General features: G+C 38.5%; 1 long non-coding RNA gene across 1 annotated transcript; it reads left to right on the forward strand.

The window, feature by feature from the left end:
• Positions 1-50,014: 50,014 nt before the first annotated feature.
• Positions 50,015-60,009, forward strand: LOC118148383 (uncharacterized). Its single transcript, XR_004735192.3, has 3 exons — positions 50,015-50,090; positions 50,347-50,385; positions 59,674-60,009. It is a non-coding gene; the product is annotated as an uncharacterized LOC118148383 (long non-coding RNA).
• The last annotated feature ends 939 nt before the right edge of the window (positions 60,010-60,948 follow it).

Consider the following 60,948-nt stretch of genomic DNA (forward strand, 5'->3'; position numbering starts at 1 on the left):
TCAGAAACAAGCACAAACAGAGAAAGTGGCCAAGAAGCGGATGTTAAGCTTTAAAGTGTCAGGAAGGGGACATTTCTTGGGAATGGCAAGGTTTAGGGTGAAGCCATGGGAGTGGGTGGCTGAAAACAATGGAAAACAGCAAATCACTTTATCATGGATAGTTAGGTCATCCAAGATGATAGTGGGAGTAGGGGTGGGGTCAAAGCTTTAAGCCATATGTGAGAATTTTCAAAGGATGCTGGCAGTTTTCTTCTAACTGGAAACCAAAATGGAAGTAAGCAAATCCCAGCAACGGGGAGGCTGCCAGAATCAGATATGATAATCAGCCTAAAATCCCCTGGAGAAGGAAGAAGAAGATTGTCTAAAAAGGATAATGGAGAGTTTTAGAATATAGGCACCTGCTTCCAGGACGAAGATGTGTGGAGGCAAAGAGGCGAGGTGAGGTAGAGTCCTGAGAAAGAGGTGGGTTCTACTTAAGGAAAGATCTTCTGACTATGGAGTGAAGGGCTTGAAGGGGTGAGGTAGGGAACAATGGAAATAAATGACTAGAGACTCAAAAGCACAATGATGGGTTTGGGAACCCAGAGACTAGACTGGCAATGAAGAAAGAGAAGAAAAACTGTAAAGTTTGAGCTAACAACAGTGGTGAAGGATGGCAGAGATAGAAGTCTTGGTGTTAATTAGCTGATTTTAAAACTCTTGCTAGAACTTGGAGGTAAACATGTTTCCCAATAGATGTAGACAGGAACACTGAGTTATGTCTGAAGCCAGACAATGATCTCCACCCTGTGGCTGACTTCCTGTCTTAAAAGATGAGCGGCCTCATGTGGTAAGGTGGATGTGGCTGGGCAAGAGTCACAGTGACTCACTCGGAGGTCTACGAAGACACAAACAAGTCTGTGGACAAAGAAGTGGCACCTTATTTTAGAACTACGAAATGGGGTCAGTTTGGCATTCACTGGATCAGCTGGAGTGAATGTGTTTATCTGGGCTCGGATTCAGGATCAGCCTCCATTCTCAGCACGCAGCTAGAGTAGAAGCCAAATGCACCAGGCAGTGGTGAAGGGAGAGCTGGAGGAGTGTGGAAAGAGAAGATAAATCATCCTACAATTCGTTGCACACACAGATCACTAGAATTCTGTGTGGCCATGAAAAGCCATAATACTGGGACCAGACCCCGTTGCTTTTGATGAGAATTCCTAAAACATTTCCAAGTCTAGCTCCCTTTGATTGCGTGACTGGATGTGATTAAGGCAGGAGGACAAAGAGTGGCATGAACCAGTACAGTTGTGACTACATTCACATTGAGAACTGAAGATTAGTTATTAAACAGTATATGAATGCCAGCAACAAACTATTGTAACTCCTCAAGTGAAGCAAATCCCCTCACCCCCAGCCAAATGCAAAACATAGGGCGAACACGTTCTATTTGTTTCTCCAGTCTCCTTAGAACAGCAATCTGAAGCTGCCGGTGGTGTTGCTAAAGGGGAGAACCGTGTCCTGAACAGATGAAGACAGGCATTTTCTTTTCTTTCTTCTCCTTTCCTTCCTTCCTTCCTTCCTTCCTTCCTTCCTTCCTTCCTTCCTTCCTTCCTTCCCTCCCTCCCTCCCTCCCTCCCTCCCTCCCTCCCTCCTTCCTTCCTTCCTTCCTTCCTTCCTTCCTTCCTTCCTTCCTTCCCTCCTTCCTTTTTGTTTTGAAAGAGCCTCACTCTGTCATCCAGGCTGGAGTGCAGTGGTACAATCTCTGCTCACTGCAACCTGTGCCTCCAGGGTTCAAGGGATTCTCAGGCCTCAGCCTCCCAAGTAGCTGGAATTACAGACATGTACCACCATGTCTGGCTATTTTTTTGTATTTTTAGTAGAGATGGGGTTTCACCGTGTTGGCCAGGCTGGTCTTGAACTCCTGGCCTCAGGTGATCTGTCTGCCTCAGCCTCTCAAAGTGCTGGAATGACAGGTATGTGCCACGGCATCCAGCCAAGGCATATATTTTCATCATATGAATCAGCAAGCCAACAAGACATGTATCTTTGAAGTATCCTTAGTGTTCAGTTTTCCTCTCAGCATGGAATCTTTCAGTGTACAGCAGATCAAACAAATGTCTCACTGAATTCAACAAAAGATAAGAAAAGGAAACCTGGAAAAACTTTAGATCCCAATTGACCTTTTAAACTTAGAAAAGATGACTGTGCTTTATAAAGGCCAAATAATAACAATGCAAATAGCAACCAAATGTTACCCTCTAGAGGACAATGGCATCATGACATTAATAATATACATAACAGACTGGGAGCACAGGGCAGGTTTTCTTTGCAGGGAATGGTTTTTCCTTTGCTTTCATACGCAAGAAGATGAGTACATAATTCTGTTTCTCAGTGGTAGCCTTTTCTCCCAAATTATTTAGTTATTTAGTGTGGTAATCTATTCAGGTATTATTCAAATGCTGTAAGTAAGGGTAAACGAGAAAATGTGATAGTAAAGCTCCAAAATTTGATATCAGAATAAAGTTATTGTCCCCATTTTGGGGCATATTTATAGCTTTTTTATTTCAAATCGAATTACAGCTGCATGAAGCTTGTCTTTTCTAAACATAATGAAATGTATTTAGTACTATATATTTTTCCTTTGAAAATTAATACCTGAAAGAGAAAGTGTTCAAAGAAAACCACTTAAGGGAAATGTCATATTTTCCAGGGCCTCTCATCTTGCAAGATAGATGGCACACATCTCCCCTCTGCCACACGATGGGTTCTCACAAGAATAAAGGAGAGGATTTACTAAAATGAAATGAGAATCTGGGTGAAGAAACATCCTTGGCCACCAAATACAGTGAATTTCTAACTTCACAACTGTCAGTTTTATCCAAAAGAATCATGATTACCAAAATTATGACCTGTTTCAAAACATTTCCATGGAAATGTTTTAAATAATATACATATACATACATATATGTATATGTTGTTAAATATACTTTATATGTATATAGTTAAATATATTTTATCTGATATGGAATATTTTCCTTATATTTAATTTAATAGACTTATTTTCTTTTATTCTTGATCATTTTAATTTAATCCTTCCAGATGCAATTAAAGCCCATTTCCTCTACTGTGAATAATTGGTAAACAAAGGGAACACCTGACAGTATTTCCTTCCTAGGCTATGCAACTTTTTGTTATTAGTTGAAAACTAAAGAAAACTCAAATGGAAAACTTAGCAAACATGAAACGTTATTGTGTAAACCTTGGTTTGTCTTTGATGCCTTACTCTGTCTCCATTTTTATAGTGTCAATTAGGAGCTTTATAGTGAAAATAAATTCTAATTTCTATCAGTTCTCAAGGTTGATGTGTTAAGGTCTGTTGAAGCTAGTATTGTGACTATACATATTCAAAAATAGTTGATTCTTGTCAACCATTTTCATACCAGACACAAAACTTTATTAATATATTTTCATTTTTCTTCTGCCTTTTACAAAACTCATTATTTTGAAGTCTTCGGAAATCTCAGACATATGTTTTTCAGGCCCTAAAGCTAGGATAGCAAAAGCGTTGATTTTTGGAGGCAATTATTTTCTAAACCCGGGTTTTTATCCAAGAATTATTTTCTCCATGAAACAGTAATCATGAAATACTTTTCCCAATAAAAATCCTTCTGTAATATATCAGGAGCTTTACAACCATTTATTACTACAGAGGGAGGTCATTTAGACCAATGAAGCACCATCCTTACTTAACCTCTTTTCTGAAGAGATGAGTCCACAATTATAAAACATCTTTCCATGTTTGGACTTAAAAAATAACTTATATAGATAAATACAGATGAGGATTAATCTTTCATTCAGAAGATTTGAATCTTTTCTCTCATTTTCTAAGCTGCCTAATCTTAATTTCCTTCATTGGAGAAATGAAAGAATATTGGGAACCTAATGGTGCTGGCAAGGATAAAATACCATAAAGTGTATAAAACACTTAGCCCAGCAGCACAGTGAGCATTTAACAGATGGTAACTCTTTATGTCAATTGAGTTATATTGGTTCAGTTGTAATCATTACATTTTTTTTCTTTTTTAGATTTGTTTATAAAACTAGCCCCATGCAGTAAGAACTTTAGCAATGAATGTAGAATAGGAAATTGACTCTCTAAAATGACAAATCCAAAGAATAGAATATTTTAAGAGCTCTATTAGGAAATGTGAAAGGCCGAACTAAGAAAAGCAGAATCTAGAATCAAATCCAAAGGGTGAAATGCAAACCCAAAGTAGACACAATGTCTGATGTGAGTTAGCAATGGCCTACCAGGCATATGGCAATGAGCAAAGGTGGTCTGAATCTAGCAAATTCAGTCTAGCAGGTTCATTTGCTACAAGTAGACCGGAAGGCATTTGCTTTTTTCTCTTTTTTTAAAATAAAAATGTTCATTGGACATTAACTGCATGGTATATGGGTATAGTGGTCTGTTTTAAAAGTAGACACTAAAGAATTTAAGTTTTATTCTGTCACAGTTGAAATGCACACAAAAGTAAATCTTGAGCAAGAGAACTTGAGATCAGAACTTTAGAAACATTCATCTGGCAATAAGGTATAAGCTCAATGTAAGGCCATGCTTCATTAGTTAGAAGCAATAATTCAAGACAGAAGCTGTGAAAGCCTGACTTGGGGTAGTAAATATGGACATGAAAAAGAAGAGAAAATAAGGAAATTCATCTTAAAAGCAGAACTGGAATAGATTGGCAGCTGGTTGGATATTGTTTTTATAATCCTTAAGGATACAATCAATAACTGTGGAACACTTTGCCTTTTGCATGCTTTGCCTAACTGCTCTCCTCCTTGGTTGGAGTTCAAAACCCAAGATCCTGCAGTGTTACACTATGACCAGGTATTGTATATGCCCCATGTACACGTATCAATGCCATGAGCAGAGAAATCTAGAAAGAAAAATAATCAACACAATATACAATTTAATATTAACTCAGCAAAGTTTATATAGTGTTTTGTTTGTTTCCCCTTTTCCTTGAAGTAAGATTTTTGGCTTTATGGTGCTCTGTCAATCATTTGGGGTTCCTGAAAATGAGGATCAGCTTTCTACTAAACTTTTGCAGCCTTCCTGTAATCTGCCTGTGTTGTAGTGGGCTCTGATCTCCAGGGCACTGACCCCTGAGACACACAGCTATTCAGTTTCTGATAGATTTTAGTGGTATACATCCAATACTTTAACATACCACATAATATTGCTGATTTTGATGTTGTGAGTGTGAGGGAATCTTAGTTTTGTTTTATCATCATTACTGAATGTCCTCTTATCTCTCTCTATGGCTTTTTCTCTTTTGAAGACTTCTGCTCTCATTTAAACCCCTGAAGATACATCTGTCCCATAAGTTCCGTTCTCACTTATTTCTAAACTCCATAGTCTTCTACCACACTCAGATGTAACCATTTCCCATGTTATCTTCAAAAGTCTATTAAAAATCAGTAAGTTTTAGACTTGAAATGCTGATTTAAATCCACGAAAAACATTTTCTGCTTCATAGGGAAGTCCTCCAGCAAAGGGATGAAGCCAAAGATCAGAGCCAGCTGCCTGCAGTTGCCCAGCCACTTCCCAGATGGTCGTGTTGCCTGGAGATGGTGCCTTGATAAATGCATGTTTATTGTAGTAGTATAAATGTGGGCCCTGAACCACAGGCAAGTTTTGATTTCCCTCATTTCCGAAGTGACAAGAAAATGTTTTCTGTGTCTCAAATGATGCTGCTGGTCCCCTGAGACTAGTTAGAGAGTGCAACTCTGGCTACTTAAAATTTTCATTTTTTGAAGTGTAACTGGAGGGTTCAGAAGAGACCACTTTATATATTTATTTATTCATACCTTCTGTCATTTGTGAAAGCCATCACCCAGTTCTGCCTATTTTTATTAGCTTATGTGAACTGTGAAATAGTTCATGTTTCCTGGCTGAATGGAAAAATGAGAATTTAAATAAGCAAATAAATAAAGACTTTATTTGTATTGAATTGAACTGTGATTTATCTTGGCCATGAGCGAAAGACAATTATATTCTAAATCCTGGTTTTTAGTCACTTGTCTCAAACAAGTGACACCAAATTCTACTCTAGCAGAAAGCCTCAACAGGCAAGTTATAGCTTTAAAAACAAAGTCTGCTTAAAACCTAGATAATGGGTTGATGGGTGCAGGAAACCACCATGGCACATGTACACCCATGCAACAAACCTGCATGTTCTTCACATGTATCCCAGAACCCAAAGTAAAACTTAAAAATAAATAAATAAAAATGCAACAACCAAACATATGGATTCTTATTTGAAAACACAGCTATATAAAGTCATTTTGTGGAAAATTAGGGAAATGTGAATATTTGCTGGGTATTAGCAGACAGTTGGTCATGACTTGATTTTCTTTTTCTTTTTCTTTTTTTTTAATTAGCCAGGCATGGTGGCAGCCACCAGTAATCCCAGCCACTCGGGAGGCAGAGGCAGGTTTTAAGCATCTCATGCATTAGATATTTGTCCTAATGCTCTCCTTCCCCTTGCCCCCTCATCCCCCTATAGACCCTGGTGTGTGATGTTCCCCTCCCTGTGTTCATAGGTTCTCATTGTTCGGCTCCCACTTATGGGTGAGAGCATGTGGTGTCTGGTTTTTGGTTCCTGTGTTAGTTTCCTGGGGATGATGGTTTCCGGCTTCATCCATGTCCCTGCAAAGGATGTGAACTAATTCTTTTCTATGGCTGCATGGTATTCCACGGTGTATGTGTGGAATATTTTCTTTATTCAGATTGTCCTCTTTTTAACAACTTTCTTTTTGTGTGCTTATTATTGTTTTTAATTTAATTTTTTATGCATTAGGTTTATACTCATATGCAGATAAAAATTTCCTGAAGGTAGGGATATATTATATGCATATGTTTTGTTGAAAGACTTTTAAGGGTTTTTTTGCAGGAAACTTTCTTTCCCAAACAAATCAAATCCAAATATTTAATAATTGACTAAAATTAGAAAACAACTTTCTTTATATACATACAATACATCCAACTATAGTGCATGATTGCTGGTTTTCATGATCGTCACAGAGTCCTGCTCTTTTCACCTTAAACAGTCACACATAAAAAAAATTATATTGACATTTTTCAAAGACCAGGCTGGTTGTCTTATAGCCTGTCTACTTTTGGTATTTGTCTGATTATTTCATTCTGTGCTGTGGTTGAAATTACATTGGTTGATTCTATATCAATCAATAAAATGGAAGTTTGGTCCAAGGTTCGATTGTTTATAATTAGGTTGAGTAGTTTGCTAAGGCTTCACAGGTAATGATCTGTGATTCCCACTGTTGAGGCAGGAAAATAAGGTCTGGAGGCAGAGAACATAAGGCTGATTTACCCACGTCAACTATGATGGGAAATATCCCCTCCATAGGGCGTACACCAAGTACATAGCTCTGTAACTTGACTTCATCCTCTTCATTTACATAGGGTGTACACCAGCTAACCAATGGAAAACTCTGGAGGGTATTTAAACCCATAACAATTCTGTAATGGGGCTCTTGAGCCCCTATGCTCAGGCCCACTACCACCCTGTGGAGTATTCTTCCATTTTCAATAAATCTCTGCTTTTGTTGCCAAAAAAAAAAAAAAAAAAAAAACCAGAGTCTGTTTGCTTCCTTTGTTCCTTCCCTAGGGTAATGACCTGGGACTGTGTGAAGAGTGCTGCTAGGACAGTTTAGTTTCCTGGGTGACGGAGCCCCAGGTCCCTTCCATTTAGAATACTTTGTGGATAATATTTCACACAAAATCTTCTGTTTCTCAGGATTCTTGAAAAATCCTAGACAGCAGCACAGCTAGGCATTGTTTATTTTTACCTTCAGACACTTCAGTGCAGAGTGAAAAGGAGTACCACGGCTTTAGATTCAGCTTCATTGTCTGTAGCAGTGATAGTTTTATTTGTTTATTTTGGGGGGTGTAGGTCAAGCTATTCCATAGGCTTTCCTGAATTATCTTTTTTTGTCTCCATAACAGAATACTGTGTTTCTGCACCTGTATTCTTTTCTTGTTTTATACACAGGATCCATCATATCATGTTCTAGTTATCTACTTACACAGAAAAGCCTTTACTGATTCATGTAGCATGGAATTTATAAATGAATGAATTCTCCATCCTAATTACAGTGTACAAGATAATGATGGCAAAAATATATGTTTCATCATGGTTCAGGACTAATAATTGGGGTCTGTGCTTCAAATTTAGCTGTAGAAAGATACTGTATTTCTCTTTATGAAGAGGTAGTTGACTTCAGGTGCACATCTTCCCATTTTTCAAAGTAAAGAATGCAATACGAATTGATGTCTGCTTCATAATACAGATTGGAATTTCTCAAAAAATTTCTATCATAACAGTCATTCTCCCTGAAGAGCACTAGAGTTAATAGAAAACCTGAATCCAAATACCAACTCTTATATGTTGGAACTTTCTAATCATGGGCGAGTGTTTGAGTCTTAGTTTTCTCATCTTTAGAAGAGATCTGCAACAGGAACCGGCATATAAGATTAAGATAAGGGTCAAATAAGAGTTTACCTGAAAGTGCTTAAAACCATAAGGCATTACTTAAATATCTGTTGTTAGCATAGTTAAGCAAGCAGGGTATTTGGAATCATGCTCTGCAAACAGTGTCTAGTTCTTGTATCTTCTTTGCTATGCAAATGAAAGTTGATCTTTCCAGATACTACATTTCCAAAAACTATGTTTATGCATAAAAAATAGATAAGGATTCAGAAATATTTACGAAGGGAAAGGGAATGTCAGCTTTGTTAAAAATATTTGGTAATGCTCTAAGTCAATGCTTTGCATATTCTAGCTATAGTTATCTTCTCCGTTTCACATCAGGAGTCAGACATTTAGCAAACTGGAAGGTATGTTTGTTTATTTTTGAATTGTTTGAAAGGTAACTTTACTCTATTAAAACATTACAGATCTGATTTAATTGGTTCACAAAACGGTCTCTTTAAAAGAACAACAACAAAACCAAAAAACGGGGCTGGGTGCAGTGGCTAGTGCTTGTAATCCCAACAATTTGGGAGGCAGGAGGATCATTTGAACCCTGGAGTTCAAGATTAGCCTGGGCAGCATAGTGAGAACCTATCTCTACAAATAATTTTAAAAGTTATCTGGGCATGGTGGTGTGTGTCTGTAGTCCCAGCTACTTGTGAGGCTGTAATGGGAGGATCACTTGAGCTCAGGAGTCTGAGGCTGCAGTGAGTTATGAATGCATCACTGCACTTCGGCCTGGGCAACAGAGTAAGGCCCTGTCTCAAAAAAAAAAAAAAACAAAAAAACTTGTGGTGATTATATTTCATATACAATTCAAACACTGAATTTATGTTTAAAATGTTTGAAAATATATTTGCCAAATTTAAAATCAAAAGGTATCATAACTAAGAATCTTTCCTTGGCCATCCATTGCTGGAAGATGGCTTTATTTATTGTATATATGCACATGTTAATTTGAATTTATTTTAAAATCATTGTTAAACTCATATCGTACGTACTTGCCTCTAAGTTGTAAACAAAAGAAATGTTACTTGGTTTTCACCTAAAGATATAGCCAAGTAGAAATTTCCATAAACACTTTGAAATATGTTTCATTTTATTCATGGCATTTGGACTGAGTTCCTGCACTAGGCCTCAACAAATCAAACTGAGGCAGAATGGAGTCACTCATGCCAAATGCATAATCAAATGGAAACTTTAAGGAATCAAATCAATCCCTAAATACATCAGTTTTTTTCTGGCAACAATTACTATTCTGGAAATAGTAATAACTCTATAGATAGCCACAAATAAAAAAGGTAGCCTCTAAGTACAATAGTTACCCATCAGAAGACAGTACCTATGTATAAATAGTGCTTATAGCTGTCCTTTTGACTTTGCCATCAAAAGCCATTTACCCCAATTTCCCTGAATCAGTCTAATAAGGAAGTCACCTCTGCTTAAACCCTTACCGAAAAGTAACCTGAAGTAACTTGAGGTTTACCAATCAGCATTTTTTATTTTGTTTTTTCCTTGCTCCCACCTTCCAAATTCACTGTTGTGAAATTGCCCAGTGGGAGTTCTCATTCTATTTTGTAGCATGGAAGGTACCCCAATTCATGAATTGCAAATAAAAGCCAGTTAGATGTATAACTAAATATGTTGTAATATTGTCTTCTGACAGTTCAGAGGGTGTTCCTTTTATTAGTTCAGCCTGATGTTACTTTACTTCAGCCTGGTTGCTTTGTGACAAAGAGATCTCTTTCTTAACGCCTTCTCTGCTTAGCAAGAGAATGAAGGTCAGCAACACTGATTGCTATTACTCAGTTTGTGAAATGCTCAGAGTTGCTCTGAGCTTGGAATCAAATTGCAAAGAACACCATGGCCTTCACAAAAGTCCCAGACACAGAGCATGGCACCCCTATGGAAGCCAAAAGAAGCCCAACCGAAGGTCCTAAGAGAGGGTCCCATGTTGCCATAGCAATCTGATTTCCCCAGCTCTGAGGTGACCCCTACTGTCCTGATCCCACTTCAGCCTTTCTCTGTCTTCACTGATTCTGATATCTATGGGATAGGACACTGTGGGGTGACTTGTTTTTTGAAGTTACTTTGTCACCAATCTTTCCAGGTATTTACCTTCAACTTTTGCCTATGAGAAAACTTTCAAATCAATTTCCAAGATGATTCTTTTCTCATGTTTAGTCCAATTACTTCCTTTACTTTTCTCTTTAAGTCAAACTCTACCTGTACAAAAACAGATAAATACATAGTCCCAAGTCTCAGCCATGTCTTTCCTATCTCCTCTCATAGTTCTATGAGTAATGTCTTCATGTTTATTACCTAAGTTATTAAAAATTCCAATTTGAAGTCATTTTCCTTTTTTAAACTTATACATTGCTATCAAAAGGATTTTCCCAAAACACATAAGATCACTTGTTAGTCTTTAAGTAAAATTTTTTCCATGGCTCCTTGTTTTGTTTTTTTGAGTTAATCAAAGCAGTTATGCTGACATTCAGGCCTTCATTCTCTAATCCTTAACTGGTTTTACCTTGCTTAATCTCTTTCTGCTCCTCTACAGAAATCCTATGCTGATATCAAAGTTGACTCTCTTTTGATGCGCGTGCTCTATGCTTTCTCACCCTCATCCCCTTAGGCATTATGTTTTTCCCATGCTCTCACCCTAATGCTACCCATGTTGATGATGGGATCTCCACGAAGCCTTCCTAATTCTCTTAAGTCATTCTCTCTTCTGAGTTCCCATGGCTTTGTGTTTGAGACTCTTCCATAGCACTACCATGTGCTCTTCCCTTAAATGCATTGGTGCATGCATCTCATAACACTGCTACATTGTAGGGCTTTGTAGGGTCAGGGTTGTTTTCCTTATTTGGCAGCTCCAGAAGCACCCATCACTATCTTGTGCTCTGGACACTGTATAGTCCATTTTCATACTGCTATGAAGAAATACCCGAGATTGGGTAACTTAAGAAAAAGAGGTTTAATGGACTGACAGTTCCACATGGCTGGGGAGGCCTCACAATCATGGTGGAAGGTGAAGAAGGAGCAAAGCACGTCTTACATGACATCAGGCAGGAGAGCTTGTGCAGAGGAACTCCTTTATAAAACCATCAGATCTCCTGAGACTTACTCACTATCATGAGAACAGCAAGGGAAAACCTGCCCCCATGATTCAATTACTTCCCATCGGGTCCCTCCCATGACATGTGGGGATTATGGGAACTATAATTCAAGTTGAGGCTTAAGTGGGGACACAGACAAAGCATATTAGACCCTGATCCCACAAATGCAGCTTTTCCCAGGGCACTTGGAACTATTGCTTCAAATTATCAGCTGTGAAATAGGCCCTTCCTTTACTGCTGAATATTTGCTTTGGATATTTTATTTTATTTCATTTATATATGTTAAGCAGCTCCTTATTTTTCAGTCCCAGGGAAAGGATTCTAGAGGTTCACTTCAGGAAGGAATGGGATCCCAAGAAGAAACTGAGGGACAGAGGGTGGAAGAGAGAAAGGGTTGGAGTGGAGAGTTTAACATTTGGGAGCCAGAAGTGATATAGACATTCCTAACACAATTTTTAATAAATAAATTGTTTGTTCTTTATTGATTATATGTGCCAAGTTATGATCTGCACTTGTCATTTTAGATATAGTAACATATTTAATCTTTGCAATTTTTTTGTGAAATCATCATTACTTTTCCATTTCAAAGATGATAAGCTGAATCTTAGGGAGATAAGTAATCAATGAGGCACAGCAATGAGGTTCTGAGAAGCAAATTCAGCGAGATGATCCTAAACTGTAGGGTCAGAAATGAGTGTACTGTTACCATTTGTATTGTGTTCAGCACTGAGAACTGAACACAAATACAAATAGTAATAATTGTATAGATAGCCACAAATAAAAAAAGTAGTCTCTAAGTATATTAGCTACCAATCAGAAGACAGTCTTTATGTACAAATAGTGCTTGTAACTGTCCTTTTGACATTGCTGTCAAAAGCCTTTTTCTAACAAAAAGAAGCAACATTATTAAATGCTCTGAAGTGAAGGAGCATTCTGCATTTTCTTATGGCAGAAAGCCTAGGTCAAGGTCAATTTTGGGTATTAGTCTAAATTGAGCTTATGGTGAGTCAGAGTTTTCTGTAAGTGACACACAGAGAGTATCTGACATGAAGGTATTTTTCAGTATGTTCTCTTCTTTACTTCTCCATGTCAGGTATATCTGAAGCTTCTAGAAAAAACAATTTAGCTACCTAACTTCTCATTTCACTTGAGGAATGTAAAGCTTTTAGAAAACATAGCAATATTATTCCTTCCAACCAATACAAAAATCCATGTGACTATGATCATTTAATTAATATATGATATGTGGGTAAATTCTAGCAACCTACATATATAAACTATAAAATTTGTAATGTATTTAAGCTGGAAGGTTTTAAAATGCGGTTGAGACTATTTTCTGCAATATAATTCAATTATATTTTACTGTTTTCAAAATGAAGAATAGGAAACTGAATGTAAATCCAGATAATGATTTTATATCTAGGAAAGCATAAATTCCTTGTTATTAAGCAACTGCAAAACGCTTCGATGTGTTTAATGATGTGGCAGCTATAAACCTAGATTGAATAAACTGCTTATTGTTTTATGTTTTCTTGTGAAGACAGTTTCATTAAGAACAGCTGGGCCAGGCAAGGTGGCTTACGGCCTGTAATCCTAGAACTTTGGGAGGCCAAGGTGGGCAGATCATCTGAAGTCAGGAGTTAAAGACTAGCCTGGGCAACATGGTGAAACCCCAACTGTACTAAAAATACAAAAATTAGCTGGGATGGTGGCATGCGTCTGTAATCCCAGCTACTCGGGAGGCTGAGGCATGAGAATTGCTTGAATCCAGGAGGCTGAGGTTGCAGTGAGCTGAGATCGCACCATTGTACTCCAGCCAGGGCAACGAATGAGACTCCATCTCAAACAAAACAAAACAAGCAACAGTCAAGTTGCACTGTGTGAAGATGTGATCAGTAAAATTGTTTTAAAATCTGCATTTAAATCATAAAATATTTAAACAACATTTTGGGATTGAGAGAATTTGAGAGAAGTTCTGAAGTTCATCTATACTAGTTAGAAGCCTGAGTTTCCACTTTTAGCTTTTTAGTAAAAATATTTTTGCAGTGTCTTAACTTTCCATACTTTCTCTTTCTTTCTTTCCTTTCTTTTTCTTTCTTTCTTTTTCTTTCTCTTTCTTTCCTTTTTCTCTTTTCTTTCTTCTTTCTTTCTTTTCTTTTTGTTTCTCTCTCTCTCTCTCTCTCTCTCTCGCTCGCTTGCCCTCCCTCCCTCCCTTCCTTTCTTTTATTTTCTTCTTCTTTCTTTTGAGACAGAGTCTGGCTCTGTCACCCAGACTGGAGTGCAGTGGCAGATCTCAGCTCACTACAACCTCCACTTCCAGGTTCAAGTCTATTTACATTTAAATTAGTTGCTGTTGCAGTGCGTTTAATTCTATTACCTTACGATTTGTTTTCTACTAGTCCCATCTGCTCTTCATGCAGTATTTTTTCTCCCTTTCTGGACTTCTTTTGTATTAGTCAAATAGTTCTTATTATGATATATTTTTTTCTTTTTGGTTCAACACTGTGTGCTTTTAGTGGTTATCCTTGAATATACATTTAAATATGTGTCCTTAGAAGGCACATACACAAACAAAATACATCTCTAATTCTAGGATTACTTAGGTAAGACACAATCACATCATTTCTGTTATGAAAGAGTAAAGTTAAGATAGGAACATGCGCTCCAAATTTAACAGAAATTTATTTACCAATGGTAAGTTTTTGGATCTGTTAGTTTCACATAGTCACTGGAAGAACACCGTGAAACACACAAGTTTTGATTTCTGCCATGGTCCTCTGTCACAGTGCCAATCCCTCTGTTCTATGCATTAAAATTTAATGTAAACTCAACTGAGTTTAGAGTTTTATGCCAGCATTTCATAGTGGTGATACAAATCATCAGTTTCATAAAGTAATGATGTTGGAAACAGAATAGGACAGAAGCCAATCCAATGCTTTACTCTCTGTGCTGGGCAGTCCCCACATAGGAGTACCCTGAGAGAGTGGGGAGACTGCTGAGCAATCTCATTGGTGATTTTAGTCCACTAGCTTTCAAAATCTGTGACATAATTTTCAGCTGCCCCCAAGTAAAGCCAAAGCAAACAGGACTTAAAATATGGAAAAAGATAGAACACTCATTCAATAACCTTCAATTAAATAATTTATTTCTGATATACAGTCAGAGGAATTATGGCCATGTGAATTTGGAAAAATGTTACCAAATCATTAAGACTTTTGGTTGATTTTTTTACAGTTGGGGCATTTATGAGGTTAATCACCTAGTCTAGTGCTGTTTGTTTTCCTTTCAGTAATCTTGTTCTGTTTTATTTTTGAGCAACTATTACCTATTCTTTTTAATTAGAGGTAATAGCTTAAACTGTTTTTTAATATATGTAATTTTAAAAACTTCTGGGTTTTTCAATGAGATTCTATTACATACAACTATTTTTAAAATGTTTTCCTGTAAAATTATGCATGTGACTTTATTTGAGGCATCACCTGAAATAATATCTGCTTAAAAATTTTCCAGAGCAATAAGGATATTTGACAGAACATGCATTCATTTTAACTCAACTCCAACACCTTGTTATATGTTGAGCCTTAAGTGCTATGGGGTTTACAAAAAAAGTTTCACATTAGACTCAGTAGGCGATACTACATAGTCTCTGAGCCTACACTACTTGTTTATGGACATGAACAAAAATATATGTCCTGATGCTAGTTATGAATTTTTGAAAATTGGATTTGGGATATTAATAAAAAATAGATCAGATTTTCCTGCTAAATAGGAACAGGAGCAGATTTTAAAAGACAGATCTGCTAGAATAATATGAGGAGACTGGATGGAACACAATGTCATCAAGAAGCCAGTTTTCCACCTGGGCATTTAGGAGAGGGATGTTAATGCCTTAGCAATAATTATATATGATAACTTTTAAAAAAGTAATCCAATACAACAAACACCAATGTTAAGGTAATCACTAAAAAGAAATGGTGTCTCAAACTACTCACTAGGCTAACTATAATTCTTAAAAAAATTAAGGACTGAATTTCTATGCCTAAGGACAATAAGAATAGTTAATCTTTATGCAAATCCCTAAAGCTCAGTGCTCATACGTTTACAAAGAACAAATATGATTCTGGCCTTTCACAGAGGTCCACAAGCCCCTATGTTTCTATAAATGGACATGTAGGGTACTTCCAGAGGGGGCAGTCATTGTTAAGGGTATCTGGCAGTAAGTGCAGGGCTCTAATTCCTAGAAAGACCTCAGTGAAAAACATAGTATTAGAAGTTATGGCTAGGGTCTTCAGGCAAGAAAAAGAAAAAAACTCAAAACCCAGCAGAAGACAAGAAATTACTAAGATCAGAGCTGAGCTGAAGGAGATTGAGACACGAAAAACCCTGAAAAAAATCAATAAATCCAAGAGCTGGTTTTTTGAAAAGATCAACAAAATAGACAGACCACTAGCCAGATTGATTAAAAATAAAAGAGAGAACAACCAAATAGATGCAATAAAAAATGATAAAGGGGAAATCACCACAGATTCCACAGAAATTCAAACCATCATCAGAGAATATTACAAACAACTCTATGCGCATAAACTACTAAACCTGGAAGAAATGGATAAATTCCTGGACTCCTGTGTCCTCCCAAGCCTAAACCAGGAGGAAGCTGAAACTATGAATAGACCAATAACAAGGTCTGAAGTTGAGGCAGCAATTAAGAGCCTACCTCACAAAAAAAGCCCAGGTCCAGATGGGTTCACAGCCGAAATCTACCAGACACACAAGGAGGAGCTGGTACCATTCCTTCTAAAACTATTTCAAACAATCCAAAAAGAGGGAATCCTTCCCAAATCATTTTATGAGACCAACATCATCCTGATACCAAAACCCGGCAGAGACCCAACGAGAAAAGAAAACTTCAGGCCAATATCCATGATGAACATAGATGCAAAAATCTTCAATAAAATATTGGCAAGCCGATTGCAACAGCAAATCAAAAAACTTATTCATCATGATCAAGTAGGATTCATCCCAGGGATGCAAGGCTGGTTCAACATACGCAAGTCTATCAACGTAATTCACCACATAAACAGAACCAAAAACAAAAACCACATGATTATCTCAATTGATGCAGAGAAGGCATTTGACAAAATTCAACAGCCCTTTATGCTAAAAACCCTCAATAAACTCGGTATTGATGGAACGTATCTCAAAGTAATAAAAGCTATTTATGACAAACCAACAGCCAATATCATACTGAATGGGCAAAAACTGGAAGCATTCCCTTTGAAATCTGGCACTAGACAAGGATGCCCTCTCTCACCACTCCTATTCAATATAGTACTGGAAGTTCTAGCCAGAGCTATCAGGCAAGAAAAAGAAATAAAGGGTATTCAAATAGGAAAGGTGGAAGCCAAATTGTCTCTATTTGCAGACGACAAGATAGTATACCTAGAAGACCCCATCGCCTCAGCCCAAAAACTCCTGAAACTGATAAACAACTTCAGCAAAGTCTCAGGATATAAAATCAATGTGCAAAAATCACAAGCATTCGTCTACACCAATAACAGACTTAAAGAAAGCCAAATCAAGAGCGAACTGCCATTCGCAATTGCTACAAAAAGAATAAAATACCTTGGAATACAACTCACAAGGAACGTAAGGGACCTCTTCAAGGAGAACTACAAACCACTGCTCAACGAAATCAGAGAGGACACAAACAGATGGAGAAACATTCCATGTTCATGGTTAGGAAGAATTAATGTCGTGAAAATGGCTATACTGCCCAAAGTAATTTACAGAATCAACGCTATCCCCATCAAGCTACCATTGACTTTCTTCACAGAACTGGAAAAAACCACCATGAACTTCATATGGAACCAAAAGAGAGCCCGCATAGCCAAGTCAATTCTAAGCAAAAAGAACACAGCGGGGGGCATCACACTACCGGATTTCAAACTATACTACAAGGCTACAGTAATCAAAACAGCATGGTACTGGTACCAAAACAGAGATATAGACCAATGGAACAAAACAGAGGCACTGGAGGCAACACAACATACATACAACTATACAATCTTTGATAAACCTGACAAAAACAAGCAATGGGGCAAGGATTCCATGTTTAACAAATGGTGTTGGGAAAACTGGCTATCCATGTGCAGAAAGCAGAAACTGGACCCCTTCCTGACACCTTACACTAAAATTAACTCCAGATGGATTAAAGACTTAAACATAAGACCTGGCACCATAAAAACCCTAGAAGGAAATCTAGGCAAAACTATCCAGGACATAGGAGTAGGCAAGGACTTCATGAACAAAACACCAAGAGCATTGGCAACAAAAGCCAAAATAGACAAATGGGACCTAATGAAACTCCACAGCTTCTGCACGGCAAAAGAAACAGTCACTAGAGTGGATCGGCAACCAACAGAATGGGAAAAAATTTTCGCAGTCTACCCATCTGACAAAGGGCTGATATCCAGAATTTACAAACAACTCAAACAGATTTACAGGAAAAAAACAAACAAGCCCATTCAAAAGTGGGCAAAGGATATGAACAGATACTTTACCAAAGAAGACATATATGAGGCCAACAATCATGAAAAAATGCTCATCGTCACTGGTCATCAGAGAGATGCAAATCAAAACCACATTGAGATACCATCTCACGCCAGTTAGAATGGCGATCATTAAAAAATCTGGAGACAACAGATGCTGGAGAGGATGTGGAGAAAAAGGAACACTTTTACACTGTTGGTGGGAGTGTAAATTAGTTCAACCATTGTGGAAGACAGTGTGGCGATTCCTCAAGGCCTTAGAAATAGAAATTCCATTCGACCCAGCAATCCCATTACTGGGTATATATCCAAAAGACTATAAATCGTTCTACTATAAGGACACATGTACACGAATGTTCATTGCAGCACTGTTTACAATAGCAAAGACCTGGAATCAACCCAAATGCCCATTGATAATAGACTGGATTGGAAAAATGTGGCACATATACACCATGGAATATTATGCAGCAATCAGAAATGATGAGTTCGTGTCGTTTGTAGGGACATGGATGAATCTGGAAAACATCATCCTCAGCAAACTGACACAAGAACAGAAAATGAAACACCGCATATTCTCACTCATAGGTGGGTGATGAAAAATGAGAACACATGGACACAGAAAGGGGAGTACTAAACACTGGGGTCTATTGGGGGGAAAAGGGGAGGGCCAGTGGGAGGGGGAGGTGGGGAGGGATAGCCTGGGGAGAAATGCCAAATGTGGGTGAAGGGGAGAAGAAAAGCAAAGCACACTGCCATGTGTGTACCTACGCAAAAAAAAAAAGAAATAAAGAGTATTCGAATAGGAAGATTAAAGACTTAAACGTAAGACCTAACACCATAAAAAACCCTAGAAGAAAACCTAGGCAAAACCGTTCAGGTCAGGGCATAGGCTTAGGCAAGGACTTCATGACTAAAATACCAAAAGCATTGGCAACAAAAGCCAAAACAGACAAATGGGACCTAATTAAACTCCAGAGTTTCTGTACAGCAAAAGAAACCAATCATTAGAGTGAACTGGCAACCAACAGAATAGGAAAAAATTTTTGCAATCTACCCATCAAAGGCCTAATATCCAGAATCTACAAAGAACTAAAACAGATTTACAAGAAAATAACAAACAAACCCATCCACTAGTGGGGGAAGGATATGAACAGACACTTTTCAAAGAAGACATATATGAGGCCAACAAATATATGAAAAAATGCTCATCATCACTGATTATTAGAGAAATGCAAATCAAAACTACATTGAGATACCATCTCATGCCAGTTAGAATGGTGATCATGAAAAAATCTGGAGATAACAGATGCTGGAGAGAATGTAGAGAAATAGGAACACTTTTACACTGTTGGTGGGAGTGTAAATTAGTGCAACCATTGTGGAAGATAGTGTAGCGCTTCCTCAAGGACCTAGAAATAGAAATTCCATTTGACCCAGCAATCCCACTACTGGGTATATACCCAAAGGATTATAAATCATCTATTATAAAGACACATACACATGTATGTTCATAGTGGCACTGTTTACAACAGCCAAGACCGGGAACCAACCCAAATGCCCATCTATGATAGACTGGACAAGGAAAATGTGGCACATAAAATGTGGCAATAAAAAACGATGAGTTCATATCCTTTTTAGGGACATGGATGAATCTGGAAACCATCATTCTCAGCAAACTGACACAAGAACAGAAAATCAAACACTGCATGTTCTCACTCATAGGCAGGTGTTGAATAATGAAAACATGGACACATGGACACACTGGGGTCTGTTGGGCGGAACAAGGAAAGGACAGTGGGGTGTAGGGAGGTTGGGGAGGGATCACATGGAGAGAAATGCCAGATGTAGGTGACTGGGGGATGGAAACAGCAAACCACATTGCCGTGTATGTACCTATGCAACAATCCTGTATGATCTGAACATGTACCCCAGAACCTAAAGTACAGTTTAAAAAAAATGCTGAACTCAGGCATAGACCCTATTTTATTACTCTTCTCAAATTTATTGAGTTCAAGAGGTTAAATGCCCCTTAAAAGGTGAAGATATTTTTTAGATCTGCTAGCTTCAGATGCCTCTGGAAGGAGCTGGGTGTCAGTAAGGAAAAATAAATGTAATTGCACTGACTTCAGTTTTGTAGAATAGAAAGAAATTTGGTTTTGATATGTTGAACCACAGTTTCTAGTTCATGACACCACTCCTCAGCTGTAAGTCCACATAAGTTTTCTAATAAAGGCAGACCATGTTGCTTTTATCTTTTAGCTAACACATGGCTCACTAACATATTTCAAAGGTTTTAAAAATAGTCTTTTTATACTTTTTATGCTATTGGATGTCAATAGATGTGAATTCCATTCAAAAGTGAAATAACTCAGATTGTTGCTGATAGTGGCCATTTTCTTTTCAGTGCTATAATTCAAGGTTTTTTTTTTCTTTACAACTAAGAAATCTCAGTTAGGTAAAGCAATCAAGGGTGAAATCAAATCATGTCATCTGGCTCAGGGTTAAATTTAGATGACATTTCTTTGTAACTATGTTGACTGAAAGTTATACAGCATAACATACTAATAGCCATTGATATAGTGAAAAACTCATTACCATTTATCAAAATGTATAACATCCAAAGAGGACTCACTGACTATTGTACATTTTTATGAAATTAGCACCTTTGACTCAAAAGTTCAAGTATACAAATGAACAGGAATAAGAACATTTTTTGCACAGTGAGTCTGTATCCCTTCATACATAATTGATCGGTAATGTTTCTTTCCTCTTCATTAAAAAATTATTCATTCTTTACAATAATATATTTTATTTGGGAAGCATTTTCATACAGAGGGTTCAAGTTAGCAAAATCCCATTTATTCAAACTGGCAGGAAGCTCAAAGAAGTTTTTGTTTGATTCTCTGTCTTACTGATAAAGGGAACATTGACATAAAAAAGTGTCACAAATCCAAACTGAGTCTCTTACAGCCTCCCCATCTATAATATTATTCACGGTGAGTAATGTGATTATTGATGAACCTGGCACAGTGTAAGATCTGAGTCTTTCTGAATCATCAAGAAGTGATTAAGTTATTGAGGTACAGGGGATATAATATGAAACCAGAAGAGTTGTTTTAGAGTACTCACTGGGCCACTCACTGACAGTGCTGTGACAGCCCAGCTTTTTCATCTCTCTGTGGCTAAGTTTTCTCATCTATAAAATCGAATTAATAATAGCATTATCTTAAAGGGAGAGTAAGCATCAGATGTTACAATGGATACAACTAAGCTGTATAAACTATATGAAGAGCTATTTAAATTTATTTTATTTGTAGTTCTGGGGTAAAAATTTCTCATATTCCAAAATTTTGAAATTAGTACCCTCCTCCGTCATAATGTGTTTTACATTTCCAATTTTTGTCATCTCAAAAATGTTACATAACTAGAACCATACCTTATACAATACTGTAGGCTTGGCATTTTTCACTTAGGATAATCCCCCAGAAATTTGCCAAAGTTGTTGTATCAGGAATTACTTTTTCTTTCTAAGTAGTATTCCCCATGAGATACTTAGAGTATAGTTTGCTCAACCAATCAGGTGCTGAAGGACATTTGAGTTGATTCCAGCTTTTGGCTATTATAAATAAAGCTGTTATGGGCATTCATGTACAGGTATTTATTATTTATGAGAACATAAATTTTCATTTCTGTGGTGTAGATGCCCAGAGTGCAATTACTATTGTCAAGCTATTTGCCAGATTTACCAGAGTGGCTGTGGCATTTTACATTCTGATAAGCAATGTATGTGTGATCCCATTCCTCTGCATCCTCACCAGCATTAGACGTTTTCACCATTTTAAAGTTTACCCATTCTTATAGGTATGTAGTGATATCTTATTGTGATTTTAGCTTGCAATTCCTCAATTGCTGGTGATATTGAACATCTTGTTTACCACGTATACACCATTTGGGAGAACTGTTTTCATGATTTTTGTCTATTTCTTATGCCATTTTTTTTTTACCGTTGAGTTTTGAGAATTTTTTCTTTGTTCTATATACTAGTGCTTTGTAGGATATGCAGTTTCCAAATAGTTTCTTCCAGTCCATGGTTTGTCTTTTCATTGTCTTAAGATCTTCTGTCAAGCAAAAGGTTTACATTTTTATAAAATCTAATTTATTATCTTTCCCTTTGTTTTGAACTCTTTGTCTTGCTCTAGATTCTGAGAATTTCCTCCTTTTTTTCTAAGATGGTTTTATATTTTGTACTTAAATTCATGAACTATTTTGAGTTGATTTTTGTATAAGATGTAAAGTTTTGGTCAAAGTTCTTTTTTTAATCCTTCCTCCATTGAACTGTTGGTGCACTTTTGCTGAAATTCAGTTGTGCATACTTGTATGGATTTATTTCTGGGTTCTCCTTTCTGTTCCATTGATTTATGTGCCTGTTCCTTCAACAATACTACTTTGTCTTGTTTACCATAGCTATATAGTAAGACTTTATATCCAGGATAGTTACTTTGTCCATTTTGTTATTTTTCAGGAGTCTATATTTTGCAATACAAATTTTCTTTTCCTTTTTTTGAATTGAGTCTTGTTTTGTTGCCAAGGCTGGTCTCAAACTACCGGGCTCAAATGATCCTCCCACTTCAGCATCCGAAGTAGCTGGGATTACAGGCTCATGCCACCATGGTTAAATTTTACAATAACTTGTCCATGTCATAAAAAATCCTGCTGGAATTTTGATAGCAATTACATTAAACCTAGAAACTAATCTGGGGAGAATAGATGTCTTAACTACATTGCGTCTTCCATTCCATGATCATGATATGTATCTCTGTTCATTTAGGTCTTCTATTTCTTTTATCAGGTTCTGTAATTTTCAGCATACAAACCTAATACATGATTCCTAAGTGTATACCTAAGTATAAAGCCATGCCAATTGGAAAGAAAGAAATAAAAGGTCTCACTCTGTGGCCCAGGATGGAGTGCAATGGCATGATCCCAGCTCACTGCTGTCTCAACCTCCTAGGCTTAGGTGATCCTCCCTCTTCAGCCTCTTGAGTAGCTGGGATTACAGGTGTGTGCCACCATGCCTGGCTATTTTTTTTTTTTTTGTAGAGACAGGGTTTTGCTAAGTTGCCCTGGCTGGTCTTGAACTACTTGGCTCAAGCTGTCTGTCCATCTCAGCCTCCCAAAGTTCTAGGATTATAGATATGAGCTATCATGCCCTATGTCTGATTTTTTAATTCAATTTTATCCTCAGTGTCCAGAGCAGAGGCTCAGTGAATATTACTGAATTAATAATGAATTGCAGAAGGAAAATGTCAAAAGTTACATTTGGTATAGTGTGAGAAAGTGTAGCTAGCCAATAAGAAAGAAAGTATAGTTAACCAATCAGAATGGGCCCTAGCTGACATATTGCATTAGAGTACACTATTGATTATGAGGCATGGGTGCAGAGGCAGGAGAGGGAGAGAGAGGAGGTGCCACTTGATCCAGGCTTGAAAGATTTGTGGATTTCAGGTTGGGATAAGGGAGGAGGAGGGTATTTAACTGGGGCAAATAATTTTCATAAAAGTACAGAGGTGAGAATTCTGGAGGATAGTAAGCAAAACAATCTAGTTAATTTGAGACAAGGAGTTTTTACAGTAGAGTCCAGATATTGCAGGGGCTGATATTTGTATTCTCCTTTTGTGCTCCTCATTTTGTACTCTCATGTATAGTTGGGGTGTGTGTGTGTGTGTGTGTGTGTGTGTCTTCAAAACAACAAGGAAGCTGTTCTCACAGAGTTAACAAGAATTCTGGACAGAAATATAGTTTTAGTAGAGCATTAATCAGGGTGCACCTTGACCACAGAAGTCATGTTTTGAAGACTCTGAATTTCAGTGAATATAGTTTCTTCACCTCCCTGTCCCATAACTTCATTTGAACTCTTTGATCAATCAAGGATCTTCACACTTCAGCCCTCCCCAAAACCCTCAACAATCCTAGCCTCGAACTCCTGGGGGAGACCGATTTGAGGTTCCCTCCCATCTCCTCATTTGGCAGCCCTATGATTGAACCTCTTTCTCTGCTGTAACTGCGTGTCTTAACATATTGACTAGCCATGTGCTTTAGTCAGTGAAGCTGTTATAGTTACTATAATAACAATTATAGTAACTGAATATTATTTTTCTATCATCTCCCTTTTCATTGTTATTGGTTTAATTAATTTAACTAAATTTTAGAAGTTTAGTTTTAAAAACCAAGTGAATTACAACCTTTAACAAATTGCATTAAAATGTAAAACACTCAAAATGCACAAATTCTTTCATTTATTATAGCAATACTTACATGTTCTCATAAAATCAGATTGAAGCTCGTTATCAACATTCAATGAATGAAAGAAATAGTATATTTTGGCCATGTTATCCTTGGAGCTTGACTCTTTGGGTATCTCTTTTTTACAGGAGAAAATAAAAACAACAAATAAATTTTTTATGTGGCATGCATAATCACAGAATGGCAGGGTCACATCACATGCTCAAAAATAAATCACTCTAAGTCTCCCTCATATGTGTTACACCCTCCTCAACCTGGTTCTGATCTAGGAGGCACTTAAGAGAAAAGCAAGGCAGAAGCATCATTTTGGTATAGAGAAAACAATGCTAATAAATACTGAATCCACTACTTGGCCTCTTTTCAGTTTCTTTTTCCCGGTACTATTGACTAGGACACAGACTGTCCTCTCTCAGAATCTGAAAAAGTAAGACAGATTTAATCACTGATTTTTAAAAAAAATCTGAAAGAACTATTATTATTATAGAAATAGACAAAAACACGTTTTATTATTTGACTTGAACATGGAATTTCATTGCATATACTAGCAAAGAAAGTGTGTAATAAGTGAGTTATCAGATTGCTATCCTGACTTAAGTAATACACAAAAAGAGATTTCAGGATTGCACTACTGTATATTCTCCTATCAAATAGCACAAATGCCTCTTTCTAGGAAAATAAAGAGATAATGGGATGAAAATTTAAATAAAATTAAGGTAACTATAATAAAAGTCTTAATACTGTATTTGCATTTTCATAACGTGAAAATTTGCATTTCATATGGGAAATAACATTTCATATCATGAAAATGCAAATACGGTATGAAGACTTTTATTGTAGTAAACTTAATCTCTTTCTTTCTCTTAAATTGAAAAAATTGGACCCACCAATGTCAAACAAAGCATTCACCTTAAGAATTGGTTTTATGCTTTTAAAATATCAGTTGATCATCTCTTAACAAATACAACTTCTGAAGAGACCTTGCAATTACTGAAGAGGCATACAGAAACATTTGCATTACTCCCTTTCATTAGTTTTAAAAGCATGCTAATCCCAATGATCTCTATAGGCCAATTTGTTAAAAGAAAAATGGTTTAAAACTTGGTGAGTAGAACCTCAGAACCTAATCAGTTCAGCACCAACTTCATCATGGTGACTGACAACTCATCTTCACATTTTGATCTTTTTCTTTTCTCTTGTACTTCCCAAAGCTCTTTTGCATTCTTTGATTTCCATTATTATTCATTCTTCCTTGCATCTTTACATCTGATACATTACAACTCACATTGTTCTTCATGTCATTGCTTAAAATTTTAATAATATTTTAATTTTTTTCAAATGAATTAAAAACTTTGTCATTTCAAAATATAATCCACATAAAATGGTGAAAAAAGATTTTTATATCCTTGCTTTATGCTGTCTTCAAAATTTCGTGTATAATTTTATACTTGCAGCACATCTCAATTTAAAAGTTAAATTTTATCCAATATACTTAATCTGTATTTAGATTTTATAAGATGAACAGTTGAAAAAGAAGATTCATGTATCCAAGTTGTTCCTAACATACCTTAAATTTTTCCCAATAATTAAATCAAATGTCAGTTTTTAAAGTTTAATTTACACTAATTAAAATTACATTTTAAAAATTTTCATTTTTTAACCGGACACAGTGGCTTATGCCTGTTCTGTAATCCTAGCACTTTGGGAGGCTGAGGCAGGTGAATCATGAGGTCAGGAGTTCAAGACCAGTCTGGCCAAGATGATGAAACCCTGCCTCTACTAGAAATACAAAAAATTAGCCCAGTGTAGTGGTACATGCCTGTAATCCCAGCTACTTGGGAAGCTGAGGCAGAGAATTGCTTAAACCCAGGAGACAGAGGTTGCAGTGAGCCACTGCACTCCAGCCTAGGCAACAAAGCAAGACATTGCCTTGAAAAAAAAATTCCCAATTTTTTTATTGCTAAATGATATTCCACTGTATGGATGGACTACAGTTGGTTTATCCATTCACCCACTGAAGTGTGTTTGAGCTGTTTTTAGTTATCGGTAGTTGTAATAGAGTTGCTATAAATATTTGCATATAGGTTTTTATATGGACATAATATTTCACTCCTCTTGTAAATGTCTAAGAGTGGGAATTCTGGATCATAAGGTAAGCGTATATTTAATATTATAAAAAACTGTCAAACGGTTGTCTGGAGTAGTTGTACTATTTTACATTCCCACCTCCAATATATGAGAGTTCCAGTCGCTCTGTATTCTCACCAGCATTTGTTATGGTGATTAACTTTTATTTTAGTCGTTCTATTGTATGTTGTATGGTTTATTTCTCTCACAGCTAGTGGTGTTGAACATTTCTTCAAGTGTGTAACTGTCTTCACTATATCTGTTTTTAGTGACATACTTGTTTGAGTATCTATACATGTTGTGGAATTGATAACCTGTATTTTGTGGGAAATAACTTGATCAACTAGAGTACAATGCTTTCCTAGAGGTTCTTTTCCCTTTGGTCTGTCATCCTGTTTCCAGCTACTTAGGTCAGCATCTTTCCGCTGTCTCCTTCAGGGAAGTTGCTTTACATACATGAAATGCAATTAGATTATTTTGTCATGTTTTGCATTTTATTCCAAGATCCCTCAACCTCCTAAAATATTTTATAAAAACTTGCATGTCATGTGGCCAGATGTGGTGGCTCATGCCTGTTATCCCAGTATGTTAGGAGGCCAAGGTGGGTGGATCACAAAGTCAGGGGTTTGAGACCAGCCTGACCAACATGGTGAAACCCTGTCTCTACTAAAAATACAAAAATTAGCCAGGCATGGTGGGCACCTGTAATCCCAGCTACTCCAAAGGCTGAGGCGGGAGAATTGCTGAACCAGGGAGGCAAAGGTTGCAGTGAGCCAAGATCGCACCACTGCACTCCTGCCTGGGTGACAGAGCGAGACTCCATCTCAGAAAAACAAACAAACAAACAAACAAAAAAAACCTGAATGCATTAAGATTCATTCTTTAAGCTAAATTCTGTGGGTTTGGCAAATGCATAGCATCATGTGTTCACACAAGGAATGGTTTTACTGCCTTAAACACATCCTGTTTTTCACCTATTTTACCCTGCCAACCCTTAATCCAACCCAACTACTGATATATCAACTGTCTCTATATTTTTGTCTTTTCCAGCATATCATATAGTTGGAATCACAAAGTATGTAACCTTTTCAGTCTGGCTTCTTTTGTTAAGTAATATATATTTATGACTCATCCAAGTCTTTTTGTAGTTTAATAGTGCTTTATTTTTTTAAGATAATTTTATAACTTTATTTGATGTATTTGAGGATCAGCAGTTAGTTCTCATCCACACTGTCTGTAGATGTTTTTAAATGGTTACAGGTGATAGCAGTGGCCACTGCCATCATGCTGGCTGCAGCAGGGAGGCAGGGCTGGGGCTGCATACTCCATGGAGCCAATGGGAGTTGGGATAAGAGCTCCCCGGATGCTGGATGCCGCTGCAGCCACCCAGACCACAGTGGCAGACTCAGGCCTCCTGGTTTATGGAGCAGGCAGGAGCCACACCCTCCTGTGTGGTGCTACAACCACACAAACTGCAGCAGTGGATCATAGCCTCCCTGTGCTCTTGGGGGAGGGCCAGGAGCAGGCAAGATCTGCCTTCCCAGTGCTGCTGCAGCCACCCTCCCAGGCGCAAGAGCTGTGTGTCTCTGCAGCCTGCATTCTCAGTGGCCCCAGGAATGATGCCCCCACCATATCTGCAGGCTCAGGGTGTCTACTCCCCCTGTCTGACCTCTTTCCACTCCTGGTGCCTGCTGCAATCTCCTAGCAGGGCTTGGGCTGAGCCCCAGGGTCTTGAATGGCAGCAGGAGGCAGAGTCCTGGGAGGAGAGGGGCAGGTTCCCAGTAGAGCTTTGCCTTCAGGCCAGGGAGGCCCTTATGGCTGAGGGCTGGGTTGCCAGTCCTGTGGACCCAAGTGGAGACTAATGGTACCTCTTCTGGGCTGCCCATGGCCACCTAGGGATGAATTGACAGGCACTTCCTTCCCTCTGAGGTCCATAAAAGCCCTGGCCTCAGCCAGAGGAGAAGAGAGCAGAGAGAACGGTGGGACCAGCTGCAGAGAGGAGTACCCTCTCGCTGAGAGCTAGAGATGACCTGAAGGTAGAGAGGAGCTACCTTCCCTGCTGAGAGTCTCAGAGACCATTGGAGAGGAGCCACCCTTTCCAGGGCCTCCTTTCTGCTGAGAACTGAACCTGGATGGATGACCTGCCTACAGAGAGAAGTTACCCACTGCAGGCTTACCCTTCATTTGTTTGTATATCTCATTCTTCCTGGACAAAGGACAAGAACTCAGGCAAAGGCACTATCGACCACAGAGGTTTCTGGGACAAAAACTCCTGAAAGATTCCAAAACACATGTACACAGGTAACCAAAATATAGAGCTTATTTGATGACTCTTCATCCATATTACGTTTTCTGGACAGCCGCACATGGATGTAATATGGGACATCCCTTATTCCTTTGGCTCAGACAACTTTGTTGAGCCTAGGATCAATGTGTACATCTGTTCCCATATCCTTCACGGCAAATTTCCAGACTCTTTGAGTGCTGGAGGGGCATGCTTCTTGAAACCCACTCCATGGATGTGCTTGTGAATGTTGATGGTATACTCTTGTCACTACCTTGTTGATAGCAGAATGGGTTTTTTTCTTCTTGCCACCCTTCTTTGTGGAAGCCATTCTGCCAGGCCCAAATTTGAAAGGCCATAGTGCATTTTTTTAATCATCAGATAGTATTCCATTGTTTAGATATACTGCAATTTGTTTATCCTTTCATCTAATGAAGGATATCTTGGTTGCTGCCAGTTTTTGGCAGTCATAAGTTGCTATAAACATTTGTGTGCAGGTTTTTGTGTGGACACAAGTTTTCAAATCACTTGGGTAAATACCTAGGAGTGCAATTGCTGGATCATATAATAAGACTATGTTTAACTTAGTTAAAACAAAAAACAAAAAACAAAGAACATACTCCCAATGGTCTTCAAAGTAGCTGTAATGTTTTGTATTTCCAGCAGTAATGTATGAAAGATCTGTTGCTCCAATCTTCTCTAGCAATTGATATGGCCAGTTTTTATGAATTTCAGGATAGGCACTAATCCAATGTGGCTGGTGTTCTTATAAGAAAAGGGAGAGACATCAGAGATGCATGCACACTGAGAAAGGACCAGATGAGAATACAGCAAGAAGGCAGCCGTGTTCAAACCAAAGAGAGGCCTCAGAAGAAACCAAATCTGCCAACACCTCGATATTGGACTTTCAGTCTCCAGAACTGTGCAAATATATATATATATATATATATTATTTAAGCAACCCGGTTTGTGGTATTTTGTTATGCCAGCCTGAGCAAACTAATAGACAAGGCTTCAAAGTTTTTCTCCTATGTTTTCTTCAAGAAGGTTTATAGTTTTTGCATATAGATGTGGAATTTTAGCAGTACCAATTATTAAAAAGGCTTATCTTTTTCCATTGAAGTACTTTTGCAATTTTATTAAAGATCAGTTTACTATATTTGTACAGCATTATTATTCTTCTATTATTTAGATAAATAAATGTGAATTAATATTTAAAACAGTATTACTTGGAAAAAGACAATAATTCATTTAGCTTAATATTAACTACAAGGCTATAAAGTGAACTGTATGACTCATTAAATCATTTGATTTTTTTTTTCTGGATGAGGTCAGACAGATCTATTTCTTAGAAGAGAACATTTTAATTTGAGAAAAATGCCAATGACTTATTTTGGCATTTTGGGAGTCAGGCTCCAGGCCAAAATCTTACGTGTGATCTTTTAGATCCAACGATGGGCAATGACAAAGGTTTTACTTAGCTTGCCCCCTCACCCTAGACCTTCTGCACAGCCAGTGTATTGCAGTCTCTGCTGAGAGTTGCAGTCAGGGACTGAGTCCCCACCCAACTCCCCTCTTGCCTTTGAACACCCCTCCCCCTGCCTCCTGCTGACCCTAACCTTAACATATCTGCATTCCTAGCCTAGGTGTCTCCATTCTAAGACGTTACTGGGGGCAGCAGGGATACTCAACTGAAACTGATTAGGCCTTATGGGGAGGCCTTGAAAAAACTTCTCTATTCTGACTCAGTACTTTCGTACTCCTAGCCCTCCCTTCTCAGGTTTGTAAAATGGCAAGAGCCTTTTTTGTTTTCAGAACTTTCTGGGCAGTGAAAGGATCCTGCTCCCACTCCCCCAACCTGTGCCAATACATCTCTCCCTCTCTTGGTGCTGTTCCATGGGAGGAGAAAATAGAAGACTAGGGAAGCCATCATCTGCTTTCTCCTTTTGGTCTCATCCTTATACTCTCAAAGTGATTAAAGGCTTCATTGTTACTTACTTAACCATCCTGACACCTGCAGCTCTCTACAGAGTTTATTACAGTTCTTTCCTGACACTTATATAGAATCCTCAGTTCTTCCAAGTAATCTATTATCTATCTATCTATCTATCTATCTATCTATCTATCTATCATCTATCTATCCATCCATCCACCTATCAATCTGTCTATAACTAGTTCTGCAAGATATTTTAATTAGTTTTATGGATTATGGCTAGAAGATGGTACCAGTCTGAGAGCTTCCAGCAGCACTGCGATCTGGGACCTTCCACATCCGAAAATAAACTTTTAATTTTTAAGGTCCAAAATGTCATTCTTGTGAAAGTCATGAAAGCTGTATTTGCTAAATTGGCTTTAAGAAAAGCAGATGATGGGCATTACTAAATTTCATGTAGAATTATGGCCTAGGTCACCATGTTTCTTAAGTTCTCTAATGGTTAGGTTTTTATTTTCTTCACTTTTCAGGTGAGTAAATTTGTGTCAGTATTACTAATTAAAATCAGATTCCTAGCATTGGAGTAGGTAGCCAGTCAGACATGAGCGGGGCAGGAGAGCCCCTTCCCCACCAGGAATGTTAGGTAACTATCAGGTAATGTTTAGGCAGTTGTTGAACTATGTCTTTGAAATGACCATTGGTCATAGCCAGTGCCACAAAAAGGCAGTCTCCCGATAGATGGAAAACACCTGGAACTGGTGATCAGCAGCTTCCTGATAAGACCTCAGGAGTTGGGAAAGTGAGTTTGAGCATGCACACTAAAAGGCAAAATAGTAGATGTACGATCTTCCTCTGGGAGCGTTGGACCAGTAAAGATAAATCACCCATAGAGGGCATGTGCACAACCTCAGTAAATGCACTGCACATATAGTTACTCTCCCAAATGCTGACCAACACTGTGTGAGTGGCAGTTAAGCAACAGCCTGTCCAAAGGGAAGGATCAAGGGAGGAGAAACACAAATCCTGGAACCATGCCCATGTGAAACCCAAGTCCAGGGCTGAACAGGGCACTTGGTTCTCTTAAGTTGCCTGCTTGGTCCTCTTCCAAGCACACTCTGATTCCTTTCACTCCTGCTCTGAAACATTTTAAATAAACTCTCATGCCTGCTATAAAACTTATCTCAGTTTCTCCCTCTACCTTACACCCTATTTCTTTCCCCTCAGCCGAGGTATTTCCTCTGAGGAAGCTGGGATTGAGTTTGCCACAGACCTGTGCTGATTCACTGCTGGTTACACTGGGGGCCGCCAAGCCGACTGAATAAGGGTTCCCAGGAGAATTATTATAGTTAAGTGCCTGAGCTCATTCTTGTCATCAAAGAAGTTTGGTAACCTTAGCCAGACTCGAAGTTCAAAAAGTTTACAGTAAGTATCCTGGTCTACTTGCCTTCAATTTCCTCAAATTGCTGTAAAATTTTTTGTTTGCCAGCATAACTTTCGCATACTAGCATTGTTTTGATTCTGCTTTACCCTTTATTCCTTATTCTTTGATTCTCCAGACTCCATTTGGTTTAAGCAAACATCCTCAGGATTAAATTTTTATTTTTTCACTTTTTGGGTGAGCAAATCTGTAAGAATTCTCAGAAAATTCGTGGCATGCTAATTGTTGGAGATGTATTTTATTTGAGCGCTATGAAACTTACACTAGACACATTTAAAATAAAGACAGAATCATATAATTACACTTTCATGTATTTTTAGTATCTTTGAATTTGTCACATAGGGTGATCTCATGATATCCATAAGAGCACTTCTTTATTATGTTGTTTCTTATTGCTATGATTTATTATATCTATTTACAATCCCTAAAGAATTCTACAGAATTTTAAGCTAAATTTATTTGGAAAACAGTTTTTTTTTTTCTAATGCTTCAGCAGATTCACACACCAGCTGCTGGGTTCTACTTCAAATAGTTCAGTAACATGAAGATCTGGAAGAGATTTGGGCTTACTGTGTATAACAGGCCCAGAGTTTGTCACTTATAATTAAAGCATAAGCTTCCCCACATTACAGTATTCCTTCCATCTCCATCATTAGGTAAAATCTATAATACTAAAAAGCTGTTACATATATTTATGCAGCTGACACCTGCACACATGAATACACTACTTTTCAAAATAGAAACACATATTTGCAAATTTATTATAGAAACAAGCATCTCATTTATATTAAATTTCACAACAGAAATCACTGTAGCATAAAGGGTAACAGATTCTATGTTACCTATAATGAATGCATTCGAGTTTACAGAATGAGGCTCTAAATTATCATAACTTAGAATTTTAAATACTTGAATATAAAATAGCTTTAGTTACTACTTTCCCAATATGTTGATAAAGAGCACTCCCCTACACACACACACACACACACACACACACACGCACACACACTTTTCAACTAAAATACCAATCTATAACAATAAAAGTATAAATTCTCAAATGGGGCAATCTGACTCTTTACCACAGACAGATTCAATGTGAAATGTGACTGGTAGGATTTTTTTTGTCATGTGAGGATGCTGTCATTTGGTAAAGTAGTTTCACAAAATGTGTTAGCCCCTGCCTTTACAGGATTCACAAGCTAGTAAGGGAGAGATATAAAAAAAATTATTAGAAGGCAAAACAACAAGTATTTTGGAGGTAAATGTGCTGTTTGAGGTAAGCAAAGAAGGAGTGAGTCAGAGTGAGTCTGTCTGGAAAAGTTAGAACCACTCACAGAAGAGGAGACCACTGTAGGGAAAGTAACTAAATAGAGAAAGGAAGGGACATTTTAGGAAGAAAGAATATTGTGTGTGATGTCATGAAAGTGTGAAGGACTAAGATTTATGTGACAAAGTAGATATCACTTGGTATGACTGTAACATCAAATATATCTAAGAAAGAAGCCTCTCTTACCAAGGATAAATAAAGTTCCAGTGAAAATAAAGGTGATTGGCATATCATGAAATCACCCAGGACTTGAAATGACTTTTAAGGATTTGAAGGATTTATACTTCTTTGTTTTCATTTTTGATATTTAAACTGAAATATCTAATTTAGTCATTAGCAAGTATTCACTGAGAAAAACACATGTACTCAACATGTGCAATACATTTGAAGAAGGAACTTCATTAAAGATATGTCTATGTGATTGGCAATCACCTTAGTTAATATATTTTCAGTATAAACATGATATCAGGAAATATATGACCAGATACTGACCAGCCCCCCAAGAAGGACCTGTAGGTATGCATGTTTGAAGGCCTTCCATCAAAATAATCACAAAGTCTTAGCAGAGCTACACTTATTACTACTTAGTAAGCTAGTCACCATGGCAGACCTTCTAATCTGCCCCTTAGTAAATTAATTTTAAAAATGAAAGGGCAACCCAGGATCAAGCTTTTAATATGAAAGAGGGTCCAAAAGAAATAAATATGAGAAATTTTTCAAAAGAAAGAGAGAGAATGCAGAGTAGTGAAAAACTTCCAAAGTAAGTTACTGGAGATACCACTTCCAGTGTGGGTCCAAAAAATTTACTACTAGACTGAGCACATATAATATATAATTTATAGGTGTTAATGTAGTCAATAGGTGTCATATGATACCTGTAAACCTTGGACAAAATATGGAAAACAACTACCTGAAAACAATAGAGAGTAAACAGAAGTAGGTGGATTCCACAGGAGAGATGACATTTGGAAGAAGGGACTCTCCTCTCTTTCTCTTTTAAAATGATTTTTACTTGAGGACAGTGGGAAGTTGGCACCACACTGAGTACTTAAAACATCAGAAAAAAAATATTTTTCTGGCCTGAAGAAAAAAGAACAAGAGTTCCAAGATAGCAGAGACACTGGAAAGTGAAGGAAAACTTCTGGAAATGTGTGAGCAAAGGAAGGGATCCCCAAATTCTACATACATAATTTTTGGGAAAAAAAGGGTAGTTGACCCTATCCATACCTACATAAAAAAAAAAAAAAATTCTAAGCAGCATATGTTCAGTTTGAGCCAAATCAAGTCAATTGCCTACAAATGAAAACTTAACACCTTTTGGAGAAATTTAGAAGAACCCAGAGTTTCTAAATTATAGAATTCATGATGGACAGAATGCAATCCAGAATTACGAAAGAAAAACAGAAAAATATGACCCATTCTCAAAAGAAAAGGCTATAAAAAAGAATTGAACCCCAAAGTCACCAAGTTGTTGGACACAGTAGATAGGATTTTGGAATGGATGTATAAAACTGTACTGAATGAGGCAAAGGGAAATCCGCTCATAAAAAAATAAAAAGACAGGAATTGTTAGCAGATAGAACCAAATGAAACTTATTCTAGAACTGAAAATACATTTGAAACTCAAATTGACTGGGTAAATTTAGCAGCAGAAAGGAGAGGGCAGAATAAAGGGTAAGTAACCCCCAAAGATAAATCAGTATAATTTATCTAATCCAAAGAAGGAAAAGAGGATGAGCATTTCAGGGACCTGTGAAACAACAGCAAAGGGTCTTCTATATGCATATTGTTGAGTCTCAGAAGAAGAACAGAAAGACAATCATGGAGAAAAAGTTATTTGAAAAATAATAGCTATGACTGCTACTTCTGGCCAAGATGGAGTAACAGAGACCAGATTTACCTCTTATCTAAAGCAACTCCCCAAATTAGATAAAATATGCAAGATAACATTTTTTCTTTTGAGATGGAGTCTGGCTTTGTGGCAAGGCTGGAGTGCAGTGGTGGGATGTCAACTCACTGCAACTTCCCCCTCCCGGGTTCAAGTGATTCTCCTGCCTCAGCTTGCAGAGTAGCTGGGATTACAGGCACGCACCACCACACCCAGCTAATTTTTTATATTTTTAGTAGATTGGCCAGGATGATCTCAATCTCTTACTGTCATGATCCACCCTCCTTGGCCTCCCAAAATGCTGGGATTACAGGCATGAGCCACTGCGCCCAGCCGACAACATTTTTTAAGACACTGAAAATCAGACAATAATAGAAGAAAAGAAATGAGATTAGTACTGTGATTGCTCCAGATTACTGACTTGAGAGTACTTCCAGGCTGCAGTGAAGTGAGAAGTGATCCATTTGGGCCCAGTGGTCTCGCTACGTTGCAGAGGAGAGGAGAACAGGGGGAACTGTTTTTTTTTTTTTTTAATTTTTTATTGGATTTTAGGTTTTGGGGTACATGAGCAGAACATGCAAGACAGTTGTGAAGGTACACACATGGCAGTGTGCTTTGCTTTTCTTCTCCCCTTCACCCACATTTGGCATTTCTCCCCAGGCTATCCCTCCCCACCTCCCCCTCCCACTGGCCCTCCCCTTTTCCCCCCAATAGACCCCATTGTTTAGTACTCCCCTTTCTGTGTCCATGTGTTCTCTTTTTCATCACCCACCTATGAGTGAGAATATGAGGTGTTTCATTTTCTGTTCTTGTGTCAGTTTGCTGAGGATGATGTTCTCCAGATTCATCCATGTCCCTACAAACGACACAAACTCATCATTTCTGATTGCTGCATAATATTCCATGGTGTATATGTGCCACATTTTTCCAATCCAGTCTATCATCGATGGGCATTTAAGTTGGTTCCAGGTCTTTGCTATTGTAAACAGTGATGCAATGAACATTCGTGTACATGTGTCCTTATAGTAGAACGATTTATAGACTTTTGGATATACACCCAGTAATGGGATTGCTGGGTCAAATGGAATTTCTATTTCTAAGGCCTTGAGGAATCGCCACACTGTCTTCCACAATGGTTGAACTAATTTACACTCCCACCAACAGTGTAAAAGTGTTCCTTTTTCTCCACATCCTCTCCAGCATCTGTTGTCTCCAGATTTTTTAATGATCGCCATTCTAACTGGTGTGAGATGGTATCTAAATGTGGTTTTGATTTGCATCTCTCTGATGACCAGTGACGATGAGCATTTTTTCATATGATTGTTGGCCTCATATATGTCTTCTTTCGTAAAGTATCTGTTCATATCCTTTGCCCACTTTTGAATGGGCTTGTTTGTTTTTTTCCTGTAAATCTGTTTGAGTTCTTTGTAAATTCTGGATATCAGCCCTTTGTCAGATGGGTAGACTGCGAATATTTTTTCCCATTCTGTTGGTTGCCGATCCACTCTAGTGACTGTTTCTTTTGCCATGCAGAAGCTGTGGAGTTTCATTAGGTCCCATTTGTCTATTTTGGCTTTTGTTGCCACTGCTTTTGGTGTTTTGTTCATGAAGTCCTTGCCTACTCCTATGTCCTGGATAGTTTTGCCTAGATTTCCTTCTAGGGTTTTTATGGTGCCAGGTCTTATGTTTAAGTCTTTAATCCATCTGGAGTTAATTTTAGTGTAAGGTGTCAGGAAGGGGTCCAGTTTCCACTTTCTGCACATGGCTAGCCAGTTTTCCCAACACCATTTGTTAAACATGGAATCCTTTCCCCATTGCTTGTTTTTGTCAGGTTTATCAAAGATTGTATAGTTGTATGTATGTTGTGTTGCCTCCGGTGCCTCTGTTTTGTTCCATTGGTCTATATCTCTGTTTTGGTACCAGTACCATGCTGGTACCTGTACCATGCTGTTTTGATTACTGTAGCCTTGTAGTATAGTTTGAAATCCGGTAGTTTGATGCCCCCCGCTGTGTTCTTTTTGCTTAGAATTGACTTGGCTATGCGGGCTCTCTTTTGGTTCCATATGAAGTTCATGGTGGTTTTTTCCAGTTCTGTGAAGAAAGTCAATGGTAGCTTGATGGGGATAGCGTTGATTCTGTAAATTACTTTTGGCAGTATAGCCATTTTCACGATATTAATTCTTCCTAACCATGAACATGGAATGTTTCTCCATCTGTTTGTGTCCTCTCTGATTTCGTTGAGCAGTGGTTTGTAGTTCTCCTTGAAGAGGTCTCTTACGTTCCTTGTGAGTTGTATTCCAAGGTATTTTATTCTTTTTGTAGCAATTGCGAATGGCAGTTCGTTCTTGATTTGGCTCTCTTTAAGTCTGTTTTTGGTGTAGACGAATGCTTGTGATTTTTGCACATTGATTTTATATCCTGAAACTTTGCTGAAGTTGCTTATCAGTTTCAGGAGTTCTTGGGCTGAGGCGATGGGGTCTTCTAGGTATACTATCATGTCGTCTGCAAATAGAGACAATTTGGCTTCCACCTTTCCTATTTGAATACCCTTCATTTCTTTTTCTTGCCTGATTGCTCTGGCTAGAACTTCCAGAACTATATTGAATAGGAGTGGTGAAAGAGGGCATCCTTGTCTAGTGCCAGATTTCAAAGGGAATGCTTCCAGTTTTTGCCCATTCAGTATGATATTGGCTGTTGGCTTGTCATAAATAGCTTTTATTACTTTGAGATACGTTCCATCGATACCGAGTTTATTGAGGGTTTTTAGCATAAAGGGCTGTTGAATTTTGTCAAATGCCTTCTCTGCATCAATTGAGATAATCATGTGGTTTTTTTTTTGGTTCTGTTTATGTGGTGAATTAGGTTGATAGACTTGCGTATGTTGAACAAGCCTTGCATCCCCGGGATGAATCCTACTTGATCATGATGAATAAGTTTTTTGATTTGCTGTTGCAGTTGGCTTGCCAATATTTTATTGAAGATTTTTGCATCTATGTTCATCATGGATATTGGCCTGAAGTTTTCTTTTCTCGTTGGGTCTCTGCCGGGTTTTGGTATCAGAATGATGTTGGTCTCATAAAATGATTTGGGAAGGATTCCCTCTTTTTGGATTGTTTGAAATAGTTTTAGCAGGTATGGTACCAGCTCCTCCTTGTGTGTCTGGTAGAATTCAGCTGTGAACCCGTCTGGACCTGGGCTTTTTTTGTGTGGTAGGCTCTTAATTTCTGCCTCAACTTCAGACCTTGTTATTGGTCTATTAATATTTTCAGCTTCCTCCTGGTTTAGGCTTGGGAGGACACATGAGTCCAGGAATTTATCCGTTTCTTCCAGGTTTACTAGTTTATGCGCATAGAGTTGTTTGTAATATTCTCTGATGATGGTTTCAATTTCTGTGGAATCTGTGGTGATTTCCCCTTTATCATTTTTTATTGCATCTATTTGGTTGTTCTCTCTTTTATTTTTAATCAATCTGGCTAGTGGTCTGTCTATTTTGTTGATCTTTTCAAAAAACCAACTCTTGGATTTATTGATTTTTTGAAGGGTTTTTCGTGTCTCAATCTCCTTCAGCTTAGCTCTGATCTTAGTTATTTCTTGTCTTCTGCTGGGTTTTGAGTTTTTTTGATCTTGGTCCTCTAGCTCTTTCAATTTTGACGATAGGGTGTCAGTTTTGGATCTCTCCATTCTCCTCATATGGGCACTTATTGCTATATACTTTCCTCTAGAGACTGCTTTAAATGTGTCCCAGAGGTTCTGGCACATTGTGTCTTCGTTCTCATTGGTTTTGAAGAACTTCTTTATTTCTGACTTCATTTCATTGTTTACCCAGTCAACATTCAAGAGCCAGTTGTTCAGTTTCCATGAAGCTGTGTGGTTATCGGTTGGTTTCTGAATTCTGAGTTCTAACTTGATAGCACTATGGTCTGAGAGGCTGTTTGTTATGATTTCAGTTGTTTTGCATTTGTTGAGCAGTGCTTTACTTCCAATTATGTGGTCAATTTTAGAGTAGGTGTGATGTGGTGCTGAGAAGAATGTGTATTCTGTGTATTTGGGGTGGAGAGTTCTGTAAATGTCTATCAGGTTTGCTTGCTCCAGGTCTGAGTTCAAGCCCTGGATATCCTTGTTGATTTTCTGTCTGGTTGATCTGTCTAGTATTGACAGTGGAGTGTTAAAGTCTCCCACTATTATTGTGTGGGAGTCTAAGTCCTTTTGTAAGTCATTAAGAACTTGCCTTATGTATCTGGGTGCTCCTGCATTGGTTCCATATATGTTCAGGATCGTTACCTCTTCTTGTTGTATCAATCCTTTGACCATTATGTAATGTCCTTCTTTGTCTCTTTTGATCTTTGTTGCTTTAAATTTTATTTTATCAGAGATGAGAATTGCAACTCCTGCTTTTTATTGCTCTCCATTTGCTTGGTAAATCTTCCTCCATCCCTTTATTTTGAGCCTTTGTGTATCCTTGCATGTGAGATGGGTTTTCTGGATACAGCACACTGATGGGTTTTGGCTTTTTATCCAATTTGCCAGTCTGTGTCCTTTGATTGGTGCATTTAGTCCATTTACATTTAGGGTTAATATTGTTATGTGTGAATTTGATATTGCCATTTTGATGCTAAGTGGCTGTTTTGCCTGTTAGTTGTTGTAGATTCTTCATTATGTTGATGCTCTTTAGCATTCAGTGTGATTTTGGAATGGCTGGTACTGGTTGATCCTTTCTATGTGTAGTGCCTCTTTTAGGAGCTCTTGTAAAGCAGGCCTGGTGGTGACAAAATCTCTGAGTACTTGCTTGCTCGCAAAGGATTTTATTTTTCCTTCACTTCTGAAGCTCAGTTTGGCTGGATATGAAATTCTGGGTTGAAAGTTCTTTTCTTTAAGAATGTTGAATATTGGCCCCCACTCTCTTCTGGCTTGTAGTGTTTCTGCCGAGAGATCTACTGTGAGTCTGATGGGCTTCCCTTTGTGGGTGACCCGACCTTTCTCTCTGGCTGCCCTTAGTATTCTCTCCTTTATTTCAACCCTGTTGAATCTGACGATTATGTGCCTTGGGGTTGCTCTTCTTGCGGAACATCTTTGTGGTGTTCTCTGTATTTCCTGCAATTGAATGTTGGCCTGTCTTGCTACGTGGGGGAAATTTTCCTGGATGGTGTCCTGAAGAGTATTTTCCAGCTTGGATTCATTCTCTTCGTCCCCTTCTGGTACACCTATCAAACGTAGGTTAGGTCTTTTCACATAGTCCCACATTTCTTGGAGACTTTGTTCATTCCTTTTTGCGCTTTTTTCTCTAATCTTGGTTTCTCGTTTAATTTCATTGAGTTGGTCTTCGACTTCAGATATTCTTTCTTCTGCTTGGTCAATTCGGCTATTGAAACTTGTGTTTGCTTTGCGAAGTTCTCGTATTGTGTTTTTCAGCTCCTTTAATTCATTCATATTCCTCTCTAAGGTATCCATTCTTGTTATCATTTCCTCGAATCTTTTTTCAAATCTTTTTTCAAGGTTCTTAGTTTCTTTGCATTGATTTAATACATGATCTTTTAGCTCACAAAAGTTTCTCATTATCCATCTTCTGAAGTCTAATTCCGTCATTTCGTCACAGTCATTCTTTGTCCAGCTTTGTTCCCTTGCTGGTAAGGAGTTTTGGTCCTTTCTAGGAGGCGAGGTGTTCTGGTTTCGGGTGTTTTCCTCCTTTTTGCGCTGGTTTCTTCCCATCTTTGTGGATTTGTCCGCTGATCGTCTGCGTAGTTGCTGACTTTTCGATTGGGTCTCTGAGTGGACACCCAGAATGTTGATGATGAAGTATTTCTGTTGCTTGATTTTCCTTCTACCAGTCTCGCCCCTTCGCTGTATGACTGCTGAGTTCCGCTCCAGACCCTGCTTGTCTGGGGTGCACCTCTAGCAGCTGTGGCACAGCGAGGGATGCTACCAGTTTCTTTTTCTGCTATCTTTGTCCCAGGATGATGCCTGCCTATTGTCAGTCCTTTGGATATAGAGGGGTCAGGGAGCTGCTTGAGGAGACAGTTTGTGCTTTATAGGAGCTTAATTGCTGAGCTGTGAGCTCTGTTGTTCATTCAGGGCTGTTAGGCTGCTATGTTTGATTCTGCTGCAACAGAGCTCATTAAAAAAAACCCCCTTTTTTTTTTCTCAAATGCTCTGTGTTGAGGGGTTTGGGCTTTATTTTTGGATGTCCGTTGAGGTCCTGCCCAGCTAGGACGCAGACTAACCACTGTTTGCCTGCCGAGGCTCCGCCCTGCTGATGTGAGGCTCGCCCTGGCTCTTCTGTTCTACTGTGTTCTCCACCACGCCCTGCGGCGGAGTCTCTCTGTTGTCGTGGGTTGCCTCGGCAATGTCAGGCTGCGTTAGCAGTGGGCATGTATCTCGGTAGGGACGGGTTGCCTCGGTAATGGTGGACGCCCCTCCCCCTCAGAGCGTCTCGGGCCGTCTGCACGGGGCTTGTTTGAAATCACGGTTTTGTTTGTCCCACTGGGCCACCCCTAACGCTCTGTCCCTGCAATCCCCTGGGCTGGCCCACTGTCCAAGTCTAGCTCAGTCTCAAGTCCAGCCCTCTTACGTCTCCCGTTGCCGGTTCAACGGGGCACCCGGACAAGTGCGCCCTGTGGGGAGCGCTGGGTAGGGCCAGCCGCCGCCACCCTGGCTGCCGGCTTCACCAGGCATAGGTTCTGCCTGGCGTCCCGTGTCTCCACTTCACTTGGGAATTTCCCCGTTCCGTGGGCAACAAAGATCAGTCTGGAAATGCAGCTCAGACTCACCTCTCCATGGACACAACGAGAGCTCCAATCCTGGGTTGTTCTCACAGCGCCATCTTGAGTCCTCCTCGGGAACTGTTGTTAAATAAGTAAAGAGTTGGCCAGGAATGGTGGCTCACACCTGTAATCCCAGCACTTTGGGAAGCCCAGGTGGTGGACCACCTTAGGTCAAGGGTTTGAGGCCAGCGTGGCCAACATGGTGAAACCCTGTCTCTAAGAAAAATAGAAAAATTAGCCTGGCATAGTGGCAGGTGCCACTATTTCAGCTATTCAGGAGGCTGAGGCAGGAGAATTGCTGGAACCTGGGAGGCAGAGGTTGCAGTGAGCGGAGATGGCACTATTGCATTCCAGCCCAGGCAACAACAGCTAGACTCATCTCAAAAAAAAAAAAAAAAAAAAAAAGTACAGAGTTTCAGTTTTGCAAGATGGAAAAGTTCTGGAGATTGGTTACATAACAATGTGAATATACTTAACACTGTATTTTATACTTGAAAATGGTTAAAATGGTAAATATTATGGTATGTGTATTTTACCATAATTTTTTAAGTGAAAACCCAGAAACAACCTAAATGTCGAACAATAGAGACTGGAAGTTATAAAATACTGTATTGCCATGTGACAGAAAGCTCTACATCCTCTAAAGATAAGGCATGGTAGAATAATATTTCATGACCTCAAGAGTTAACATTTTAGTATTAAGAAAAAAGTAAGACTATGAAACAGCACATGAACTAGAATCCATTTTTTAAAACATGTATTTCTAAATAAAAAGTCTAGAATGTTCACAAGCATTATGACTAAGTGACACAATTACAGGGCTTTTTTTTGCATCATTTGGTATTTTTGAAATTTTCTATAATACATTATTTTTGTGAACAAATTTTAAAGTTATTAAAAACAATTTTCGGCCAGTCCTTGTGGTTCAAACCTGTAATCCCAGCACTTTGAGAGGCCAAGACAGGCAGATCACTTGAATCTAGGAGTTCAAGACTAACCTGGGCCACATGGCAAAACTCTGTCTCTACAAAAAGACAAAAATTAGCCCAGCATGGTGTGCACACCTGTACTCCCAGCTTTTCAGGAGGCTGAGGTGGGAGAATTGCTTGAGCCTGGGAGGCAGATGTTGCAGTGATCCAAGATTATGCCACTGCATACCCCAGCCTTGGCAACAATATGAGACCCTGTCTTACTAATCAACAACAAAAACAAACAAGCAAACAAAAAACAAGTTTAATACATGAAACTACACTGGCGATAAAATTGTATAGAACTGTTAAGTACTATTAAGTTCTTTTTTATTACCCAAGTGAAAAAAGACTGCTCAAACCAAATGCTGGCAATAATGTGAAATAACTGGAACTCTTAAACACTTTTCTTGAGAATGTAAAATGGTATATACCTGTTTGGAAGCAATTTGATAATTTCTTTCTTTTTTCTTTTTGAGACAGAGTCTTGCTCTGTAGTCAGGATGGAGTGCAATGGCATGATCTCAGCTCACTGCTATCTCCAACTCTCTGGTTCAAGCGATTCTCCTGCCTCAGCCTCCCCAGTAGCTGGGAATACAAGCACATGCCACCACGCTCAGCTAATTTTTGTGTTTTTAGTAGAGATGGGGTTTCACCATGTTGGCCAGGATGGTCTTGATCTCCTGACCTCATGATCTGCCTGCCTCGGTCTCCCAAAGTGCTAGGATTACAGGCGTGAACCACTGTGCCTGGCAGGTAATTTCTTAATCAGTTAAACATACTTTTACAGTATGGTCCAACTATTCCACTTGTAGGTATTGACTCAAGAAAAATAGAAAGAGTGTATATGAATGTTCATAGAAACTTTTTCTGTAGAAGTCTCAAAGTGGAAACAACCTCAATGTTCATCAGCAAGTGGATAGACATATTGTAGTATATCCATACAACAGAATACTATGCAGCAATGAAAAAGAATGAACTATTGACACACACAATAATGTATGACTCTCAAACTATAATTGAGTCTCAGTGAAAGTAACTAGATAAAAAAGTATTCATGATGTATGAGTTCATTTCTATAATTCTAGGAAATGCAAATGTATAGTATCAGAAAGGAGATCAGTGGGAGCCTGTGAATCAGATGGAATGTGGGAGGAATTACTAAAAGGCAGAAGGAAACATTCTAGGGTAATAGATATGTTCATTGCTTTCATTGTGGTGATCATCTCCTGAGTGTATATGTGTCAAAATGTATCCAAATGTACATTTTGAATATGTGCTGCTTATTGTATGTCAAGTCTACCTCTCAATAGGCTTTTAAAATAATTAACAAACTTTAAGTTGAAAAATTAAAAATAAAACTAAACTTTGGCTCATCCTAATAAAAGTACTGAAGATCAAAAAATAAAGAGGAAATCTTGAAAGCATCCAGAGAAAAATAACACATTCTATAGAGGTGAACAATATAGCAATACATCACAATTATAGTTCTGAAAGAACAGAAAAAAGCCTAACAACCAATTCTCTATCCAGCAGAGGTGAAGAAGGTAAAATAAAGGTAATCTTAGAAAAAGAAAAAAGAATTTTTCACCACCAAACTATCTCCTTGAGAAATGCTAATGGAAATTCTTCAGGTTTTAGGAAAATGATAATATATCAAACCACTGATCTTCAGAAAGATGTTAACACTGGAAATAAAGACACACATTTCACAATGCCAAAAGGATCATCAGTTCATTCAGGAAGACAATATTCATGAATAGTTTCTTGTTGCTGAACAGCTTCAAAATTCATGAAACAACATTCATTAATCAAAGGGAAAAAGAAATGATTCTAAAATCATAGTTGATAATTTTTAAACAAAATTATTTTAGCCATTGATAGAGCCAGATAAATAAAATCAATGAAGACATAGATGGATTTGAACCAACTATCAATCACCTTGACCTAAATGATTTTTTTTTGAGATGGAGTTTCGCTCTTGTTACCCAGGCTGGAGTGCAATGGCGCGATCTCGGCTCACTGCAACCTCCACCTCCTGGGTTCCGGCAATTCTCCTGCCTCAGCCTCCTGAGTAGCTGAGATTACAGGCATGCGCCACCATGCCCAGCTAATTTTTTGTATTTTTAGTAGAGACAGGGTTTCACCATGTTGACCGGGATGGTCTCAATCTCTTGACCTCGTGATCCACCCGCCTTGGCCTCCCAAAGTGCTGGGATTACAGGCTTGAGCCACTGCACCTGGCCCGACCTAAATGATTTTATACAACACCATCCTCGACAACTGCAGAGTACACATCTTTTCAAGCAAATATGGCATGTGCACCGAGGTAGATTACATGCTGTACCATCTAACAATTGTCAATAATTTTTGAAGGGTTGAAAGCATACAGAATATGTTTTCTGAGCATATTATTGAATTAGAAATCAATAACAATGTGGCATCTAGAAAAATCCCTAACATTATAGCAAATCCCTCTAATTTCTTTAATAAAGAAATTGGCAAAAGAAATTAGAGACTATTTGGAGATGGAAAATATATAAAACCATATAATTTTTGAAGGAAAACATAGGATAATGTTTGTGATTTGTAAGAAAGCAAAGTTTGGGACCTGAAACATAAAGCAATAACCATAATAAAAATTAACAAGTGATACTTCATCAAAATTAAAAACCACTTAACAAAAGTACCACTAATGAACTGAACAGGCAAGCCACAGATTTGAAGGCAGTGTACATTGCAAAGCATGTACATAATAAAGGCCTGGTATGCAGTATACATAAAGAAATCCTACAACTCAATAACAACAAAAAAAACCCTCCATAACAATAATCAAAGGAATTGAATACACACATATCAACAAGTACATGAAACAAGTATATAAAAAATGTGTTTAACATCATTAGTTATCAGAGAAATCCAAATTAGAAATACATAGAGATACTACTACACACCCATTAGAATGACTAAAATTAAAAAAACTAATTTGGTAAAAATGTACAGCAACTGGAAATCTAATACATTATTGCTGAGAGTATAAAATGGGACAAATATTTTGGAAAAAAGAGCTGGCATTTCCTTTTAAAACTAAACATATATTAACCTATGATCCAGTAACATAATTTCTGGATTCAAAAAAGCATATATATGCATAAAAAGCCAAATCTGTTTCATTTCTAATAGCCAAAAGTGGAAAACATCCCCCAGATACTTTAATGTGAGACAAGAATGAATAAACAAGCTTTGGCATTTTTATTCAATGAAGTATGCAGCAATAAAAAGCACCAACTATTGACATGCAGCAATATGAATAAATTTCAAAAACGTTATGTTGAGCAAAGGAAGTTAGTCATTAAAATGTATACACTTCACTACAGTATTTTATTTTTATGAAGTTCTAAAATCATCAAAGCCAATCAATGATGGAGAAAAATTTGAACAGTAGTGTTCTTGGGGTGTGGTCAGGATCGGTGACTGGGAGGGGACAGGAAAGGTTTTGCTAAGGTGATAGTAATGTTCTATAATGATGGGCTTTGAGTTCTATAAATATATACATTTTTCAGAGCTAAATAAAATATGTGTGTAAATTGTGTGTTAGTTTTACATCAAAAGGAAAAAATTAAACATTGAACTCTAGTTAATGGCAGAGCATTGGAAGGATCTAGAAGAAGCATGCACTTGTTCCTAGTTTACCTTCAAAAGCATAGAACAAGTCACATATTAATTCAAGAGTAAATATGTGACAAACCAAGAATATAGGTGCTGGATGTATACTAGCACCTTAGGGTATATGCTAAGCCTCTTTCATTTCAGCTATGTTTTAAATGTTTGATTAAAAATTTTGGAAAACCTAAAGTGCTACAATCGGCATCTTTAGAGAGAAGAGAAAACATATCAAAAAGACAAGAGATAACCACTGTTGAAGAGAATGTGGAGTAAAGGAGGTTCTTATACACTGGTGGCAGGAATGTAAATTAGCACAGCTATTATGGAAAGTAATATGGAATTTCCTCAAAAATTAAAAATAGAACTGTCTATATTCCATTCCAATTTCACTTATGGATGTATATTCAAAGAAAATGAAATTAGTATGTCAAAGTGGCATCTGCACTCTTACGTTCATTGCAGCAAACTTTTCCAATTACAGCAAGGGAATCCAAGGACTCCAGAAGGAATGTTCTAAGAAACAAAACAATCACATTTGCTTGCTGTTTATGAAAACGTTGTGGGAAGTTTTACTTAGATGAATGGGTGGGAGTTTAGGCATAAATCAGTGGAAGGTACGTAAAAAAGGAAGTAAACAAACAATAGGACTTGATTAAAGTGAAGCAAAAAAATGTTACACAAAAATGCTTCTTTTATTAATGAGTGTGTGGTTCAGCTATGGATTATTAGATGTAAATCATAATGTCAAATTGAGTAATAAAAAATTATCAATAACTACAGTGGGTGAATATAGGAAAGGGTACATAGGAGAACTCAATCCTCATCTTCCATAGTATGAAGTCAGTAACCACTAATATTGAAAAAAAACAAGAAATAATACTCTATATTATAGTCGAGAAATTTGATAATAAATATCAGAAAAAAATGAGTTGAACATCATTTCCTCTGGAGATCACAGATCAGAGGTGAAGAAGAAACTAGGGGATGGCTACTTTTCTTTATCATTTCTTATAAAGATATTTGACTGTTTAATAAATAAGAAAATAAAATTGAATCATATATTAAAAAATGGCATCAAGCAGATGACTCTACTGTTGAGAACATTCATTCTTCTAGCTCAAACTGAAACTGCCTTTGCAAAACTATGACAGAAAGGGAAATATGCCTCCATCTTACTTCTAGCCTTACAGATTGGATGTCTTTGTCCATTTCTGCATGTGGGCCAAGCTAACTTTGGGAGAAATGTAGTTTACAGTTTAATGATGACATTCCTTGCCAAAATCAAACTCTTCTTGTAAAACAAATGAAAGATTACCAACTTAGGAGGATAAGAGAAGCTTGAATTCTCAATAATAATCAGCCATTATTCTGGAGGTCATAAGATTTGCACTTTCTCCAACTAATCCTTGCAGATAACATCACTGTTGTAGGACCTAAGATTGGCCTTTTGAGATATCTTTTCAGATTTTTACAATTCTGAAAACTGGACAGCCCCACCTAGACCCACCAACCCAGCCCTGTGGCCCCCCACTTAAGCACTGACTCAGCACAAGAGGACAGCTTTGATTCCCTATGATTTTATCTCCAACCCAACCAATCAGCATGCTGCTATCCTAGCCCCATGCCCACCACACTGTCTTTGAAAACCCCCTAACCTCCAAGCCTTTGGGGAGACCAATTTGAGTAAAAACTCCATCTCCCATGTGGCATGACCAGCCTTGCATCAATGAAATTCTTCTTTTACTGCAATGCCATGGTCTCAGAGTTGATTTTGTGTGTGCATTGGGCAGGAAGAACCCACTGGGCAGTTACAAAATTTATGTCATAAAATATAATAATCTTGACTTTTTCTCCAATGGAAAAGTTAAGCCTACTAGTCATAAACTTGTAAGCATAAAGTGAAGCAATGTACATTTTATAATAATCTTTTCATGTAAGAAAACTCAGTGATATTTTCTAGAACTCTTTCTCCTCAAGGAATTGACTTGAGAGTAGAGAAAATATGAAAAGTACACAAATAAGCATAGGATAAATTTTTATGGAGTACTGAATTTATTTAGAAGAAATGACTTGTAAATGTGCTATATTGTGTTGTGTATAGATCAAACAAAATATATCAGAGACATTGGTTGCTACAGGATTGACTTCCTTAAAACTAGTCTGAGCAGGTCACCTTAAGCTCAAAAACATCACTCTATTCCATTGCCTAGAAAATAAGGCTTAAACTTATTTCCTTGACGTTTGATGCTATCTGTGCTCTACCCCGAACTCATATTTCCTAAATAATTTATTGCTATTCTCCCTTGCTGTACCTTTTAATACAGTCAAAATGAGATTGCTGCAATTCCTCATAACCAAAACTTTGTTTCTCCCCTCCAGGATTTTTTTTTCCTATTATAATTTAAAAAATTATTTTATCATAAAACTTAATGTTGTATCTTAAAATTATTTTATACTTAAATTATTAAGTTAAATTCAACTTTAAATATATTTGTATTTGAAATTAATCTATTTTTATTTTAAAAATTAAAAAGAATTAAAAATCAACGGTCCATTAACTTTACATCTCTCTTTTAGCCATTGTAAGATTTATTGCCGAGGTAAAATAAGGAAACTGAGGCAGGTATAAAAAAAAAGTGAGAAGCCAATTTATTCAGCTCCCGGGCAACCTCAGTGGTCCAAGAGGGGCCAAAGAAGTCCCACCTGGCTGTTCAGGGCGTGGGGTTTTATGGGGTGTGCAGGCAATTGATTGGTTACTGGGGAAACAAAGAGAAGGCATTTCTATTGACTGTTGAGGAGTAGGAAGTACATGGAGTTAAAGTAGGAAGTACATGAAACTAGCTGCCATTGGTAGGCGGGCGGGGCTTTAGGTAAGTGGGCCTTGATTGACTACTGGGGAAACAAAGAGAAGGCATTTCTATTGGCTGTTGAGGAGCAGGAAGTACATGGAGTTAAAGTAGGAAGTACATGAAACTAGCTGCCATTGGTAGGCGGGCGGGGCTTTAGGTAAGTGGGCCTTGATCGACTACTGGGGAAACAAAGAGAAGGCATTTCTATTGGCTGTTGAGGAGCAGGAAGTACATGGAGTTAAAGTAGGAAGTACATGAAACTAACTGCCATTGGTAGGTGGGCAGGACCTTGGGTACACGGGCCTGCTGGGGCATCCCGGGCAGGCTGTTGTTGGGCAGCGGATGGTGGGGCTTCTTTTTAAAAAAAAATTCTCTGCAGGGTTTTTTAACAGTGGGCTGGAGGTTGGATGCATAATTTAGTGCTGAGTGTGGGCTTGGGCATGGTATGCAGAGGCGGGTGCAGGGGAAGCTTTGTGGGAAAGCCAGTTAATGAGCTCGGGTGATGATGCAGTTATCAGGTGTGGAGAGTGATGAATGTGTCCATTTGACTCCCGGCAAGGCAACCAGCCTTACAGGCATCATCTGATCTTTTATCCTTTAGAGATATCTTCTTGAAAGTGAAGCTGCATTGTTATCTAAGGTAAATACCCAAGGTTCGCTGTTTCACACCAAGGGAATCAAGGATACAGACACACAATAAATGGGTTTAGGAGCAGAGGTTTAATAGGCAAAAGAAAGAGAATGGAGAATAGCTCTCTCTCCTGGGAAAAAGAAGGGTGCCCAATTGGGACTTCAGGTCATGGCAGAGTGCACTAGGTTTTATAGGCTGACTTGAGGAGATGGCGCCTGATTTACACAGGGCCCAAAAATTGGTTGGACCATGTGTGACCTTTTCTTTTCTTCCTCCCTCCTTCCCTCACTCCCTCTCCTCCCTTTCCTCTTTCCTTTCTTCCTTCCTTTCTTCCCTCCTTCCTTCCTTCCCTCTCTCTCTCCCTCCCTCCTTCTTTCCTTCCTTTCTTCTTTCCCTTCCTCCTTCCTTCCCTCCCTCCGTCCCTCTCTTCCTACTTCCTTCCTTTCTTTCTTTCTGGCTCTGTGGGACATTCTATTTCTTTTGTAATATCACATGAAGAAGCTGGCCACCCTACTCTAATCTTTTATTATGCAAATGTGTTTTCTACAGGGCTGGCACCATATTGTCTGCTCCCTACTGTAAACATGGTTGGCAAGGAATAGAGAAGATGGAGCCACCATGTCGAATATGCCTAGCCCCCAGGTAGCTTTTTCATATTGGCACTGCTGATATTCACCTGTGCAAGCTTCCAGCTTGCTTATCTATGTCTGCAGCTTGATTTTACAGGCTGCTGTTAGAAAAGAAATGATTTGGAGGCTGCTTTTCATTAAAAGGAAACCCTTACCAAGAACTTTCTTACCCTCACTATCTGCCTAAATAATTTCTCTCTAACTCCTATATCAAAAGGACTGAAAGATGTTTTTTAGGTTTAATTAGGAGGTCTTAGCCCACCTTAGCAAAAGCAGACTCAGTGGAGTTCTAGAAAGTTGTATAGGTAACAAAAGATAAATAAGAAATCAGAGTAAATGCATGGAGATACTTCCAGGCTAGCAGTCAGCATACTTCTGTAAAAGGCCAGATTTTTAGATAGGTTTCCTTCCTTCCTTCCTTCCTTCCTTCCTTCCTTCCTTCCTTCTTTCCTTCCTCCTTCCTTCCTTCCTTCCCTCCTTCCTTCCTTCCCTCCTTCCTTCCTTCTCTCCTTCCTTCCTTCCTTCCCTCCCTCCCTCCTTCCTTCCCTCCCTCCTTCCTTTCTTCCTTCCCTCCCTCCTTCCTTCCCTCCTTCCTTCCTTCTTTCCTTCCCTCCTTCCTTCCCTCCTTCCTTCCCTCCTTCCTTCCCTCCTTCCTTCCCTCCTTCCTTCCCTCCCTCCCTCCTTCCTTCCCTTCCTCCTTCCTTCCTTCCTTCTTCCTTCCTTCCCTCCTTCCTTCCTTCCCTCCTTCCTTCCTTCCCTCTTCCTTCCTTCCCTCCCTCCCTCCCTTCTTCTTTCCCTTCCTTCCCTCCTTCCTTCCTTTCTTCCCTTCCTCCTTCCTTCCTTCCTTCTTCCTTCCTTCCCTCCCTCCCTCCTTCTTTCCCTTCCTTCCCTCCTTCCTTCCTTCCTTCCTTCCCTCCCTCCCTCCCTCCCTCCTTCCTTCCTTCCTTCCCTCCCTTCCTCCCTCCCTCCCTCCCTCCTTCCTTCCTTCCTTCCCTCCCTCCCTCCCTCCTTCCTTCCTTCCTTCCCTACCTTCCTTCCCTCTCTCCCTCCTTCTTTCCCTCCCACCTTCCTTCCCTCTCTCCCTCCTTCTTTCCTTTCTTCCCTCTTTTCCTTCCTCCTTTCTTATCTTACCTCCCTCCCTCCCTCTCTCCCTCCTTCCTTTCTTTCTTTCTGGCTTTGTGGAGCATTCTATTTTTTTTTAATTACTCAACTCTGCCAGTACACAATGAAAACAGCCATGCATGATACATACATAAACAGCACAGCATGGTTGTGTACCAGTAAAACACACATTTGGCTCAAGGAATGCAGTCTGCTGCCCTTTTTCTAATGTCGCCACATAGCCTCTTCCACAAGTTACTTAACTGCAGCACAGGCACAAAGGGCACTGTCTTCTCCAACAAGAAAAGATTAGAAAAAAGGAGACCTGGAGCAGAGGTGACATTGGAAACACACTTAAGTCCAAGAAATGAGCCAACTGAGCACAAAGTAATACTATAATAGTGTTAAAATCACAAAATTTAAAAATCTAGTCAAATTCTCTAATTCTATAGTTGCTAAAACCAAGGCCCAGAGACAAATGTGACAACGACACACCTGGGACACAGTAGGTGCTTAACATATTTCCGATGAATTATTAAGCTGCTCAAGGCTGGATCCGTAATAAGAAGCACACCTAAGAATATGATTCAGGTTTTGAGATTCACATGTAGAGTATTATTCTGCCTGACAGGTAAAATAATATTCTACATGTGAATCTCAGGTTGACCTGACCTCAACATTACAGGGAAAATATTTCCCACGTGTGTGAGCTAGCATGATTATTACCAGCATAGGTTAAGTTATGCTGTGCTTAACAAACAGCTCAAATAACACTTTTCTTTTCTATGTAATCTACATACCTATAGAGGGAGGACAAGGACTCCCCCCATTTTAGTCTTTCAGGGATGCAGATGAAGGAGGTTCCAACCTGGCTGCAGAGTCCTTACCATTAATTGTTATACCATGCTGCTGTAATGGTGACTAATTAATAAAAGCAGAGAGTTTAATAGCTCACTGTAGCTGCTAATATGATTCCACTTATTTCACGGTATCCAGCATCTGGGGAGTGTTTAAAAAGTGGTCAGGTGCTGAAAACGTTGTCAGGGATTTAAGGGTCTGGAAGTACAGATTACTTGAAAACCCTCCAGCTACAAACACTAAGAATTGCTCAATAAATTATAACTAACATCCTTATAAATGCATGGCTGAACTGCTAAGAAAGGCAGAAAAACTGCCTTGGGCCAGAAATGAAAAAGAAACTAAAAATCAGGACAGTGAACTGCAGAGCTGACACTGTGTCTGCTCTGGGATATTTATTGCTCTAAGTAACATAGGTGCTGAAACTCAATACCAGTGTATGGATGGGGAGAACTGGGACTGAGACCTGCATCTTCTAGAGTGTTATTTCTTTGGTTTTGGGCAACAGGAAGCCTCAAAATTTGTGGGAAGAATGATAAATTTACACGACTGCTTTGAAGAGCAATGTGACAATGCCTAAGGAATTTGAACATGTGCATCTTTATGACCAAGCAATTCCTTTGGCAGATTAATACCCCAGAGAAATTCTAGGCCACGAAAAATTCAAACACGAACAAGACTTTTATTGCAGCATTGTTTGCATTAGTAAAAACTTGAAACAAGAGAATGGATAAATGAGTTGTGCTCTAATCACACAATAGAATACGCAGAGCAGTGAAAATCAATGTACTGCAGACGTATATCATTAGGGATAATTCTCAAAGTTTTACTTTCATGGAAAAAGCAGGATGAATGAGTTGCAGGGTATTCGCAGCATTGAGCTGTAGAAAGTGAAAAGCATGTGATACCTCTCCTCACCCCTTATAACAGTCCCAGCCAACACTGCTATCACAAAAGACAAGTTAACAAGAGAAAAGCGCAAAAAATGATTTACTTAAAGTTTTATGTGACATGGAAGCTGTTGGAATGAAGATCCTAAGATACAGGAAAAATTATCCATTTTTATGCTTAGGTTGAATGAAGAATGACTAGCTGTACGGAAAAGTCACTGGAAAAAAGGGTGTGATCCAATAGATTGAGCTGGGAAAACATAGCAAGGCCTGTCCAGATTTCTCTTGGCCTCTCAGTGGCATTCTCTCCACCTGGGTATGGAGCAGAAACTTCTAGAACAGCAGTCTCAAGATATAGTATCAGACAAGGATAGGTCAGAGATTCTAACTCCTAGACAGAAAGGTAGGAAGGGAGGTTAGCATAATATTCCTTTTTCTCATGGCTGACTTTGTGGAATAGGGGCTCTAGTTTCTATGACCCGCCTTGGGAAGAGGATCCCGGTTTCTGTGACTTGCTTCCAGGGAGACTCAGGGGTGAGAGCCAGGAGGTCGGAGAAGGTCAGAGTGACCTTGGTCCTGAGACTGCTTCTGAGGCACTGCAGATGTTCATTAGATCAGTAGTTCCCCACCTTTTTGACACCAGGAACTGGTTTTGCTAAACAGTTTTTTCCATGGACTGAAGAGGGGTTGGTTTCTGGATAATTCAAGTGCATTCCACTTATTGTGCACTTTATTTCTATGATTATTACATTACATATAATAAAATAAGTATACAACTCATCATAATGTAGAATCAGTGGAAGCCCTGAGCTCATTCTCCTGCAACTGGAAAGTCCCATCTGGAGGTGATGGAGACAGTGACAGATCATCAAGCGTTAGATTCTCATATGAAGCACACAACCTAAATCCTTCGCATGTGCAGTCCATAATAGTGTTTGTGCTCCTATTAGAATCTAATGCTGCCACTGAGCTGACAGGAGGTAGAGCTCAGGCAGTAAAGCCAGTGATAGCAAGTGGCTATAAATACAGAAATACAGATGAAGCTTTGCTTGCTCACTGCCGCTCACCTCCTCCTGTGAGGTTCGATTACACAGATCACGGACTCCTGCTGGTCTGTTGCCTGGGGGTTGGGAGCTCCTGTGTTAGTTGGAAGTGCTCAGCAGACCAAAGTGCCATACTTTGGATTATCAATTTCTGAGGCCCAACAAAGTCTAATGCTGAACCATAGATAATCAGAAAGAATTTTTTTTTAAAAAATATAATCCTTAACCCCATGAAAGGAAGAAAGAACAAAGCAAAAAAGGACTTCTAATTACTCCTCTCAAAAGTGAAAGCAACACCAGTGTTGTAGATGTAATTGGCTTCCCCGTGGCCCAGCTCCCACTCTGCACACAGGCAGACCCTCAACACAGAGCTCACAGTATAGCAAGAAAGACAAAAGGAACACTTACTGAATATTTCCTAAGTACAGGGAGGAAGTAAACTAAGGCAAAAATTACACAAAATTGTGTTTATATATCTTGTTTATTTCACCAAAATTCAAATCAACTCAACATAGCTCTTTCTCTTCACAGAGCATCTTTGGCTCTTTCTGGCCTCACCCAGTGTCTCATTTCCTGAAGCCATGCAGATGCACATAGCTCCAAACTAATGCATACTCATTTATTTCCCCTTTGCTTTTAAACTTGCATTTTTACTTCATTATTCAGCTAACCAAATGAAGGCTCCTTTTTGAAATTTTTTAAAAAGTGTGTGCGTGTGTGTGTGTGTTTCATAACATTTTTTTTCACAGTTAAAAAAAATTCGGGATCCAAGAGGACCTTAGAATCAACAAAAATTAACAATTATTGTTAATTATTATTATTATTATGTTCTGAGACAGGGTCTTACTCTGTCACTCAAAGTGAAGTGAGGTGCCACAATCATAGCTCACTGGAGCCTCAGCCTCCTGTGTCCATGCGATCATTCCATATAAGCCTCCTGAGCAGCTGGGACCACAGGTATGCACCACTACAACTGGCTACATTTTTCTTTTTTGTAGAGACAAAGTCTTGCTATGCTGCCTAGACTGGTCTCAAACTCCTGGGATCAAATGATCCTCCAACCTTGGCCTCCCAAACTGCTGGGATTATAGGTGTGAGCCATCATGGCCAGCCTTGTTAATTCTTAAAATAATACCTTTATTAAGATATATGTCACATACCAGATAAATCACCTATTTAAAGTATACAAGTGAATAGCTTTTAGAATATTCACAGAGTTGTGCAACCATCAGCAAAATACATTTGAGAGCATTTTCATCCCATGGAAAAGAAGCTGTAAATCCATTAGTAGTCATTTCCTTTCCTCCACCCTGTTCCTGTCCTGCCCTCACATGCATCTCCCTGCAATACCTTCCTGCCTTCCTTCCAGTCCCAGGCAACCAGTAACCTACTGTCTCTAGAGAATTGCCTGTTGTGGTTATTTTATACCGATGGAATCATACAACATGTGCTGTTTTGTGACTGGTTGCTTTCATTTGGTATAATGTTTTCAAGGTTCATCCATGGTGTAACACCTATCAGTACTACATTCATTTTTATCACCAAATAATATTTCATTGTATGGACATACCACATATTATATAGGCTTTTAGCAGGTGATAGATATTTGGGTATTTGGATTGTTTTCAGTTTCTGGCTGTTAAGAATATTGCTGCTACAAACACTCATATAAGTTTTCATGTGGTCACGGAATTTCATTTTTCTCGAATGTAAAGGTAGCGATGGAATTGGTAGATTGTTGGTGGGAGACCCCGCAAGTGCCAAGGCAAGGGTCTGAAGCCTCAGCCTGTTCCCATATCAATATTGAATTAGAAAAGAATTAAAGATATAGTCCCATAGTTATTCCTATATATAATCATAATCACGTAGTTATTCATATTTAATCATATATATAAAATATACTCAACATAACCTTTTAATGTTACTAATGACTCTCAGGCCATGAAGCAGGGAACTGAAGTAACATTGTGAAAGAGATGGCCCTAAGGCAAGATGCTGTAAGCCCTCTGTCATGCCCGCCTAAGGGCTGAAGAGAGTCATGGTTGTGCGGCAGTGCCAGCGCTGGGAAAGCACCCACTGTTTAGCCAGCTATGGAAGGAGACGTCCAAGATGTCTCCTTCCTCGGAGGAGTTAGGAGAAAACTCCGCTCCCCCAGGCTCTTGCAGTAGGCCTGACAGCTGTCAGGGAAGCCCACAGACATCCAGGGGCTTAACTGTCTCTATGTGATGCTGTGCTTCAGCGGCCGCGTTCCATGTCTTCTTTCATGTTCTGCTTTTGCACCTGGTTCCTCTTTTTCTTAGAAGATAAGAATTAATAAAAGTAACACAAATCTTAATGTCTTTGCTCTTTCTTGACAAGTATGGAAAAAGTGCTGACGCATTAGGTTTTCTCCTCAGCTTGGCTACTTGAAAATCCTGGGGCTATATCTCCAAGACACCTGATTTCCTTGACCCTAACACTGACCACCAATGACTCACCCTACCTACCCTGCCCCCTGCTTTGTACTCCATAAAAGTCAGAGTATCCAAGCACTCGGGGCCACTTCCGGACTCCAAGGTTTGGTTGGCAGTGGACCCCTGGGCCCAAACTCTCTTTCTGTTGACCTCTGTGTCTTGTGTCTTTATTTCCACAGTTTCTCATCTCCACAGGAGACTCTGTAGGGCTAGACCCTATACTGGATCACTCAATAAGTCTACATTTAATCTTTTGAGAAACTGCCAGACTTTTTCAAAGTGCTTCTACTGGCAGTTTATGAGAGTTTCAGTTTTTGGATACTTGGCCAGTGCTGTCTTTTTTATTAGGTAGAGCTACCCTAGTGAACGTGAAGTGGTACCACATTGTGGTTTTGATATGTGTTTCCCTAAAAGATAATGGTGTTAGGTATGTCTTTATGTGTTTATTGGCCATTTGTATATCTTCTTTGAAGAAATGGTTATTCAGCCATGTTGCTATTTTTTATTTGGGCCATTTGTTATTTTTATTATTAAGCGATAAAACTTATTTACATATTGCAGACACAAGTTCCTTATCAGATATATGATTTGAAAACATATTCTCTCATTTTTTAATTTTTCTTTTTGCTTTCTTAATGCTGTTCTTTGCTTCAAAAAGGTGTTTATTTTGATGACATCCAATTTATCTGTTTCTGTCCTTTGTTCTTTTGGTGTTATATCTAAGAAGACATTGTTTAACCCAGTGTCACCATGATGGATGCCTGTGTTTTCTTATAAAAGAGTTACAGCTTTGGCTCTTAAATTTAAGCCTTTGATCCATTTTGAGTTAATTTTTGTATCTAGTGTGAGGTAGAGGTTCAATATCATTCTTTTGCATGTGGATACCCAGTTGTCTGAGCACAATTTATGAAAATATTATTTTTCTCTATTGAATTGTCTTTATACTCTTACCTAAAATCATTTGACCATCACTGTGATGCTTTATTTAGAGACTCAATTCTTTTCCATCAATATATATGTCTGTGCCTATGCCAGTACCACACTGCTTTGATTACTGTAGAACTTTGTAGTAAGTTTTGAAATTGGAAATGTGAGTCTTCCAATTTTGTTCTTTTTCAAGATTGTTTTGGTATTCTGGGTCTTTTGCATTTCCATATGATTTCAGGATCAGCTTGCCAATTTCTGCAAATAAAAAAAATTCAGTTGGAATTTAGAAGAGAATTGTATTAAATATGTAGATCAACTTGGAGAGTGTTGCCATCTTAACAATATTAAGTCTTCCAAATTCATGAATACAGAATATCTTTCATTTCATCTTTTTTTTGTTGTTTTTTTTTGAGACGGAGTCTTGCTCTGTTGTCCAGGCTAAGTGCAGTGGCACAGTCTCGGTTCACTGCAAACTCTGCCTCCTGGGTTCAAGCAATTGTCCTGCCCCAGCCTTCCAAGTAGCTGGGACTACAGGTGCCTGCCAACACACTGGGCTATATTTTATCTTTTATTTAAATCTTTCATTTCTTTCACCAATGCTTTGCAGTTTTCAGAGAAAAAGTTTTATACTACTTTTTTTTGTGTGAGACAAGCAAGATGTTACTCTGTGGCTGAGCCTGGAGTGCAGTGACAAACATGACTCACTGTAGCCTCGATCTTCCAGGCTCAGGCGGTCCTCTCCTCTCAGTACTGTGCTCTGCCCCTGTCACCCTTTCTCGCCCCCAACCTCTCCACCCCTGCCCCCAGGTAGCTGGGACTCCAGGCATGCACTTCCACACCTGGCTGATATTTTGTAGAGACAGGGTTTTGCCATGTTGTCTGGTCTGGTTTTGAACTCCTGATCTCAAGCAGTCCTCCCGCTGTGGTCTCCCAAATTGCTGGGATTACAGTTGTAAACCATCGCATCTGGTCGATACTACTTTTGTTAAATATATTTCTAATTTTTTCACTTGCTTTTGACTGTGTTGTAAATCGAATCATTTTGTTAATGTTACGGGATTTTTTCGTTCATTGAAGATGTATAGAGATACAATTGCTTTTTGCATATTATTCCTGTATCTTGCAACGTTTCTAAACTCCTTTATTGGTTCCAATGTGCTTTTTTTGTGGATTTTTTAGAATTATATATAAACAAGATCATGTCATTTCAAATAGAGATAGTTTTACTTCTTGCAATCAGGATGATTTTCTTGCCTAATTGCCCTGGCTAGAACCACTAATACAAGGTTTAATAGAAGTGGTAAGATGTCATTTTAAGCCTATGTTTCTCCCAGATTATTTTCTTATGATTTGTGGTAAGGTAGTAAAATAAAAGAGCTGTGACTTCTTTTCTTAGGAGCAGTAAAGGAAGAATGAATGTGGCAAATCACACACTGCTCTACAGCCACCGTCTGAGAAAAGCTAAAAGGGAGAAAGAGTAAATGGTCACCATGAGCAACAGGAAAGCAAGGAAAGCAAACTGGGGCTCTGGCTCCTCTTTCAGAAACCAAAAGGAATGCAGAGACTGATTAAGCCTGAAGCATGGTCTTGAGAATTAACAATATGAAAGCTTGCACCAGTTCCTTGTTAAAGTGTAAAGCTCATTCTTTCTAGAATATGCACCAACTGACACAGGATTACCACACAAGCAAGGGTATTTAGATCCAGAAGTTATGGCTGGAGAAAAAAACATCATTAAAAAGTCTCAAATTTTGTTGGTTGTTTTTATATAATGCATGCTCATCAAAAATCAAATTCATGGGTATTATTAAATGATCTTAATTATGAGTATATTTTTTAAACTAGGCTTAGGATGCTTGTGATATGTTAATGTCTTTTTCTTGAGTTTGTAAATAAATAGATATCATCAAACATAATTTTAAATGTATTAGATGTCAACAATTATTTTTAAGCTAGTTCTCCTTTTTGATATTGGCATTTGAAGGCTGTCAACTTATTAAATAATAATCTTTTATTCAACTGATGATTGAAATATCCAATTTTTCTTAGGTGCCATTTCTGAAGGGTGAAATGGCAGCTATTTTAAACTAGATATAAGACAAATGAGAGAGCCAGGCCAAAGTTTTTGTGGTCAGACTTTGCTTCCCTTTAAAATGGGGTAAAGCAAGAGGAGGAAATATGAGTAACTTCTGAAATATCTTTTAATGTAGTCAACAATGACATAGCTAATATTTATTGAGCATTTACTCCTTGGTAGGCATTGAGCTAAGTGTTGACATATTCTCATATATACCTCACAATAACTCTTTGGTGTAGGCCTATTAGTCTGATTTAATTTTCTATCAGAGAGAAATGAAGCTTTGAGAAGAACTTGCCAAAATATAAAGCTGGTATGTACTAGAACGAGGATTCAAATCCATGGAAGTCTATTCTGTGTTCTTTTGTGTAATAGTTACTCATTGGTGGGCTCTAATTTATACAGGTAGGCTCTAAGAGCCTAGCATCTGACCCTGGGACGGTTGGGGCAGAGAGGAGTATTGTCTCCTGGAATGTATGGGTCACATAGAGGAGGTGTGGCCCTAGAATGGTTATTTTTTACATGAAAGACAATGATCCCTGAGCTCTTTGTTATCTCTAAGAATTGACTAGCTCTGGGAGGGGCACTCTCCAC

Source organism: Callithrix jacchus, chromosome 16 (assembly GCF_049354715.1).
Source record: "Callithrix jacchus isolate 240 chromosome 16, calJac240_pri, whole genome shotgun sequence".
In the NCBI taxonomy this organism is placed as follows: domain Eukaryota; kingdom Metazoa; phylum Chordata; class Mammalia; order Primates; family Cebidae; genus Callithrix; species Callithrix jacchus.